The sequence below is a fragment of the Hibiscus syriacus genome, unplaced genomic scaffold (assembly GCF_006381635.1).
Source record: "Hibiscus syriacus cultivar Baekdansim isolate YM2019G1 unplaced genomic scaffold, ASM638163v2 tig00111774_pilon, whole genome shotgun sequence".
Classification (NCBI taxonomy): domain Eukaryota; kingdom Viridiplantae; phylum Streptophyta; class Magnoliopsida; order Malvales; family Malvaceae; genus Hibiscus; species Hibiscus syriacus.
In genome coordinates, this window is record NW_024063175.1 from 4,049,388 (window position 1) to 4,121,476 (window position 72,089).

A 72,089-nucleotide genomic window follows, 5' to 3' on the forward strand; every position below is an offset into this window, starting at 1 on the left:
CATCTTGCACCTGAGATTGCAAAGCTAATTGGTTTCCACTTTCGTTGATGACGTTCAATGATGATCATGATATTCATAGATAGAATAGTCAAGTATGTGAATCTAGTTTAGGTCAGTTGCTTGGAAATTGAACTCTAAGGATGAGATTTTCTGACTTTCAACAACACTTGGACTATAGTAGGTTTTTCTTGACAAGTTTAAGAAATTGAATCCGTATATACAGAATATAATTATATGTATACAATAAAGTTGAGTTATTCCGCTAAAGAAATTGGTTATAGAGGAAACTAAAAAGCCCTGGCTTTATGAATAGATTATATTCAAACCATGACATTGATCGGGTACTTGACAATTTTTGTGTTTGCTCCACTGTGATTGTCAAATCAAAGACTTTGTGACGACATGAATCCTTCAGCTAGCCAAATAAAGGCAATTATAATATATATATATATATACACACACAATAAAGCTGAATTCAGCTAGACAAACAATGGCAAATTAAATCGAATTTACCAAATAAGGAGTTTCAGTGAAGACAAAATAAGGGACTTGAGGAACACATGTTATAGTCAATTTCACACGAGCACTCAGGATTTTCATTTTTAGACCGATATTTATGCACTGCCTTGGCTAGAGGAGTCTACGAAGCTTAAACAAATGGAAGATTTCAGAGAACTTAAATAGAAGTGTTCTAAAAAGACTAGTAATTGACTATGCTAGTTGCGTCATTTTGTCCGCCTCTGATTAAAATGTCAAACCAAGAAAGAGGGGCATGTTATAATTTTCAGGATGACCGAGAAAAGGAAAAATGATGAATCTGTGAAACAAACCTCAAAATTTGGGTAGCTAACCTAAAAAAAAACCTATCGATCTTGACATTTATCAAAGATTTGCAACTATGAAAGATTAAAAGAGCAGTTGATACTTTTGATATTCAATGAACTCATGTTTTGTTATTTGTTTCAATTGTGAGGCCGAAGATAGGGCATTATTTTAGTTCATTCTACAATAAAAATTAACATATTCTTTCTTCATTGAATTTTTTTCAAAGAAAGAAAAACATTTTCAAACAAGATAATCTCTCTGTACTTATATCTGAATTCAACAAATATCTCTCAGAAGTTCATGATCGAAGATAGGGCAAGGGAAGTCGAATTTTTTTTTTTGGGATTTGACGGGGCAAGAAAAACAAATTATCGTAGGTCGAAGTTTGCAAGAGTACACCCTGGTGGAAAATAAAGACAATCGAATCAGAGATAGGCAGAAGAGTACTCTAGCATCTTGATGAAAACATTTTGATGTTTCGATATAACAAATTAAGTTAAATGAATTTAAGATTTTACAAAAGATTTTCTAAGTATATTCGATGTAATTATTCGAATATCAAAAAATTACTCCAAGTCTTTCAAAGTTCATTTTAATCCTTACTAAAGTGTAAAATTGTGTTTTATACTTAAACTATTTTAAAACAATTTTACAAAGTATTTCGAGCCTTAATCGAGCCAAAAATATTTTCTTTTTAAAGGGTTCCAAGAAAAATCAGATTGCCCAGGGGTACATATTCCCCCCAGGGGGAACCGATTCCCCCTGCCTAACAGTCAAAGACAGATTACAATTAGGGAACCGATTCCCCATGAGGGGGTACAGATTCCCCCCACGCTCCAAGCTATTTTATTAATTGTTTCTCATCCCCAAACAGCTCCAAAACATTCCCAACGACTATATACGACTTCAAACACATTCCAAGCTATAAATACAAGCTAAAGACACTTGAAGAAGTAAGAGAACAACTATCCAAGCAATCAAACACAAGAGAAGAGTTTTTCATTCTTATTTCATCTTTCTCTTGTAAATATTTTGTTCTTGTGAGCTTAATTCTTGTAAACACCTACCTTAGAGAGGTTTTATTATTTACATCTTTTATCCTTTTGTAAAGGAGAAATGTTCTAGCTTAGCCCGTGTAAAAGCTAGGGAAAGGTTCTAGTTTAGCCCGGAAAACTAGGGAGTTTGTAAGGTTACTCTTTATCCTCAAAAGAAAGAACAAATTAGTGAATTTGTTGGAAAATCCTTGGTGAGGAGCTAAGGTAGTGGACGTAGACTTTGGTTGAGAAAGTTGAATCACTATAAATCGTTGTGCAATTCTCTATCTTTCAATCTCCTTACTCCCTAAACACAAAACCGTTCTGACCCTCTTTGCAAACTGTTCCAATTGTCGATTTGAGCTTCCGAAAATCCCAACAATTGGAATCAGAGCCTAACTCGTTAAGAAGGTTTAACCACATTGAGATGATCTTAGAAGAAGCTTTACCAATTCCCGACGCAACCGACAAAGAAATGACTTTTTCCTCCGGTGCTTATTATCTTAAAGAATATCCTATTATGGATTCACAACCGGTCAACAAGCCACCATTCTTCAATGGAGCAAATTATGCACATTGGAAGAATAAGATGATGTACTTCATTCAATCATACAATCTAAGAGCTTGGTACTCAATCATGGATGGTTACTCCTCTCCACCCGGTAAGTACAACGATTGGAGTAGAGAAGAGCAGAAATTTTTTTAGCTTAATTCTAAGGTTATACATATTCTATTTTGTGCTTTAGGCCCAAATGAATATGGAAGAGTCTCAACTTGTTCCAGTGCCAAAGATATATGGGATAAGCTCCAAGTCACTCATGAATGAACCGACGAAGTGAGGGAATCAAAGAAAAGTCTTCTCAACCATAGCTACGAGAACTTCAAGATGAAACCCGATGAAGACATCAAAACTATGACGGATAGATTTTCCGTGATTGTCAACGGTCTCAAGAAATATGGAGAACTAATCTAAAATGATAAGCTTGTGAGGAAGATGATTTACTCTCTTCCAAAGGAGTGACAATCAAAGAAGACGGTCATGATCGAAGCAAGAAACCTAAAGTCTCTCATTCTCGATGAGCTAATTGGTTCCCTTATCACTCATGAGATGATGGTGAAGGAAGATGAAGAAAGGGAAGAGAAGAAAAACAAGAAGAATAAGAAGAAAATAATGAGGATATAGGCATCAATGAAAGCTATCAAGATTCAAGTGATGAGGTGGATGAAGACGACGGTGAACAAAAAGAAGAGATGGTCAAGATCTTGAAGGAACTCAAGAGATTCATGATTTCCAAGGAAGTGAAACATGAATCAACCAAGAAGAAGAGTCCCCCGATATGTTTCGATTGTCAAAGAAAGGGACATATCATGTATGAATGTCCTCTTCTAAAGAAAAATGGGAAGAAGGCATTTGTTGCATCTTGGAGTGATGAAGATGATTCCAATGATGAAGATGAAGTAGTTAACCTATGCCTCATGACCACTCAAGAAGAATTCGAGGTATCTTCTAACTCAAATGAATTTAATTCATTTACTTTTGATGAGTTACAAGATGCTTATAATAGGTTGTATTTGGGATTTAAGACCATGAATTCCAAATATACGAAATTAATTTCAAAACTCAAAAATAAAGATAATTTGATTTTGAAATCAAAAGTTGATTTTGAAAATCAAAATGAAATTTTGAAAAATAATTTAGAGCTTTCAAAAATCAAAATAAATGATTTAGAAAAAGAAAATTTTGAGTTAGGTGTTAAGTTTTAAAGCTTAATAAAAGAAAAAGAATTAATTTCTAAAAACAACCTATTATGTTTAAATATGGCAAAATGCTCACATTGCCATTATCATGGTCATATGGAACATACTTGTCCTTTGAAGAAAGGAAAACGTTTTAAAATTAGGCAAGTATGGGTTCCAAAAGGAACAAGGGGCATTGTAACTAACGTTCAAGGATCCAAAGCAATTTGGATACCAAAATCTACATAAATATCTCTTGTAGGTGTGTGGAAGCAATTGTGATGAAAATGATGATATTCAAGATGCTCTAGCCACACATGAAAAATGAATGGGTAACCTCTAAGCTTAATACTTTTAATTTTGGATTATTTGGTTGCTCATTTGATTTTAAGCATGCATGAGTTTTGGTTTTAAATGATTATGAATCATTGTTTTAATCTCATGTATGTTGAAAAGATGATTATGATGAACATTTTAAAGTTGTAATGATTTTTCAGAATTTTTAGTTCATCATAATAAAATTTTGGTCAAAATTTGTTTTAATGCAAATGATATCTCTCTAACAATTGATATCAACTTTTCAAATACTTTGATTTTATAAATCTTTAAAAAAAGTTGACCTAAATTTTAATGTTTATGCATGCGGTTTAAATAAAAATGATATCTCTCTAATAATTGATATCAAAATTTTTCAAATGCATAACATTTTTAGAAAACTTTATGCATATGATCTTAAATTCAACAATTGATATTGCATAAAGTATTTTAGTCTTGGATATACTGAATTTCATATGCTACTAACATGTTTGTTATTCTTTGTTGAAATTCAATTTTGTTTAAGTGTCAAGATCCTAAAAGCAAAATTTTAATTTGGAATGCATTTATTAAGGGGGAGCTTTGATTTTTTGAAATGATTTTTAAAATGTCAAATTTACTACTTACTCTCCAAAGTTATTTTGAACTTCAAAGATTAGATTCTTTTTGATTTAACAAAAAGGGGGAGAAGTGTTAAGGTGTTAAAGGGGAGAAGTGTTAAAGTAAGGGGGAGTAATTTCAAACTTTATTTCAAAATCTTAAAATTACTCAAATGTTTTGTTATATCAAAAAGGGGGAGATTGTTGAAAACATTTTGATGTTTCGATATAACAAATTAAGTTAAATGAATTTTAAGATTTTACAAAAGATTTTCTAAGTATATTCGATGTAATTATTCGAATATCAAAATATTACTCCAAGTCTTTCAAAGTTCATTTTAATCCTTACTAAAGTGTAAAATTGTGTTTTATACTTAAACTATTTTAAAACAATTTTACAAAGTTTTTCGAGCCTTAATCGAGCCAAAAATATTTTCTTTTTAAAGGGTTCCAAGAAAAATCAGATTGCCCAGGGGGTACAGATTCCCCCCCCAGGGGGTATCGATTCCCCCTGTCTAACGGTCAAAAATATAATGCAATTAGGGAACCGATTCCCCATGAGGGGGTACCGATTCCCCCCATTCTCCAAGCTATTTTATTAATTGTTTCTCATCCCCAAACGGCTCCAAAACATCCCCAACGACTATATACGACTTCAAACACATTCCAAGCTATAAATACAAGCTAAGGACACTTGAAGAAGTAAGAGAACAACTATCCAAGCAATCAAACACAAGAGAAGAATTTTTCATTATTATTTCATATTTCTCTTGTAAATATTTTGTTCTTGTGATCTTAATTCTTGTAAACACCTACCTTAGAGAGGTTTTATTGTTTACATCTTTTATCCTTTTGTAAAGGGGAAAGGTTCTAGCTTAGCCCGTGTAAAAGCTAGGGATAGGTTCTAGTTTAGCCCGGAAAAACTAGGGAGTTGTAAGGTTATCTCTTTGTCCTCAAAAGAAAGAACAAATTAGTGAATTTGTTGGAAAATCCTTGGTGAGGAGCTAAGGTAGTGGACGTAGACTTTGGTTGAGAAAGTCTGTTAGGATTTTCGGAAGCTCGAAACGATAACCGGAACGATTTGCAAAGAGGGGTCGGAACGGTTTTGTGTTTAGGGAGAAAAGAGATTGAAAGATAGAGAATTGCACAACGATTTATAGTGGTTCGACTTTCTCAATCAAAGTCTACGTCCATTACCTTAGCTCCTCACCAAGGATTTTCCAACAAATTCACTAATTTGTTCTTTCTTTTGAGGATAAAGAGTAACCTTACAAACTCCCTAGTTTTTTCGGGCTAAGCTAGAACCTTTCCCTAGCTTTTACATGGGCTAAGCTAGAGCCTTTCCCCTTTACAAAAGGATAAAAGATGTAAACAATAAAACCTCTCTAAGGTAGGTGTTTACAAGAATTAAGCTCACAAGAACAAAATATTTACAAGACAAAGATGAAATAAGAATGAAAAACTCTTTCTCTTGTGTTTGATTACTTGGATAGTTGTTCTCTTGCTTCTTCATGTGTCCTTAGCTTTTATTTATAGCTTGGAATGTATTTGAAGTCATATCTAGCCGTTGGGGATGTTTTGGAGCCGTTTGGGAATGATTTTTCTGCAAAAATAGGCTGCCCAGAATGGGGGGAATTGGTACCCCCTTCATAGGGAATCGATACCCCTTCATAATATTCAAATATTATGACCGTTGGGCTGATGAACAGTGAGGGAATCGGTACCCCCTTGGGGGGAATCGGTTCCCTCCGAGCATACTGGAATTTCTCGGAGCCAAACCATTCAGGGGGGAATCTGTACCCCCTGGGGGGAATCTGTTCCCCCTGGGGGAAATCTGTACCCCCTAGGGGGAATCTGTTCCCCCTAGGCAATCTGATTTTTCTTGAAACCCTTTAAAACGAAAATATTTTTGGCTCGATTAAGGCTCGAAATACTTTGTAAAATTGTTTTTAAATAGTTTAAGTATAAAACACAATTTTACACTTTAGTAAGGATTAAAATGAACTTTGAAAGACTTGGAGTAATATTTTGATATTCGAATAATTACATCGAATATACTTAGAAAATCTTTTGCAAAATCTTAAAATTCATTTAACTTAATTTGTTATATCGAAACATCAAAATGTTTTCAACAATCTCCCCCTTTTTGATATAACAAAACATTTGAGTAATTTTAAGATTTTGAAATAAAGTTTGAAATTACTCCCCCTTACTTTAACACTTCTCCCCTTTAACACCTTAACACTTCCCCCCCTTTTTGTTAAATCAAAAAGAATCTAATCTTTGAAGTTCAAAATAACTTTGGAGAGTAAGTAGTAAATTTGACATTTTAAAAATCATTTCAAAAAATCAAAGCTCCCCCTCAATAAATGCATTCCAAATAAAATTTTGCTTTTAGGATCTTGACACTTAAACAAAATTGAATTTCAACAAAGAATAACAAACATGTTAGTAGCATATGAAATTCAATATATCCAAGACTAAAATACTTTATGCAATACCAATTGCTGAAATTTGATATCAATACCAATTGTTAAAATTAAGTGCATATGCATAAAGTTTTCCAAAAATGTTATGCATTTGAAAATTTTGATATCAATTGTTAGAGAGATATCATTTTCATTTAAACCACATGCATAAACATTCAAATTTAGGTCAAAATTTTTAAAATTTGTAAAATCAAAGTATTTGAAAAATTGATATCAATTGTTAGAGATATCAATTCTATTAAACAAATTTTGACCAAAATTTTATTATGAACTAAAAATTCTTAAAAATTAATATAACTTTAAAAGTTCATCATAATCATATTTCAACATACATGAGATTAAAACAATGATGCATAATTATTTAAAAACAAAACTCATGCATGCTTAAAATCAAATGAGCAACCAAATAACCAAAATTAAAAGCATTAAGCTTAGAGGTTACCCATTCCTTTTCATGTGTGGCTAGAGCATCTTGAATATCATCACTCTCATCACCATTGCTCCCACACACCTACAAGACATTTAAGTAGATTTTGGTATCCAAATTGCTTTGGATCCTTGGACGTTAGTTTCAATGCCCCTTGTTCCTTTCGGAACCCATACTTGCCTAATTTTAAAATGTTTTCCTTCTTCAAAGGACAAGTATATTCCAAATGACCAGATAATGACAATGTGAGCATATTGTCATTATTGAACTAAATGAATTATTAAAATGATTTTTTTCTTTTGTTAAGCATTCAAGCTTAACTTTTAAATCAAAATTTTGTTTTTCAAAACTATCAATTTTTATTTTTGAAAGTTCTAAATCCTTTTTCAAATTTCATTTGGCTTTCAAAATCTATTTTTGTTTTCAAAGAAAAATCGTTTTCAATTTTAAATTTTGAAATCATTTTCTATATTTGGAGTTCATGGTCTCAAACTCCGAATATAACCTATTAAAAGCATCTTGTAACTCATCAAACGTATATGAATTAAATTCATTGAGTTAGAAGATACCTCGAGCTCTCATAAGCCATTAGAGACACCACCTTTGTTGGTTCTCTTTCTTGTTTCCATGGATTCCTCGAGCTTATTCCAAAGCTCCTTGGCACTTGAACATGAAGAAACCCCTTCATAGATTTCAGGACCAAATGCACCAAAACAACATGTGCATGGCCTTGGCATTAAGTTGAGCTTTCTTTCGTTCTTTGTCACTCCGCTCTTCTCTTCTCTTTGGAGAAGAGTAGCCATTCTCGATATCTCCCATACATCAAGATCATTGTATTGGATGAATACCTTCATTAATTTCTTCCAATGATGATAGTTGACTCCATTGAAGTATGGAGGTTTGTCGGCTGGTAGAGAGTCTTCCATGTGGAACGAGCCGGAGGTAGAAGCCATCTTCTCGGTTGTGTAGGGAATTGGTAGAGCTTCTTCTAGGATCGTCTCAAGGTGGTTAAACCTTCTTAACGAGTTAGGCTCTGATGCCAATTGTTAGGATTTTCGGAAGCTCGAAACGATAATCGGAATGATTTGCAAAGAGGGGTCGGAACAGTTTTGTGTTTAGGGAGTAAAGAGATTGAAAGATAGAGAATTGCACAACGATTTATAGTGGTTCAAATTTGTCAATCAAAGTCTACGTCCACTACCTTAGCTCCTCACCAAGGATTTTCCAACAAATTCACTAATTTGTTCTTTCTTTTGAGGACAAAGAGATAACCTTACAACTCCCTAGTTTTTCCGGGCTAAACTAGAACCTTTCCCTAGCTTTTATACGGGCTAAGCTAGAACCTTTCCCCTTTACAAATGGATAAAAGATGTAAACAATAAAACCTCTCTAAGGTAGGTGTTACAAGAATTAAGCTCATAAGAACAAAATATTTACAAGACAAAGATGAAATAAGAATGAAAAACTCTTCTCTTGTGTTTGATTACTTGGATAGTTGTTCTCTTGCTTCTTCATGTGTCCTTAGCTTGTATTTATACCTTGGAATGTGTTTGAAGTCATATCTAGCCGTTGGGGATGTTTTGGAGCCGTTTGGGAATGATTTTTCTGTAAAAATATGCTGCCCAGAATGGGGGGAATCGGTACCCCTTCATAGGGAATCGATACCCCTTCATAATATTCAAATATTATGACCGTAGGGCTGATGAACAGTGAGGGAATCAGTACCCCCTTGGGGGGAATCGGTTCCCTCCGAGCATACTGGAATTTCTCGGAGCCAAACCATTCAGGGGGGAATCTGTACCCCCGAGGGGGAATCTGTTCCCCCTAGGCAATCTGATTTTTCTTGAAACCCTTTAAAAAGAAAATATTTTTGACTCGATTAAGGCTCGAAATACTTTGTAAAATTGTTTTAAAATAGTTTAAGTATAAAACACAATTTTACACTTTAGTAAGGATTAAAATGAACTTTGAAAGACTTGGAGTAATATTTTGATATTCGAATAATTACATCGAATATACTTAGAAAATCTTTTGCAAAATCTTAAAATTCATTTAACTTAATTTGTTATATCGAAACATCAAAATGTTTTCAACAAAGTCGAACCACTATAAATCGCTGTGCAATTCTCTATCTTTCAATCTCCTTACTCCCTAAACACAAAACTGTTGTCTTTCTTAAGACTATTCTTCCTAAAATCCTCATTTCATTTTCTCCCAAAGGCCATTTTTCTACTCTCCTAAGGACATCATCTAATTTCTTTTCTCAAGATCATTTTCTCATCTCACAAGGACGAAGTCAAAAAGTCATCAAATCAAATACATGAAATGAAATTCATCACGACATCCATGAAATATTCAAGATAATCATTCATAAATGCATCATTTTTATTGATCTTTCAGGAAATAAAAGTTCGGTGATGATCAGATGTCCTCAACATGAAGGAACAATGTCATCCACAGATTTAACATCCTGAAGTGAACGATCAGATCTTCTAAAGGCATCTAGATCTCCTCAACATACATGAGCAAACTGCCTGTCACCTTGGAGATTTTTTCTCTAAACAAAGTTTCATCTCGTTTGAGACAATTTTTCTTAAAACAAAATTAATCTCACTTGAGATTGTTAAACAAATTATCCCTAAAGGCGGCTAGACGTCCTCATCACGTAAGACCAATGTCATCCATCGACCAAATCTTCTCAACGTGTAGGAGCATCGTCATCCTCATACAATTAGACTTCCTCATCACATATGAACCGTGTTGTCACCAAATCATCTCTAGATTGACCCAACTTCCTCAACAAGAAGGAACAGTGTCATCTTCAACAAACAATTTACCTGAAAGTGACTATATCTCTTCAACATGAATGTGCAATATTGTCATTGATATCAAATTTCAAAGCCAAAGTGAGAATCATACAAAAACTCGTTGTTTATCGTCTTTTCCCTATTCTTGTTAACACAAGAAGATGCAAATAGGGGCATCTGTAAACACTCATTTTTGTCCAGGCTTTAATCATTCATTACTAATTATTGTTATCATAATCATTATATTATTATTATCATTATTATTAATAATTTATTTACATATTTTGTAGGCCCGAAACCAAGGCCCAAACAACAAAGAAATCAAAACCTAGAATACAAAAACACCCAAGCAAGAAGCCCAAGCTCAGATCTAGATTACAACAGACCCTGACCCATCCCAAAACCAACATGGCCCAATTTAACTAGGGTTTGTATTTTTCGATCCAGCCGCCTCTAATCCTAGTCGTTGGATCTGATTGAGATCCAATGGTCCACAAGCATTTAGATTAAGGTTTTTTACCCTAAAGAATTATTAGCCATCGTCGCCGATGGAATCAGAACTGTCTGACCGATGCGTGAGATACACACACTCACCCTCTAGCACCTAACCGACGCGTGAGCTTCACCGAGCACCTCCCCAGCCGCGTTAGCTACCGCCGAAAGCTCCTCAAGTTGTTGTCATCATCAACAGTGATAGAAATAAATCCAAATCAGTCCAAATGTACCAAATATAAAACCCCATTAATTTGTTTTTCAAAAATCCCAAAATGTTTAGAGAACAATCTGCTCCAATATACGGAATCATTACCCTACCGAGAACCCACTGTTATCATAAAAAATGGCCATAAAAATGAACAAAAGCAATAAAAAATGGGGGAGATTTGAAACAAAACAAAAAAAAGAAGAAAAAAACGAACAAAAAAAGAAAAAAGCAAAGAAAAAAGAAAAGAAAGAAGAGCAATATTTTACCTTAGTTCGAAACAAGTCGAAAATCCAAGGGTCACCAGAGCTTTGAGTATTCGGAAGATAAACTCTATATCTAAGGTTACGGGGTGAGTTTTAGGTTAAAATGGGTTAGGATCTGGATTTAGGAGGACTTGAGGAGTGTTTTGGGAGATTTTTACTCCCTCCGACCGCTGTGAGCGGCCGTGAAATGGCACCGGTGAATAGCCTCCTCCTCCTCCCGACGAGGGGAAGTTGAGAGAGTTTGGGAAACTTTCTCTTCCTTTTCTGGTGCTTAATTGATAAATGGCTTGGTTGAGTGAATTAAGCCTTGGTTTTGGGCTTAAATACCCAAGGTAAAACGTTGTAGTTTTACTCCATCACCGTGTTTTTTAATTTCTAAGGGTAAATAGTTGTTTAGGTCCCATTTTCTTTGTAATCTCGTGATTCGACCATCAAATGAAAGTACTATATTTCGTTTCAGGCATTTTTTCAATATTTACATTTAAGTCACCAGTTTATATATTATACTATGTTTGTTTATTTTTGAATTTGTTCCTAAGATTTATGTTTTTTTTGTTTTGGTCACTATTTGGTATGAATGCATTTAGGTATAATTATTATATGTCCTTTCATGTTTCTGGTTTAGTTTATTTTAGTCCTTAACATTATTTATGGATTATTTTCATTTTTGGTACCTATATTGTCTAATATGTTCGATTGTGGCTCTGGGTTGTTTATAATTGCTTTTCAGTCCTTCAAGTTTCTGTTAATCCTAGTATAGTCCTTTAAATTACCAAATATACTTATTTTTGTTGATTGTATTTTGGTTTGTAATATTCACTTGCTTTTATTCTAGTCTTTTATGTATGAATATATTTTACATATTATATATTTATATGTATTATATTAAGTAAATAGTATTAGCTCTATTTGTTGTAGACATTTTATTCTATGTTTCAAATTGCATTTATTTTCATCACATTTTTTATGTTACTTGAATAGTTTCAAGAACTTTATTTGTAGAATGAACGTGGAGAGCACTTATTGATCGAAGTAGTGTGATCTGATACGACATCCGAACGAAATGGGAGCTTGAAATAAATCTAGCTTATTTTACTAATGAAATCATTTTTTATTCAAATGATTCAATGTGTTTTTTTATGTAGTAATTTATTTTACGCAATTGTCGATTTTCAATTTATATTCGATTTGCATTTTTTAATCAATGAGGGAATATTCTTTTTAGGCAAGAAATAAAAAGAGATAGCATTCCCGTCAGAGGATGAGCAAATCTCGATATTTATTTTCGAATTAAAGGATTTCCTCTAATAAATAATTTGAAGCAAATTAATTAAACTTTAATAAATGAATCATATTCTAATTTTATATTTGATTTATAATTTCCAAAATTTGCGACAATATATAAGAGACTAAGTACTAATTTTGGGCGCTTTGGGGTGTTAATCCTTCCCCACGCGTAATTGATTTCTGAATCTCTAAAAATAAATTTTTAGATAACGCAAATCAATTTTTGTCTTAAAAAATAATTTTTCTTAAAATTGTTTTAAAAGACGTTTTTATGTATTCGATCTACCTAACTCAAAGGTCAAGGGCGACTCCTATTCAATTTAATTTAATTTAAATTAATACATAATCGCTAGTTTTTCAAAATCAGTCATAATTATTTTTAAATTTAATTATTTTAAAAAAAAATGGTTATGACAGTGGTTAAAAGTTGAGTTGATATATCATCTTTTAAAAAAAATTTACCAATAATTATTTAACTGTTGTCCTTTTTACTTTAATCATTGATTAATTTATTAATTAGATTACTTAATTATTTAATTTTTGTTAATTAAATTACTAACTAACAAAATTGATATAATTATATATTCAATATTTATTATTTATACATTTTATCCATTTAATTTTAATTTTAACTGATTTAAAAATTAATTCTCTAATCAAAAAGTAATATATGTCAACACATTGTTGTGAAATGTGTCGGTAGTTCACAAAATGATGTAAGTTTCTTTCGAACTGATGAATTGTTGATTAAAAAATAAATGAAATTCTTTAAACAAAAGTTAGTGGTTTGAATATAAATAGTGTAAATTCTTTAATACTCGATTTGAATTATTAGATTAATAAATTAGATATTATTGATTAATTAAAATAAATAAATGAGATCTATAAATGGGTCTAACCGAATTGCGAAATGGGTCTAGTCGAAGGGACGGGGAGAAAGAGAAGAAAACTTGTAGCAGTTGACAAGGGAAGATGGGCGAGACGAGACCAGTACCAAGGAGAGAGAGTCCATGGGGAATGCCAGAAGGAGAGCATCGACAACCCAAGGCTCACCGTTGCAACGATCGAGCTGAAGATGTTATCCAAGTACTTTTTCTCTCTTTTCCTTTCACTTTTTAAAACGAATATTCGGTAGCTCTTACTTTCAGATCTGGGGAAAATGGGATTTCTTTTTTCTTATTTCATCTGTACACTGTTTTGGAACCATAGAAAGCAACTAGCGAGTTTTGACTTCTGAGGATACAGCTCTGATCTAATTTAAGGGAGGGAAATGAGATTTTTCATCCACTTATTTCTCAATGAAATTGGGTTTTAGTGAAATTAGATAATATCATCAATTTTGATATGACTTATTACTTTCCATGTATCCATGACATTATATAAATATATTGGTTCAGCTCCTGCAAAACTTCCCCACAAGAACAGATTAGTTTTCTTGGATGTTGCTGGGTGAAGGTGTTTTGGGGTCTTTTTTGTTAAACTATTGACTACGGATTTGGGGAAGGATCTTGGCATGGTCCTTGTCTAAATAACATTCTCTCCTTGATGTTCATGTTTTGAGCACTGACTGTATCAATGTTCTTGTATAACTTTGTTGTTTGGTGCAGGCTTGTTTTGAAGGGAACCCATTTAAGACTGTCCCGGGACCTTTTAAGCTCTTTTGGCGGTGCATGCGCTCTAAACCTGGGTGGGTTTCATTAAATATTTATAGCATAATGAATTTCCACATAGGTATACGATGAGTGATTAAATTCCTAGGTTAGCTTTTCTTTTCCTAGATCTATATTGCTTTCACTCTTTATTTTTCGTAAGTGTCGGTGTGACAAAACAGAATGTGATAAGATGGGATAGAATGATGCAGTAGAAATAAAGACACGGGAACAAGTTACCTGTGCTCTTAACGGTCAAAGTGAACTCTTTCATTCTGACATTCTGAATTCTTTAATTCGGATTGAATCAAAATTCAAAATGAATCAAATCTCCTCAAGTAGGATTCAAACTTACGACAAGTCAGTTAACAGCCAACCGCTCTACCGCTGAGCTAGTGAGGAACAACGGGAGATTAGTCTGAGTAGCATAGTTGTAGATACAAGTAATGTAACTGAGTAAAAATTCTCTTAAGTTACAATTTTGTACTAAACTCTGCATGTTGAAAACGGGGCCCTGTTTAGTCACACCTTGCAAGCTCATTTATTTGCCCCTATATAGTTACTCCACAGTTATATTTGAAGGAATGTAGTTCTTCCTTTTTGAAAATTCGTGCTTGGTTGCTGTGCAGGGAGGAACCGACCGAACCATACACCTATTTGCAGCTGGATCCCCCTAAGAGAGAGGTGGAACTTGAATGAAATGCCCTTTATTGCACTTCCTCTCAGATTTGGATCATTGCTGGATGTAAATGAACTGAGTGTTCGGTGAACTGTTTGTGAACGGTCGAATAAAGTTTGTTTATGTTCGTCTGTTAAGCTAAATAAATGAGTATGAACACATTTTTTTATGTTCATGAACACAAATAGAGGTGTTTCGTTCGTTTATGTTCACGGACAACTTTGTTTATGAGCTCGTTTATAAGTTCGTTTACGAGCTCGTTTATTGACTCGTTCATTTATGTTAATGAACAAGCTCGTTTACCAGTATTCTTTTTCTTTTTCTTTTTTTTACATTTAAAATATTGGTGAAGGGAGTGACTAAATTAAACATATGGTAAAAGTTAAAATTTAAACTATGAATTTTAAGGAGTTTAAGCACTAGTGACCTTTATTTACCATTTTGTTTAGCTTGTAGATAAAAGAGAAAAACTAATAATTCAACATATAAATGAATATAAATGAACAATAAATGAGCACTAAATAAACACTAAATAAATATGTTTGTGAACGCTAAATGAACACGTTCATAAGAATATAAATGAACACGTTCCTAAGCATATAAATGAAACCGTTCACGAATATTAAATGAACATGTTCGTGAACAATAAATAAATGAACACGAACTGAACATGAACACATTTAAAAATAAACAAACGAACCCGAACATAACCTTATTCGTTCAAGTTTGATTTATTTAAGCTCCTAAATTTGTAGTGACTCTAAACCCTCTGACAATGAACGTTTACACCTCTGCATATGCGGTATCTCTTCAAATTTGGTTTGATAATCCTCCATAGTTGTTAATTGTACTAGCTTAGTCAGTTATCCTTCCGGCGATTCAATTTTCGTTACCGTAAATCTTTTCTATATGGCTTCAATAAGATAGTCCCATTCGGCTAGCTGGCATCTTCGCTGCATCTATTAGAACCATTTTTGTTATCATTCTATCCATTCGAAAAGAAGCCATAGTTACCCGGTGATGATCCCTAATGCCATAGAAATCAAAGAAATCTTGGGTAGAGACAATTCATTTTTTGGGATCCTTACCTGTAAGCAGTGGAAGCTTCACATAAACTGGTTTAGGAGGAAAAGAAAAAACATTCTCTACTTCTTCCTTGATCTTAACCTCACCACAATTTAACAAGATCTCACCCATACTCTCTATTTCGTGCGATTTGATTGATCTATTTATTATTGTTAATGTCAAGGAATAATAACTAAAACTTGTTTATTGGATTGTATTGATATAAAAAGGAGTTTAGCATTTCAGATGGAAATACAAAGATATTGAAATACAAGATGTGATGATGCATGAACCCCATGATTTTAGTGGTAAATGAATTATTATTATTTTTTAAGGTTTTGGATTCAATTAATGACAATGCCAGAGGTATGAGTGATCAATGTCAAATAAATGAGAGTTATTTTTAAATAGATAATATCTTGTATTTATCACAGATTAATAAAAAATGTGATAATGAAATACAATTCTTATTTTCTTTTTCAAAAATATTTACTTTTTGTGTTCTTATCCACGATGGACACCTCATGCTAAATTTTTTTATGATATGTATGTTTACTTATAGATACATCCCAATTTTTGAAATATTATAATATATAAATACAGGGATTGAATCATAATACCAAATCAAAGAGAATAAACTATAATTAATAATAAAAATTTAGATGAAAAAATTAAATTAAATTAAAATTAGAAGGTTTAAATAGATATTTTCTTTATATATTTTTAATAATAAAAAATATGAGGGTAGTAGTCCTCTTGAATGAATTATAATTTCGTCCCTATATTAATGAATTGAATATTGATTTATAAACATAAAAAAATTAATTATTGACTATAATTGAATATTGAAAAGACAGAGTATTTATGTTCAAACTTCAATGGGAACCAAAACGATGAAGATGTAGAAGTATGCATAGAAGGACACGTTCTCCCCTCAAAGGATTGTTTCAAGTACCTAGGGTCTATGATACATAAAGATGGGGGTGTAGATGATGACGTTACACACCGTATAAAGGCGGGATGGCTAAAGTGTAGGGCCGCTACTGGAGTTTTGTGTGACAAAAAGGTGCCTCTAAAACTTAAGGGAAAATTTTATAGAATGGCAATAAGATCAGTGCTGTTGTATGGATCAGAATGTTGGGCAACCAAGAAGGATCACGTAAGGAGGATAGAGGCCGCAGAAATGAGAATGCTTCGATGGACATGTGGTAGGACTCTGTGGGATATGACGACAAACTCTGCTATTAGGATGTCCTTGGGGGTGGTATATGTTTCCAAAAAATTGAGGGAGGGAAGACTACGGTGGTTTGGGCATGTCCTTAGGCGACTACCGTCGGATGCGGTCATGAGGGTTCAGTCGATTACAGTCGACGGTGCCAGAAGGAAAGGTCGACCAAGGCGGAAGTGGGAAGACTGCTTGAGATCTGATTTGATGGATTTAGCCCTTACCGAAGACATGACCTCTGATAGGAAAATATGGAGGCTAAAAACTAAGGTAGTCGAGTAATGTGGGTCACATCTATAGGGTGTATCATCTCTGTCTTCTTTTAATGCCTTTGTAGTAATTTCCATGACTTCTACTTTTTATACGTTTTGTTATTGGTATTATGAAGGATTAGAATTGGGCTTGATATCGTTGACTTCTGTGTATCATTCTCTTCATGTTTCCTCTTTTAAATTTAGCCGGGTCTTATGTTTCTGTCTATATGTAGAGATTCTTTCGCAGGGATTATTTTGCAGGGATTAATTCCCATTACAGACACACATATGATTTTAATGACTGCATATGAATACTGTTTAGCTATGTATTTATGTATTTATTTATACATGCATTGCATTTATCTATATTTTAATTTTCTGACTGCCGGAGGTCTTTTTCGGAAGCTACTCTCAACCTGGCGTTGGGGGCAGCCTACTACCCTACCTCCCCCTTACCCCATACATATGGGAATTGGGTTTTGTTGTTGTTTATTATTCAAAATTTAACCTGTAAATACAATCTCAGTTACTAATTTATATAATTTAATTATTCACTAAAACATCAAATAAGTCCTTGAACAATGATTTTATATCTTCTTTATTGCAAAAGCTTTCTATTTGTTTGTTTATCATTCGAAATATTGGATTACTTCATGTTCAAAAATGTTAATTTCTAAGTTTTATTTTTAAAATTTAAAAAGTATATACATAAAAATTGGAAAAAATGAAAAAATAGAAAGCTTTTGGTGTAAATTAAATATAAAATCATTGTGACCTATATGATGTTTTAATGGCCAATTTGTTACTTTTGAAACTTTAGTGAGGGAAATGAAAACTTACTTAAACATTAGTGACTATTTGTGTAGTTTACCCATTTTTCATTTTATAAATTCATTGTGTCACATCAACAATCCATTAAAGTTCTAACGGCAATAATCCTCACTGAGCACATTTTAATTAATAAAATGAAAGTGAAAATATTATATATTTTGAATTTTGTGAGGCAAAATATTAAATATAAAATCATTGTGACCTATATGATGTTTTAATGGCCAATTTGTTACTTTTGAAACTTTAGTGAGGGAAATGAAAACTTACTTAAACATTAGTGACTATTTGTGTAGTTTACCCATTTTTCATTTTATAAATTCATTGTGTCACATCAACAATCCATTAAAGTTCTAACGGCAATTAATCCTCACTGAGCACATTTTAATTAAATAAAAATGAAAGTGAATAAATATTATATATTTTTGAATTTTGTGAGGCAAAATATACAATACTTAAACGAAAGTGATCAATTTTGCAGTTTACCCTATAAACTAATATAAAATTTAAGGTAAACTACACGTTTAGCATCTAAACTATTACTTTTGTTCTGTTTTAATTCTTAATTTTTTAAATCATACATAACATTTAATTTAGATTTCATTTTGGTATTCCACTTTTAAATAACTTAATAGTTATATTGACGTGTCATCATAAGGTAATGCCACATTATCATTAAAAAAATCAAAAAAATGTCACGTTAGTAACTCTGTTAATTTTTAATATTGATGTGTCAAATTAAAACTTAAACTAAACATTAAATATGATTTTGAAAAAAAAAATATAGTTTACATTCCAAAATGAAACAAAAGTAATAATTTAGATACTAAATATATACTTTTATCCTAAAATTTTTATGTTTTACTAGAATCTATCTCCTTGATATATATATATATATATATATATATATATATATATGATCATGTTACACAATATAAAATTCTTTTAGTTTTACATAAATTTAGAACAGTTAGATGAGTGAAAATATATGACTGAGATTAACAGTAGGACTGAGATTAACAATATGCAATGAGAATATATTTACTGTAAAGAAAAAATAATGAGTCAATTTGAACTATCTATTTTTACTCATCTAACTGTTTTAAGTTTGTGTAAAATTTATTTGCACAAACTAAACCTCAGTGGTAAAGAAATTGTTGTTATTCCTTGAAATTTCAAGTTGAAGTCCCATGAACGTTGGAGGTATGAACTTTTAATATTAAATAATTAAAAATTATTTTTTAAATATTAATATTATTTTGTATTAATATGAGATTAGTCAAAAAGGATTTGAATTTTAATTTAATTGATGACTCAGAAAAAATATTTTAAAAAAAATATTAAAATAAAAAAAGTAATCACACAGTCAAATAAGATATATTAACGGTTAGAATATGGTTTACAAAAACAGCTACGTGTCAGTTTTCTCTTTTCATTCTCTTTGTTTTCCGGGTAAATTATAAATTTGGTAGCTTAACTTTACTCTCTCTCCTATTTCACTCACTGTATTTTAAATATTCTCAATTATCTCACTGAACTTAATACATTAGATTTTTCTGGCCATTCAGTCATTTTCTCACTAACAACGTTACAAATGAGCTTTTTATAGATGGAAAAGGACATCGTTGAGGTGAAAATTTTATTTTTAAAAATAAATTATTTTAGCGATATTAACTATTTAACGGTGAAATGAAAAAAACCCTCAATGTATTAAATTTAGTGAAAAAATTAAAAATTTAGAATTTATTGAGCAAAAGAGGAAAGAGATTAAACTTCAATGATGAAATTTATAATTTACTCTTGTTTTCTTCTTTATCCAAACAATAAAATCAAAACTACCCTAAAAAGCGACCATACCATACCCGTTCCCTTTCTTTACTTTCTCTCTCTCTCTCTCTGCAAAATCTATCGGTTCCTTCCTTTACTCCTATCCCATGACCACTCTCTCATCTTAAACCCAATATTTTGGAATGCTTGTTTTCCACTTCTTCTTTGATTTCCTTTTTTTATTCAAAAGATAATAAATGGATTCTCTTCATGATTCAATTTCAGCAGCCAACACCGCCGCCGCTAACGGCAACACTGTGCCGCAGTTTCTGAGCAAAACCTACGATGTGGTGGATGACCCATCCACAAACTCGGTCATTTCGTGGAGTAGCGGTAACAACAGTTTTGTTGTATGGAAAGTACCAGAGTTTTCAAGGGACCTTCTGCCCAAGTATTTTAAGCATAACAACTTCTCCAGCTTTGTCAGACAGCTCAATACATATGTGGGTATTTCTTTGATTTATGATTTTTTTCCGTTTTTAGAATTGCAATTCTTTGAACACATGTAGGCTGATTTGGTCTTTAGCTTTTTAGTTCACGTGCTAAGAATTCGATCCTAAGACCTTTAAGGTGTGATTCATTGAGGAGAATCACGATTTTGAAGTTTAAGGGTTTCTGGATTCGTTTAAATTTGGGTTTTTATTATATTGCTCTGTGTGTGTGTGTGTAGATGAGATTGAAATTAACTGTGAATAGTTTTAATGATGGAGTTGCCTTGGAGAAGAGATTTTAGAACCCATATTGCTGTTGGACCATGAATTTATGGCATAGTAATTGTGTAAGCTGAATTGAACGGGGATGTTGATTTGTTAAAATATAGGAAGGAATTTTCAATCGTAATATGCTGGTTATGTTGTATAGGATTAATAACTACAAAATTAATTATTTCTTTGTGCATTTCGAAATTTGATAACCGTTGCAGTTCCTATTACCATGTAGGATTGTCGATGGTATAGGGATGTTTGGTTGAAAACCATTTACCATGAAATACAAACATGGAAGAATTGAGATGAAATGTAAATAGTAAAAGCTGATAAACTCTCTTTATATGTCTATTTGTTGGGGCTAAGTTTGGAAATTTCGGTACGAGGGTTGTGGCTAAAAGTATTGACTTCTAATGCTGTTTTGGAGGTTTTACTGTTTGGTTCTTGGTCCATTGAATGCATATTCCTATAAAAATAAAAGAAAGCTGGGAAATAGCAAATAGATGATCTGGGCCGAGTTCAATGGTTTTCTGTAGTGAGCATCTCTTGGTTGGGTTCATCCTCACACTTAGTTATTCTCTTGAAGGGGAGATTAAATTCCATCTCTCGTTTAGCAATAGCATTGTTTAAGTTGGTTGTAATTGATGCACATAGCGTTACTAACTTGAGTGCTCTAAACTTATTCTTGTCTACCTTCCCAGTAGTAATGGTGATGAATTCTAGTTTCTCATTCTAACTTCATAGTTACTAGCTTGATCTGCATATGATTACATTTGCAATTAATGTACTATTGAGCATACACCCATATGCATGGCCAACCGGCCATTTATATATTTTGACCAACTTTACTATCAAGAAAATGATACTACTTATTGCTGTTGTTTTTTACTAACCTTATCTGTTGAATTTGAATTAGATAAAGTATTTTTGATATTCATGTATGATGTTTTTGTTCTCAGATCAGGAACAGAGATGCCTTTTACTTTTCTTCCTTATGGCTTTTTATCTTGATTTCATGATTCTGGAACAAATTCTAAACGTTTTTAATAATGTTTTTCATTTAAAATACTATCAATTCTGGAGATGTATTTATATTCCTTGCTTTTGTCCATAATTGATTCTTTTTCTATATTCTCGTCATGTTTGATCTAACTACATTGTTTACTTGGAATAAGTCAAGAGGCATGATAAGCTTACGTTAAGTTTAAGGATTTTCTGAGAAAGATAATAAATTCAGGGGATTGGCTAAATTGACAATTGATTTCCTGATGTTCTCATATTAGCTTTTCTACTTTTGATTTTTCTTCTTTTTTCAATGTCTTCCGACTCTGAAATGCATTTCTAGCCAACAAGTGAGCAAAAGAATGATGGGTAAACTAGGAGAGTATTATTTATAAGCTCTTGGCCCATGGGTTGTAATTCGAAATTAATTCATTTGAGAGGGTGGATGTTATGATTGAATTGTTCTGATCTTTTCTTTTTCTTGATCCGAAGAACTCATCTAGTTGTAATTGTGTTTGTTATCTGCAGGTTTAAGTATATGCTTGTAGTTACTAACTGATTGTGGTCAGGAATTGGGGCTCAAACAAGATGGATGATATGCGATTCAATTAGATATTAAATTCAATCCTGCTTTACGCATATGTGGGCTTGCTACATTCTGTTTGGCAAATATATGTGATTACTCTTGTTGATCATCATAATTTTTTTCCTTAGGGTTTTAGGAAAGTTGACCCAGATCGTTGGGAATTTGCAAATGAGGGGTTCCTAAGAGGTCAGAAGCATCTCCTGAAAACTATCAGCAGGCGAAAACCTACTAATGTCCATAGTAATCAAAAACCTCAAGTCCAGAGCTCAACGGTTGGAGCTTGCATTGAGGTAGGGAAGTTTGGACTAGAAGAGGAGGTTGAAAGGCTGAAGAGGGACAAGAATGTTCTCATGCAGGAACTTGTTAGGTTGAGACAGCAGCAACAAGCCACAGATAACCAGTTGCAAGTTGTAGGCCAGCGTGTACAGGTGATGGAGCAGAGACAACAGCAAATGATGTCTTTTCTTGCTAAGGCCATGCAAAGTCCAGGTTTCTTAAATCAGCTTGTACAACAGCAGAATGAAAGCAACAGGCAGCTTACTGGTGGAAACAAAAAGAGGAGACTCCCGAGGCAGGATGAGGAAAACTTAACTAGTGAACATGGTACCATATCTCCCAGAGGACAGATTGTAAAGTTTCAACCTTCACTGAATGAGGCAGCAAAGGCAATGCTGCACCAGATATTGAAGATGAACACATCATCTAGGCTGGAACCTTCAATAGATAACTCGGGTGCTTTCATGATTGATGGTATTTCTTCTTCCAATGCATTAGACAGTGGGAGCTGCTCCAGTCGGATTTCTGGAGCGACACTTTCATCTGCATAAATCACAAAAAGATGCTGTTTTTCCAAACGTCCCTCAAATGCAAGCGATTGTGCCTGATACTGATAATAATGTTGGTTTTACTGATGCAAGTTTGGGAGGAGGGTCTGAGAGAGGGAATGCGGAGTATGTTGATCCAGTGTCAGCCATTTTTAATGGTGCAAAATCTATAGAAACGGGTGATCTTTCTACTGATCATGATATGGACATCTTGTTGGATGGAACCCCTAAGCTTCCGGCAATTAGTGATGTTTTTTGGGAACAGTTCCTTACAACAAGCCCCCCCAGCGGGGACACAGGAAATTAACTCTAGTTCTCCCGAAAATGGTGCAAGTGGTGAACATGAATTACTGTTGGGGCAGGATAATGGATGGAATGGAATTCAACATATGAATCATCTTACGGAGCAAATGGGCCTTCTTACATCAAATAGCCAGAGAGGTTAATGGCCTAGAAATTGTGTAAATGTGTTGCTGTTTTGAGGTAAATGTTCGAACAAACTATCCACCATATTTAGCTATGACCTGGAGTACCATACATAGTACTGCTTCTGTTGAAATGCATATCATGATTTCCTTGAAAAATAATATTTTGCCCTTACGACCTGAATTTATTGCCATGTTGTATTTTTCATTTTTGATAATTCAATCCTTGGACAAGGTCTTGTGCAAAATCCCTTTATTTTTGTATTTTTAAGCTGTGTACATTTGGTGCAATCTTGAACGTGCTATCAGCATAACTTTAGAGAAACAAATCATTTTTGTGGTGTTAATTTATTCTATGGTTTTTGCAGGGTTAATGCTGCTGATGATCTATGAAGCTGGCAAGAAAAAGCATTTGTTAATTTATTCAATGTTATTGTACTAATAGGCATAACAATATGCTATTCAAATGGTTGTTATCCAGTGAAACACAATAGTACAAATATATGCATATATCAGCTAAGAAGGGTATGTTACGGAATACCTCTTTCAGCCATGTAGATGCACTTGAAAATGCAAATCGCAAAAGAATATTTGGGTATTGCTCCCTTTTGCCTTTTCCTTTCAAATCTATTCAAAACCTTAAAAGCTATATCCGGCAAGAATTGATAAAATTGAGCCACAGTTTTAACAATGTCTGTCAATGTGAAAGATAAATCAGGGTTCAATTTCAGTTTAAATAAATTTATTTGGGATTAACCCCAACAAAAATATTAAAAGATTAAAAATACTACCCAAAGTTCAAAAAATATGAAAGATAAAATAGGGACCAATTTAGTTTACATATTTTTTTGGTGACCCCTGCATAAAAATTATAAGATTAAATGTACTGCACTAAATTCTAAAACATGAAAGATAAAATAAGAGTAAATTCTAGTTTAAATAAAATTTATTTTGTTAGGGGGGGGGGGGAGGTGGGTGCCCCAACACAAATATTATAAGAGGAAAAATACTACACTAATTTATAAAATATGGAACAAAAGTAAAGGTCAATTTCAGAATAAATAACATGTTTAAGGATTAAACAGTAAAAAACAAAACTTCAGCACTTGAAATGAAATTTACCTATTTTTTTAATTCAATCCTTAAAAAACCATAAACACTAATTTTGAAAATCAAGATTTTATTTTCTTAATAATCCAAAATTGATAGGTAGATCAATTCTAATTTTAAGAGTAATTTTAAGAGGAGACGCTTTCAACACATTTCTTCCATCATTTCAGTTCCGTAAGTTAAAAAATGGTTTTTTTAATTAACGTATTCGATCTATTGATCGATTAATCCAGATCAGGTATCGCAGAGGCAAAGACAACCCTCCCAATCCAGTTTGCTCCATTCACAAACGTTAGGATTTAAACCTCTGACCTTACTTAAAAAATTTAGTACCTCATTCTGCTAGATCAACTTGTTGGTAAAAGTGTTACTAATTAATATATTTTTTTATAAAATGTGTGTAGTTGATTATACCTCTATCTTACGTAGTCAAAATTCTATTTTTTAAATAAATTCATTTACATATTATTTTCTTTTTTTCTAAAATAAAGATTATTCTCATAAAATTATCGAAAAGTATGATACAGTGTTATGGTTTAGATACGTGAATTAAATCCCTAAAATCCATATTAGAGAGAGGTAATATAGGACACATAATACAAGGTGAAATTATGCAAGGATAAGATATGGAGATCCCGAGGAAAGTGATGGCACCTTTTGCTAATAAAAAAAAAAGTTGAAGTAAAAAAATGATCCCTTTTATATGATAATACATTGTTAAGTCTATCGATTATTAAAAATTATAAAATGATTAATCAATTATTCATATGTTTTAAACTTGTCATTTCTCTCAATTATATATATACATATATGATTAAAATGTAGCTTCATGAGATTGGAGTTATAGCATAACCGAGAGAAGAAGATTTACGGAGAAGAACTTAAAACTTAAAACGAGTGGCTTTTTCTAATTCTTTAAATGAGAAACTATACTTTTCTTAGTGGGATAATAAGAGTTAACAGTTGAAGGACTAAAATATATTAAATCGATAATGTAAGGATTAAAATCATTCTTTTTTTTGAATTAATGACCAAAATCGGACGGACTGAAAACATAAGGTATAGTTTACCCTATATTTATTGTGGTGAGTTTAAATTATTTAAGAAAAAAATATATTTAATTTTATTATTAGAATCACTTTTGTATAATGTCAAAAAATCTTCAAATATTTGATTAAATAGTTATTTTAATTCTTTTTTAGAGTATTTTGACCATCAAATGTTTCATTTTGAGACAAAAAAGTCCATACGTGGACAAAAATCGTTAATCAACAAACGATTAATACTCTAAAATAAAAATCTTATTGTTCTAAAATTAAATGTTAGGGGTCAAAATACTTACAAAAAAAAGATTAGGGGATAAATTAACTTTTTAGTCAAATGTTAGGGGTCAAAATCTTATAAAAATATAAGGTAAAATGACTATTTAGGCAAACGTTATGAGCTAAAATATTCCAAAAAAAGAATATGGATTGAGGTGACTATTTAGTCCAATGTTAATGCCCTATCACGAAATATTATAAATTAAAATACTAAAAAAAAGCATAGAGACCAAAATAATTATTTAATCAAACATTAGAGGTTTTTTTAACATCATGTTAATCACATTTTGAATTTAGTAATGTTTTAATATTTTTGTGTTATTATATACCATAATCTATGGTGTTTTACCAAAATATCACACTACCACCAATAATTACCTGTCAGGCACCATCACCCCTAATATTATCGATCTATCACCCTTTCTAACACGGTGGTAATAAAGTGTGGATCACCATCCACACCTTTAAGGGGTTCTGTCTTAGCTAGAGCCACGTAAGGAAAGGCGTGTGGATCGTCATCCACGCCTTCGAGGGGTTCGGTCTGAGCTGGCGCCACGTAAGGAAAGGCTCGGATAGCGATCCGCACCTTCGCGGGGTTTTTGACACGTACGGAAGGCGCATATCCTTCCATTATGCATGCTGAATTATTGATACTCCACAATTACCCGAGCTTGGAAGCTCGACTTTTAAACCCTTCATCTCTCCTATAAATAAGAACCCTCTGAATGCAAACATCACCTAACCAAAATTACTTGCTTATTCTCGCTTCTATCAATTCCTTCTATCAAGCTAAGTAGATTTTGTTATTGTTTTTATAAGGTAAAATTATTTTTATTATATTATATTTTTTATATTTAATTATTTGAACACAATTTTATTGTACTAATTATTTTGTATAATTTTTAGGGTTGTAAAATTGGAAAGCGAGATAATACCTCGAGACATTTTGCCAATACGGTAACAATATGAAATTATGTTATTTCAATTATTGTGATTTTTTAATTATTTGGATTAGTTTATATTTTAATTTATATATTATTTATTTAATTAGACATATTTCAACTATTGTTTTTACATATATAAGACTCTCAGTCCTTAAAACTCTCAAAATGATGTGTATTTCAACTATTGTTTACCATGATGGAGAAATTCGGAAAGATGAAACCGATGTCATCTTCGTATCAAATCATTCTGTCTGAATATCCTTGAAGAGAAACATTACTCTTGAGGAGCTGATAACTAAAATTTCAAGGAAGGTTCATGTTGGAAGTACTAGAAGACTGTCTTCACTTCAGTATGGATTTCCAACCGCAGTATTTTTGTTAACTTATACAACATTCAAACTCTCTAATGATGACGATGTTGCTATGATGGTTGATTCTCAAAATCAATATTCAAACGCCGATACATAGATGTATGTGATATTTGTTGAAGTGTGTGTTGTTTGTGGTATGTCATTATGCTCCCACTATGGGCTGACTCAACAAGTTGATCAAGTTGACAGCCCAACTCAAGTAATGTGTAATGATTTTAACTCGTTAATGGGAAATCCACATCATGGTGCGATCTCATCAAGTTCAATGAGGAGACATTCATCAACAACTTGTTACAATCTGTACCGAGGTGGCTCTACAAATAATCTATATGGCAACATTGCTTCCAGTTCAAGGGAAATACATTCAGCTGCCAATTTCTTTGATCTGAATACGGAGATGCCCTCGACGCAAAAATTTGTGCAGTACCCATTTGACATGATGCCTTCAAGTTCAAGGGGGAGACATTTAACTACGAGCATCTTCAACCTCAATGTCGAGATGCCTTCAAGTTCAAGGGGAAGACATTCAACTACCAGCTTCGACCTAAATGTCGACATCGTGAAGGAACCCTCATCTCCACCAGAAGAACCTCTTCGTGAGCCAGGTGCGAATGGTAATGAGACTGAACTATTCATTCAACTAGAATCACCACAGTTCAATATAGACTCCGATGATGGTGATGTAGATGAAGTTTCCACAAATATGGTACACACCGAACCTCCAACACACATGTATGAAGCTGACTATGGTGTAATGTAAGGGCTAGAATTTATGGATATGCCTAATGTCGGTGACTACAAATTTAACTCATCAGTCAATAATGGTGAGTTATATAAAGGAATAGAGTTTCCATGCAAAGAATAAGAGATTATGGCAATTAAGAATTACAATATTTGTAATTATGTTCAATCCAGAGTGGACCGTTCCACCATCATAAAGTATGTCTGTCACTGTGTCCAACGTGATAACGGATTAAATTGGATGGTTCGTGTATCGAAGAGGAAGAGGAAAAACAATGTATGGAAACTAACGGTATACAACGATCCTCACACATATTGTGCTGGAGTGATCAATCAGGATCATCCCAACTTGGACTCTGACATTATTTTCCAATCCACCATGCCTATGGTCAAAGCAAGCTCCCACATAGCTATTGCGGTGCTGATTTCAACTATACAGTCGCAATATGGGTATAACATCTCATATAGGTAAGCATCAAAGATAATGCAGAATGTCATTAAAAAACTTCACAGCGAGTGTGATGCATTTTACATCGAACTACCAAGTTGGTTTAGGGTAGTGCGCATATCCAATCATAAATAGAATAAGTAAATAGCACTCACATTTGCCTCAGGTAAGTTCAAAACAAAATCATTTTCTTTTAATCTCGTACTATGTCGATTCCTTCGGTACCGTTTCAATATAAATTTACACATATACATTTCCCATATCAATACCAATCTATGCTAACATTTAACCTATTAATACTACAAAAATGGAACGAAAAACTTTAGAATTTCAAGTTTCAGACTTAATAGTATTGGTACCCCTTCTATAGTACCGGTACTGCTCTCTTATGGTACTGATACCTCCTTCAGTACCGATACTATTTTGGCATTCTAGAATTCCAATTTTAGATACAATATCGATATCTTCCTCTTGGTATCGATATCTCCACCTCAGTTTCGATACTTATTCAATCAGTATCGATATTGTTCATCTAGTTCATACTATTTCTTGCAATTTAACCTTATAGTATCGGTACTGTTCTTTCAGTACCGATATCCTTACCCAGAAATCACTTATTTCGCTTCGAAAATTACCCAACTTTCACTTAAATCTCTTACCCTTAACTCTATTTATAAATTCAAACTCATTTACACTTATTCCCACTAACTTATCTCCATTAAAACCCATTTAACATAAAAAAATCTACCATATAACTCTTGGAACTAAAAATCATATCAATTTTTCAAACATATTTTAATCCTTCCTAACACTTCTAATCCCTTAATTAAATCTTGACAAGTCAAATATATCTTTAAAAATCCAAATACAATCAATTTCAATCAATTCTCTTAAAAACTCATTTTACTAAATCACCATTAACTCTTTATTCCTTTAGCTTCTAATTATCTTTAAGCTTTCTTAAGTTTCTATACCACCCAAGGATTAAAACTCAACTAAAAAACGAAAGAAAAACCAGCTAGAAAGGTAACTCACCTTAGCATGGAGTTTCACGGGGAAGAGGGGAAGAAGAGAAGAGAAAGCTTCCAGAATTTTCCATTATTTATTTTTTTATTCCCATTTATAAAGCCTTGGGAAAAGATATTTTAAGTTCCTTTATGCTAAAAGACCATTATGCCCTTTTATTTTTCCATCTTTAAAAATAATTCTTACACAAAAACTCCCAAATCAATTATTGAACTTTTCAATTTATCAAAATTAAACCACTAAATTTTCAATCTTTACACTTTAGTCATTGACCCGAAGATTGATATGTTATATGGTGAACCTTCACCTACCAAATAACTAGCATATAAACCTCAAGATGGATATACAAGCATGAAAATATAATATCCGCCAGGAGGGGTCATAAAACTCTTCGACGGTGGCAGCATTTTGTATTGAAGCGGTGGCATCTAAACCAGCTATAGTGGCATATGAAATGGTTGCGATGTCATCTGATACAGTTGTGGTGCCATCTGAAATGGATGCGGAATATACACTGGTGTAGACAGTGGCTGCTGTGATGGTTCTAGTGCTGCAGTTGAAGATGAGCCAGAAGCGTCTGCTCTCTACCCACGAGTCGAGGGGACAATGATGTTGTGACAGTGGACGTCTTTGTGGATACCAATGAATGCTTCTACCTCGGGCTTCAACGAAAAGTAGGAATAGTTTCCCGTTCGTGCTGAACCACTCATAATAATCATCTGTAACTGAGTAATAATCCACATAAATAGGCTTCGTACAGGAAATACGCCCACGTCGATCCTCCCATAACATTACCCACTCAATGTGCTTCAGCAGCTAGTCGACTTCTTTTTTGCCTCGTCTATCGATGATATGCATATCGTCGAGATTCTTAGGTGCTTCCGGAATATATTGTACAAAACCAAATAGGCAGAGCACGCGATCAGTAGGATGCCACTCGACAATAGCATAACATATTAGAGGGACCATCACCATCCATGCATCTAATGGGTCTCTCATGTGATGTGGGATGGAAATCCTCATTTCTTCAGTGGAATAAGGAACCCATTGAATCTAAAACATATATATATATATATAATTCTTATCAAAATAATATTCAAATTATATAACGATAATTAAAAGTAGATAATAATAATTAAATACGTACATCTGTACTAACCTTCTGATCAATGAGTAGCCTAATTTCTTCCAATTCTCAGGTAAATCTCGATGATCTTTTCTTGCACTTGACCACCTATTCAATGAAATAATTTTCATTATATACTAAACAACATTATTTATATACGAAATCAATATTGAAATTACCTCTAGAATAACAGGAAGATCAACGAGTTTTTCACCACTAGACATAAAAAGGGAATGTGATACCACACCCAAGACTGGAGAAGAATGAGACATCCACCAATATCATTTTTTTATAGTTAGTAGCTTGACACATTTCCCTATATAGAAATGCCAAAACAATGCAAGAATGTGTCGGGCATGATGAAAATGAGTGTGCTAGCATGATGAAAATCTACAAGGTGACTTAACCACATACAATGAACTTGGTTGAGCGATTTGTCGGGCATCATGATCCCTCCTATGAGTTGTAATATGCAAGAATGTGCATACATTTTAACCTGCTCCTCGAAGGCGTCGCGACTCAAATGTTTAAAAGTTATATCCAACCAATTTAACAGTATTCGACCACCATTGAAATTAGGTGGGACACCTCCAAGATACTCCTCGCACAAAGAATGCCAGTCACCATTTTCCACCCCAGAAATCACATCCTCATCTGCTGGAAGCCCCAAATATATGGAAACATCCTCCAGCGTAATTGTGCACTCTCTATACGAAAGATGGAATGTGTGTGTCTCTGGTCTCCACCTCTCAACCAATGCAGAAATAAGATTGGATTCAAGGTTATAATGCCCTTCATATTTCGTTACGTAATCGAATCCAACCTCGACTAAATATGGCCATACACGAGTAGGTATCTCTAACTTAAGATTACGAATGAATGGATCTAATATACGATATCTCTCCTAATTTAATAAATATTATACAAATTAAAATATAAACTAATACTAAAAAAAAAAAACATTAGCAATAATTAAAATTATAACAGAATTTAAATTTGTTACTGTATCGCCAAAATGCCTCGAGATATGATTCTCATCTAAATGCAACAAACTGTCTTCCATTTTATAACTGCAAAAAGTAATAAAAAATTAGTATAATAAAATTGAATAAAATAATAAATTATTGATTAATTATAATACAATAAAAATATTTTACTTTCTTAATAGAAAGATTGATGCTCAGAATAATGACATAATTTGATATTTGAATGTGGTTTGGAGGTTGTGTTTCGGTGTGATATTTATAGGAAGAGGGGGAAACAGGCTCCTATAAATGTGGGAGGTGGACGAAGGAAAGGCACGGATCGCCATCCGCGCCTTTCCTTACGTGGCGCCAGCTCAAACCGAACCCCTAAAAAACGCGGATGACGATCCGCGCCTTTTCTTATGTGGCACCAGCTCGGAAAGAACCACTCGAAGGCGCAGATGGCGATCTGCGCTTTATTACTACCGTGCCAGAAAGGATGCTAGATTGGTAATATTAGGGGCGAGGGTACCTAACAAGTAATTATTGGTGGTACGGACAATATTTCGATAAAAACATCATAGTCTACTTCTATTTTTCAGTTTAGAAAATAATAATAATAAATTTACATGATTATTGATTGTTTAAATTTGGATTAAAGAAATAAAAAACGATTATTGCAACTCAAATTAATTCACCATAGTAGAATTTAAACCAATATGTACCATCATCAATAACAAAATAATTATAGTAATCGACAATGACACTGTCCCATGCCAACTCTCATAAGCCATTATATATCAAGAAACTTGAGGCATGTGATAACGTATAAACCACTCAATATCTAAATAATTGGCGTAGATGGTTGAGGCACGTAATAACTTACAAGCCACTCCTTTATCATGACATGAGACATACACAGACTAGACCGGATGCATTTAATCTTCAATATCTAACCTATTAATCGATTAATTCAAATTAAATACTATAGAGACTAAATATGAAGACGATCCTTTCAACTCAGATTGTTTCATATGAAAATATTAGAATTTGAATCTCTAACATTCCTTAAAATAAGCTAGTACATTTTATTAGATCAACTAATTTGCATACCATTTTGTGCTTTTTTAGAACATGGGGCCAAAATTTGCATACCATGGCTAATATCCTCTTATCTCCAAAAACAAAATCTTATTTAAAACAGAGTTAATTCCATCATGTACTGAGAGTATAATCCTCATTTTAAATTAGTCCTTAAACTTTTGAACATTTTATTTCATCCCCAAACTATGACATTCATTCAAAATTAGGTCCCCAAATTTTTTGAACATTCTAATTTCATCCCAAACTATAATCACGTCCCTTGTTAATAACATCATTAGATCAAGTTATATTATTATATATTTGACAAAACCAAAATTTAAGTTAAACTATGGTTGAAACCAATTAAATATTTGGATGAATTTAAGGATTAAATTGGAAAATCAAAAAGTTTGGGGACCAATTTAGGATGAGGGTCATAGTTTAGGGATGAAACTAGAATGTTCAAAAGTTTAAGGACCAATTTTGAATGAGAGTTATAATTTGAGGATGAAACTGAAATATTCAAAAGTTTAAGGACTAATTTAAAATGAGGGTTATAGTTTGGGGACGTATGATGCAATTAAGTCTTTAAAGAATAGATACGTAAACAAAAATTACAGGCTAAGACAAATGGGAGTTGTTTCTGCCACACCTTCGCAAAGTATTAATATGGATAACACCATCACCCTGAAACAAACTTACAAACATTTGAATATACATACACTTTGGAATTTTATTAAATCAGGCAAACGGAGCAATCTATTTTACATGCTTTGCTGCAAACTAAGAACCTCCATGGAGGATATTACTTGCAGCATAAAAAATTTGGTAACAGAGATGATATACGACTGTATAGTTTGGATAGTACACCACCTGAATGTGTTCATTACATTGCTTCTGACAACTTCTAAGCTCGAGATGTTGAATATGTAGAGCTTAAGCCACAACAACTATGATGAAAATGAGGAGAATGATCCCAAAGATTAACACCAGCAAACACCTCTGCACGAAAAGATTGTGGTATAATCATGTTTAATGTCACATTTTTGCTTAAAACATGCAAACAATTGACCAATATTGGAAGAGAGTTGTGGGAAAATGATTTGGATATATCAAACTTACTGTTGATGAATTTGCTCTCTGGATCTTGGATGCCTTTTTAAGATGTGAAGTAGCTTGAACAGTTGCTGCATGGGAATTCTCAATGTTCGAACCTATGTCATCTGCGAGGAAATAAAATTACAACAGCTTGGGAAGTTAGCAGGCAAAGTTTGGAGAATATTGAGCAAGAAAGATAACTATTCCAGGCAAAGTATATAAAGGACACAAGTCTTACCAATCATGGATCCTTGCTCATGGACCAAAACTGCTAGATCTTTGAAAATCTCATTCACTTCACTTATCTGTTGCTGAACTTCTTTGATCCCGTGTTCTCGCTCTTCAATAATAGCTTCATTAAACGTGATCTCATTTTCCAACAGTACAACTTCTTGTCTGTCAGCAGGAGAAAAAAAGAAGACGTTTATAAACATTTCCAGGAAAACAAATTACAAAGGTTGTGATATATCTTTTTTCTCAGTATGGAAACTCAAGAAAGTCGATTGATGAAAAATTGAAGAGAAAAGAGACACAAGATAAGAAAATAGCTTTGCCCCTTGAATGCTTGATACACCAACCAAGTATGCAAATTACATGAATAGAGAACGAGTATATTTGAAGCCAGGCTTCTATCATTTAAAGCCTCCAAGAATGCTGCTGGAGAAATCCAGTGCAATAGTTTCACCCAAGTTGCTCAAGAAACCATTAAAGTGAGTCTCATATAATATCAACTTTTATAAACATAAATAAGGCTGATCAGTTCAGGAAGTGACAGTTTAACTTCTAGAATCGGCAAGAACACTAGACATCTATCTAAACAATTATGGAATTAGAAACCATCAAATAGGATTTCTTGAGAATCATCAACATCATTCAGAGTTAAGCTGAAGAATTTCTCAATAGGTCAAAGCTTCTATAATAAAGGAAGGATAAAAGTTGCCACTTCAAAAGAATGAATTGGGTGATGGAGAAAACATCTTTTTCAAGCAAGAAGTTGAAAATAATAAGGTTATGCCATCACAATACTCGAGCTTCTCAACCACACCAATAGTAAAACATTAAGTAAAATCCAGAAAGCCATTGCAAAAAAGTATGCATCATAAAAGTAGGTTATAGCATCGACATGCTATGTAAATAAAAAACAGCTCACCTTTTTGTAACCAGAAGCTGTTGCTGTTCTAGACTTTTGGATGGATTTTTCTCCAGCTCATAGGCATCATAACTGCGTATGTTTAATAAAAGATGTAACACAACAGTCTTGTAAAAATGATAACAGCTAAGCAGTAATTAAATTACACAGAATGGTCAACCCTGTACCATCTAAAAGTAGTTCAAAGAAGTTCGCAGGACCCCAAATGTAATATCAACATCTCTTGTGAGTCACACTATATTACATTCCAATTTCACCTTTCATATCTTTCAACAGCATTTGAAAGACTATAAAAAAGTTACTAGAACCGTTTCTAAGTCATTTTTCAGTACTCTTCAAAGTATTATGCTTGAATCTTCAAATTTTATTGTTACTATGTGCTTAAAATGCAATTTGAAAACCCATAAATTGGTTGATTAACTTTTCACTCCATAAAAGAAGATAAGATGTTTGTACCCAGGGCCAGGGCACAAACAATCGGCAATCACATTGAACATGCACATAAGCATTTTTACATCGAGTATTGACAGATTCAGAAATGCATGACCATCTTTACAAGCTACAGAAAATGTGCATTTATGCAGCTGTATGCACATAAGATCAGTTTCGGTGATAGTACCTGGAAGGAAGAACTTCTTTGGGAACAGAAGGTGTATATGCTGTCTCCCTCTCAGCTGCAAGCCTTTGAACCTTTTGAAAGTCTTTAAGAGCTGCTTGAAAATCTTTCGCAAGCTTAGCATCGGCAATTTTCTTTAAGGGCTGTAGTTTAGCGGAAAATAATAATTCAGGTAAGAAATCTAAACCACCACCTTCATTCTAACACAAGCTATAAAATGAGAGCAAAAAATATAGGAGGAAGTAAAAAACTTTTCCAAAAACCAATATGGTCAAAAGATGAGAGGACAAAAGCAAGGCTAAAAGATAAGCAGAGAAAGAAGGGGAAACCAACAAGTAAACCCGTTTCACCAAAGTGTGAAATGAAGTGCTCGTGAGAGGCTAAACACACAATTGAAGCGTCTTTGAACCCCCACCCCCCAAAAAAAAGACCTGTTTGCATCTGCATGTCATAAAATTTTTCACCAACATATTTAAACAAAAAGCAGATTAACTTGCACTAACTTCTGCATCTTGATCAGCTTCACTTGCTTCCCTTAGTTTAGCTGAAGTTTCTTTGATCAGCTGCCCAATATGTAGCCTTGTCTTATGCCTGACAATGAGAAAAAAAGATGTAAGGACCAATGAGGAGCACGATCACTGGTTGAATTAATTCCATAAATTCCATCTAATCTATACAAAGATTCATGTCCAAGATATCTATGTTGTGTCCCAGGTTATAATCGCAGCAACATGAAGGGCAAAATAGATCAATCGTGTAATGTGTTCATTCATTCGATTATTTGTTAGTTGCATATGGCTAAAAAATTACCCTATCAGAAAGGAGGTCCAAATTTATGGTCTTCAATTCAATCTTGAAATAAGCTTAAAAATCCAAGAGCCAAACACATTTTTGCTCCAAAACTATACGGTCAATTTTAAATTTATATGACAAAACAGAGCACTAAAAAAAGTAAATAAAGTTAAACTCTCCCAACAATAAAAATAGAAAACCCGGATCAAATTTACAAAGGGGAGGGGAAATTTGTAGAGTACATTAATGGGTATAGATAATAGAGGTTTGCGAAATCTAGAACGAAGGCCCAAATTTATATTCTTCCGATTCAATTTCGAAAACTAAGCTCCAGTCAAAATCAAAAGTCAAACCATTCATAGCCCAGAATTTATATGGTCGAATTCAAGTTCCAAACACCCAAAACTTTTCCAAATTGAAAGGGGAAAAAAGAATCAAAAGAGAGAACTTACAACTTGTCGCGTAATTCAACGGTGTCTTTAAGGGTACCGAGGGAATTTACAAGGCGATCAAAGGCCAAAATAGCAGTTCGTATTTTGAAAATCCCCGCCGCCACCGACTGCGAAGCCGAAGCATGTTCTGTATCTTGCCTTGGCTTTTGCAGAGAAGAATTGTATTGGTGTGGGGTAGCAAGACCCGCTTCAAGATCCTGGAAACTCATCTCTTTTGCTTTTCTTTAACTCGGGAGGAAGATGGGTTAAGTTGAAGAAAGACAAAGGAAGAAAGGTAGGGGAAGTTGAAGGAACCCAATAGCCAAAATACCTTAAGAAATAGCGTCCATATATTTTAAAAATATTAACATAAAAAGGATAAATTACAAATTTTTATCACTGAACTTAATTCTTTCTCCTATTTTTCTTACTAAACTTTAAAATATTTCAATTTACTTACTAAAATTAATACATTGAGTTTTTTTGTCACTATGCCATTAAATAGTTAAAGAAGTTGTTTTAAAAAAAATAAAATTTTCACCAAAATAATGTCGTTTTGCATCTATACATCAGTCAATTTATAATGCCATTAGTGAGAAAACGACTGAGTGACAAAAAAACTCAATGTATTAAGTTTAATGAAAAAATTGAAAAGCATTAAAATACAATGTAAAAAAATAGCTGTCCCTTTTTTTCATATGTATGGGGTAAAGGGAGGTAAGATAGTAGGCTACCCCCAATACTAGTTTGAGAGCAACTTCTGTAAGAAACCTCCGAATTATGAAATGCCCTCCGTGGGACTCGATCCCACAACCTCAAGGTTAAAAACCTTGTGCTCTACCAACTAAGCTGGATGGTCATTTCATGAAAATACAATGTGATAAATAAAAAAGAGAGTAAAATTTAATTACTAAATTTGTAGTTTACTTGTTTGGTGTAGCAGTTGTTCAACTTGAACAAGAAGTCCAATTTCAATTTTGTTTCCCTGGATATCTTTATACAAAAATTAAAGAGTAAACAACACGTGTGATCTTTTATATTTTTGGTCTATTTAATTTTGATTATTGGTTTTGAAAATGTTTGATTTTGGTCATTTTTGTTTTCGGTCTGTATTATTTTGATTACTAGATCGTTAACTTTCATTACTTTATTCACGTCACACGTTTGTGAAAATAGTTAAATTTTAACTTATGTAAACAATCTCCCATCTTTCAATGAAGTTAACCCTAAATTTCCCATCTTTCTACTCCAATATCAAATATTAGTGAACACCAATTTGATGTAAACAATTTGAATTTTATTATTACTCTAATACAATAAGGTTAATTCTATTAAGAATATGTTCAATAAATAGTGGTAGACGAAGTCGAAGATTTTTCAATGAAAGTACTCAATTTTTTTTAATACTTCATAAATATTTTTAAATCGTTATTCTTAATTTTTTAAATTTCTATGGTGTTTTTATTTTCAATATGTTTTGAAATTTCATTTATTTTTCATTAAGTTTCTGATTTTCTTTTAAAAAAATATTTAAAGAATAATTTGATTTTTATTATCAGTTTGCTTATTTTTAAATTTTAAAGACTCAACGGATATTTACGTTCATGTATTAATAAGTTGTTCATATGTTTTAAAAGTTCAATTCAAAAAATTAAATTATTTATCCAATTTTATTCAGAAACTAAATAAATATATTCAATTAATATGTTTAAGGAATAGTAATAGACTCAAACTTACGAGAGACAATCGAGAACTTTTTCGATGGAAGTGTTTAATTTTTTAATTAATTTATAAATATTTTAAAATTTTAATTTTTTTAATTAATCACTGGTATCTGATCTATTGGTTTAAAATTAGTATTTTATATTTTTATTTAAAATTTAGTATTTTTATTTTTAATACTTTTTGGATTTTTTAAATAATTTAATACTTTTACTAATTTTAAATTTTTTTAAAAATTCGTAAGTCCTTAATTTTTTTTTTCAAAAATAATAAATAAGCTATTAAACTTTCAATTAAAATAAATTATGCCTTTCAACTCGACCAGAAAATCAATTATGCCCTCGAACTAAGTTAAAAAATAATTCAGTTTCTCTATAACATCATTATCATATTTGAATGGTTACATCAACATCATAGACTGCCACATTAACATAGTAGACCGTAGGAATGAAGCTATGTTGAGACCTAAAGGAGGGAAATTTATATATTCAATAAATTGTAGTCTAATAATATTTTGGTTCGTGTAAAAAATAAAAGAATTTATTAAATATTTAATTAAATCAGGGTTGAACTAAAGAAAGATAATTCAATGTTCTCAATTTTTTTTGGTTTACTAACAATTTAGATCATTGCATGTTTAAATATTAGACAAATTAAGCGCTGTCTTCTGAATTTTAAGTTTAAAACTTAATAACTCGTTGTATTTTCTTAAAAATTTTAATATTCTGATCCCTACCAGTATTTAATCATGGTTTCGTCTTTGATAGACTGTCATATCAACATCATAAATATTGTGTTCATATTATAACAATTAATATCAGTCATAGTAACAATGTTTATTTGGGTTTAATCCATGAGTAAAATTACCCTCAAGTTTTTTTTCCCTCTAATGGTGATATTTTTTTAATAAATTTGAGATAAGTACAAAACAAAATTTATTTTAAGATAATTTTTAACTGTTCGATATTGAATGATCACACTTTTAGTATTTATAATGTTCGAACCCATGATCTTAAAGAATAACAAAAATTCATTTACCACCGCGATGATGTAATCCGTATTTCTTTAATGATGATTGAAAATGTTATTATTATTATTTTGTTTTTCGTCGGAACTGCCGGAGACAATAATCACATATTAGTTCAACACAAGATATTTTATATGTTTAGGTGGTATATTTTTCTTCGTCAATGATTAGGTGAAGATATATCTACATCTCAAAGTAATTTTTAAATAATTACACTCCTTATCTATATGTAAAAAAATGTGAAAATTCGTAGTAAAAAAATAAGATGGATGTATTTTATTAACTGGGACCGCATATGACGTGGTGAGTTAGGTACATCTATTAATTTTTCTCTTCCCAGATTAATTTGTATGACCATTGAGGAACTTTTTACTTATTTCATTTGTTCCAATAGATTTTTTTCTATTTACTTGATTGTTTGGATTAGTTATAACTATATTGAATAAAAATTCCAAAATTTTGAGTTGATCCTTGGAATCGATATTTCCCTGTTCGTCTTCTGTCAATATCAATAAAGATGCACTAAAACCTCTAAGGAGCCAAATGGATCCTTATTATTTTGAAAAAAATGGTTAAATTTAATTAAACTGATTAAGAAAAGAATGAAAAAAATTGTGTATCCATTATTTTTAAGAAAATAATATTAAAATTTTAAATTCACATTCTTAAATTTCTGGATCCACCACTATTCTTTCGTGTGACTTCAATCTATTTCAAGCGTACTAACAACCCTCAAAATTTTCAAATAATTTTTTAAACCTTGCATATTTTTTCTCTTTTAACTTTTATAAATCTTCTAAAAGAAAATAACATTCTCTTTTACCATTAAATTTAATCAAAGAAATTTTATAATATATATATATATATATATATATTATAAAATAAGAAAATGATATCTATATTCAAAATTAGGGTAAACTACACCAGATACCATTGAATTTTAGACATTGTATAAAGTTTTGTCAATTATATCAATGAACTTTGATTTTTGTTTCAATTATACCACTAGGTTGTTAAATTGTTAACAACTAGATCAAAACGATGTCATTTTGGTGAGGTGTCTACGTAAACAACTGTCAGTCACGTCGACAGCCGTCAGCTATGTCATCGTGTTGTTAACGATTTAACGGTTCAATGATATAATTGAAACAAAAAATCAAAGTTCAGTGCTATAGTTGAAAATTTGAAAATTTAATGATATAAAAAGTATAATACTTAAAGTTCAATTGTATGTGATTTGGTTTACTATGATTATATGGTATATGAACAAATATTTGAAACAAAATTGAAGACTTCTATAAATCAATGAAATGAATATTTTATGTAATTACAATAAAATATTAGCTGAGAATCCCTTAGGGAAAAAATCATAACCGCATATAACTTGCAAGACAGAGGTGTTCAAACTAATAAATCATATTCCATTTTTTTATAATATATAAATAAAGACAGTTCATGGCATCACCGCCACCCCTTTAAAAAATTCAATTTATTTCTCCATCAAGAGGGGTAGCTTTGGGATTGTCTCAGGAAAGGTGAGTTAATATACGGTTAATATATGACGTTACCGGATACATTAAAAGATATTTAATAAATTAGGTTTAGCGCTACCGGAAATGTTGAGTAATAATAATGTAGTAGATCTAAATCATGAAGAAATATTAAAAAATTTGGCAACCGACAAACTTAGCTTGTCGGTTTGTGTCGATCCAAATAAAAAATGTATCGATCCATATCAATATAATAGGTAAAAATATGACAACACCGGTTTAATTATGACAAAACCGGTAAAGCACTACCAGATATGTTGAAAGTATCGATTAGATTGAAATAAGTATCGACACTTTGGGAATTTAAAAGAGAACCAGTAATAGCGCTTATAAAGTGTCGATACTTTATAAAAATGTATCGATCCATAACGATATAACATGTAAAAATATGACAAAACCGGTGTCGAAATGATAAAACTGGTAAAGAGCTACCAGATATATTGAAAGTGTTGATACTTTAATATAAGTATCGACACTTTGGTAATTTAAAAGAGAAACAGTTTTAGCGCCTATAAAGTGTCGATACTTTATAACAATGTATCGATCCATAACGATATAACAGGTAAAAATATGACAAAACCGGTCTCTAAAGGAAAAAACCGGTATAGAGCGACCAAATATATTGAAAGTGTCGATACTTTAATATAAGTATCAACACTTTGTGAATTTAAAAGAGAAGCATTTTTAGCACCTATAAATCGACGATACTTTATAACAATGTATCGATCCACAACGATATAACAAGTAAAAATATGACAAAACCGATCTCTAAAGGACAAAACTGATATAGAGCGACCGTATATATTGAAAGTGTCGATACTTTAATAAGTACGCATAATAAATTATCGATATTTTCAAAGAAATAGGTAATTATACTATCGAAAGTATCGACACCTGACATAAAAGTATCGACACTTTTGTAGTTGTATCGATTAAATATAAATAACATATCCGGTGAAAATATAAAGGGCATAGTTAAATATCCTCTGAAAAATAGATAGAACGGACGAGTTTTTGAAATCGAAGCGTAATTGTTGCTGCATTTCAGAAGGCGTTTCTAAAGTGAAGTTTGTTTGTTTGTTGTTGCAGTCGAATCGAAAGTACGTTGTCGAAACCCTAGTTTTTTATTATTACAGTAATCGAAAATAGGATTTTTATATGTTGTTTGGGGTTTTAGAGTAAATAAGCATTTGGGACCGATTATAGGTAGAAAGTGATATTCTAGGTAAAATATAAATATCGATACTTTTATTAAATATTATAGGTAGAAAATGATATTATAGGTTGTATAAATGTGCCGATACTTGGAGTATTGAGTGTTCTCATTCATTTGAAGGAAATAGGGATTAGGGTTTTTGGGTTTGGTTTGGGGATTTCGAATCGAAGCCAAGAAGGATTTGGGACTGATTATATAATATTATAGGTAGAAAATGATGTTTTAGGTTGTATAAATGTGCCGACACATTTTGTAGTGGTCATTCAAATTCTTTTGAAGAAAACTGATATATGAAGGTAAAATGGAGTCAATGGGTGGAAAAATTGTTGGTGGCGCAGATGACTTTGAAATTGAGGCCGAGACTCGAAAGCAACCAAAGGGTGGATATATATACTTCTAGTAAGTATCAATTTCTTTTTTATTATTATTGTTGAAATGGTAATTGGATTAAAGTATTTAAGAACTTTAAATTGATGAAAAATTTTAAATGTTGACAGTATGACCGAATGCCAAAGGATGAAGGAAGGTGGCGAACACATCGGTTCAGTATGTAAATTGAAATTGACATTGAGTATTATTTAGCGTTAATGTATTGATTAAGAAACGTTTATGCTTAATATTAGGTGAGAAATGATGTGTTGGAGAAATAAAATTCGATGAGTGATGCTGATAAGGAACCTTACATCGCACAATCAAAGATGGATAGTGAAGAATACAAAGAATGGAGGAAAACACATGAAAATAAGGTATTTATTAAACTTGTAAATACATTGATACAAAATATATAAGAGAACTATAACATTATATATTGTTAAAAAATGTAGGAAGTGTCGACAAGGTGCAACATTAAAAGGGTGAATTCATTAATTAAACACCTTAAGGAGAAGGGTCAGTTGAATGTGCTGGGAGAAATGGGGTTTAGATCGTTGGTAGGAGTAAGGGATCTGTTGAGTTAATCGATTGATGAATATAACCAAGAGGGGGGTGAATTAACAATTAAAATTTTGGTGGAAGCTTTTGCAGAAAATTGAAAGTGGTTGCGCAACGATTTAGAGTGGTTCGACTTTCTCAACCAAAGTCTAAGTCCACTACCTTAGCTATCCACACTAAGGATTTTCCACAAATTCACTAATTTGTCTTTCTTTTGAGGACAGAGAGTAACCTTACAAATCCCTCAAGAATTATACCCCAAATTCTTGAGAACACTCTCTCCCAAAGAGAACAATACAAATTTTGCAAACTTACAAGAAAATCCTCACAAGGCAAGATGTTTGCACAATTCTAGAACAAAGAAAGAACACTCAAGAATAATACAATTGAGCACAATAAGTGTTCTTGAAAGCAAAAATGAATATTGAATGAAATAGGCTTGAAAATGCTCAAACTTGAGGTTTGATGCTTTCTCTTTGATTCTCTCTTGATTCTTGTTGATTGTTTTTTTTATCAATGACTCTAAGCTTGTTTAAATACTCCTTCAATTGATTCTGAATGTTGGGGATGATTAGTGGAGTCAATGGAGCTGTTTTAGTGTGAAATCAATTAATAAAACAACTTGGAGCGTGGGGGGAATCGGTACCCCCTCATAGGGAATCGATTCCCTAAGTGTAGAATTCAAATATTTTGACCGTTGATCAGGGGGGAATCGGTACCCCCTTGGGGGGGAAACGGTTCCCTCCGAGAATTCTATTTTTCTCGGAGCCAAACCATTAAGGGGGGAATTGGTACCCCCTTAGGGGGAATCGGTTCCCTCTGGACATTCTGGAATTTTTGGCTTTGAAACGATTCGAAATACTTTGTAAAATTGTTTTGAAATTATTTTAAGATTAAAACTTAATTTTACACTTGAGTAAGGATTAAAAATGACATTTGAAAGATTTGGAGTAATATTTTGATATTCGAATAATTATATCGAATATACTAAGAAAATCTTTTGAAAAATCTTAAAATTCATTAATCTTAATTTTTATATCGAAATATCAAAATGTTTTAAACAATCTCCCCCTTTTTGATATAACAAAACATTTTAGTAATTTTAAGATTTTGAAATTAAGTTTTGAAAATTACTATCTCCTTACTTTAACACTTCTCTCCTTTAAAACACTTTAACATTTCTCTCCCTTTTTGTTAAATCAAAAAGACCTTTAAAAAAAATTTCAAACAAGTTTTTGAAAAACAATTAGCCAATTGATTTTAACTAAATATAGAATAAGCTGCTAAGAGCACAATCAAGAGAAACATTAGCCATTAATTTCATAATCAATATTCATAAACAATGTGACATGGCAAACTTGGTCATATATCTAACATGATGTAAATGATGCAATAATGAATAAATTTAACCAAACCAAATATATAGAAATATAAGTTCAAACATCCATAATCCATCAAATTAGTTCAAATATCCAACAACCAAAGTAACAACAATCCAAAGTCATTCAAAATGTTGAAACAATAAACTCCATGTTCTATTTCAAAGTACTAAAGCAAGACAAAGAATCAAGCATCCATAGAAGCGTCGGGAGGAGGAAAATGAGCTCGCATAGCAGCCATCTCATGTTAGAGTGCATTAATACGTTCATTCATAGAAGCGTTGTTTGCACGCATCTCCCAGAGAATCTCCAATTGTTGAGCTCCCATTGAGGATAAATGAGACTCTATGGAAGTGAAGCGAGAATTCATGGATGCATAGCGAAAATCGAATGTCTCCATAAACGATTGAAAGATGGAGGCACTTGTTCATCTGGTTGTGCTTGTTCCTCATGCTGTTCTTGCTCATTGTCGGAGTCATCGACTTCCGGAGGTTGTTCATCTGTACGAACCCAAAGACCAGTTTCTTCATTGATCTTCCATCCCGATTTAGTTAAAGAAAATAGGTTGATTTGGTTTTTGAGGGGAAAGGAAGCATCAAGACCAACTCTAAGCCCAACCTTTTTAAATAGATTACTAAGAATACAACCGTAAACTAAAGATGAACATAATTTCTTATTTGGAATAAGATTTACGGTTTCGACAAGTTCAGCAAAAATAATCTGTGGAAGGTTGATTTTGAGATTATTTTGGACACAATGTAGCCAAAATTGATCTAAGGCTCGAAGAGTAGAGTAACGGTCTTTGGATGGTCGAAACCACCAAGAGATCATAAAGTGAAGAAAATGGTCGTGAAGATATAAAACACTCGCATTATCCCTTTGTTTATACTGAGATCCTGCCGTTAGTTTTTCATTTTCTAACCCGTCATTATCTAATCCTAATGCCGTGGCAATGTATTCCGAGTCAAGATGGAAGAATCGTCCTAGAAGATAGGAACGGATTCCTATGGTTGCGGTTTTCTCTCGGTTTCGAATGTAAACGGCATTAGAGTAGAAGATACGAATGAGTTGGTGGTAAACTATAGGTTCAAGCTCGAAGAGTTTATCAAATTTCCACTCTTGAAGGGTAGGAAGATGTCGAAACTTCATGTCTAACATTGCTTGAAGAGATGGGATTCGTTCTTCTCGGATTTTGTAAGACTCAAAGTATTGACAAAACCTAAAATAAAGATTTTGTCGACACCGGGTTCATTAAAGCAAGAATTACGAATGGTCATATTTGGATCATCTGGATTAGGATTAAGAATTTGTTGGATAGGTGGAGGATTTGGAGGTGAGTTTGGAGGTTGACTAGAACGACTAGAGGAAGGTCTAGAATGTTTGTGAGACATGATTTAAGGTAATCGGAATGGAAAGAATAACCTGCAATTTTAAAACACATGTATGCAATATAATCAATCCCAAAACTCAATTGAGTCCTCAATATTTCAAGGTTCTCTAAACTAATCCTAAGTGGCAAGGTTTTGAAAACTATGTTTGAAAAACAAGTTTTGAAAAATTAATATGTGTATAGTTTTCATAGTAACAACATAATTAAATCAAAACAGAACAATTAGAAAAACATTTTTTTTAAATTAGAAAATTTCAAAATTTTTGAAAATTCTTGTGTTTTTGATGAAATTAGTTGTAGATTATAGTTCTAAACCAAAATATATGTAATGCCCGATCACTATTTCATCCTAGAACTGATTAAAACTAGTTCTAAAATCAAAAATTGATAAAATAGAAGTTTTAGAAAAATACCTTGAAGAATTTCGGATTAGAGTGATATTGGATGAAGTTTGCACAATTTTGATGATTCCAATAGGTTTAGGAGATGATATTTGAAGTAATTCCGATTAAAAATCAATGTTTTGAAGCAAAATGGAGATTTGGGAGATAGAGAGAGTGATTGGCAGCAAGAAGAAGAAGAAGAGGGTTTGAGGAAATAGGGTGTTCTGCCCGTGATATAACCAGAACCCCAAGGGGGTATCGATTCCCCTACATGGGGAATCGATTTCCGTTCAAAGGGGGAATCGGTTCCCCTTCAAGGGGGTATCGATTCTCTCTGCACCAAAAATGCTAAAATTTGATTTTAATCACTCAAAATGCTAAAATAATTTGTTCTAGTGGTATTGGCAACGAAAAATTAACTATGTTCAATCAATCAAATCTATCATTAAAATTTATTTGAACATATAAACAATTTTTCACATAGAATCAAAGAATCATAAACACCCCCTAACTAATAGCAAAGAATGCAATCAAAATTAATTATACGCATTTTCATTTATTCTTAAAAGTGCTAAAATTATTTTAAACACTAAGTGAAGATAGGTCAGTTAAACCTAATTCTCTCCTAAGTGTCCAAAATCTTTCCTTGTCTAAAGGCTTTGTAAAGATATCCGCTAATTGATGCAAAGTATCAACAGATTCTAGAACTATATCTTCCTTAGCGACATGGTCTCTAATGAAGTGATGTCTTATTTCAATGTGCTTAGTTCTAGAGTGTTGGATGGGATTTTTAGTGAGACAAATAGCACTAGTATTGTCACACTTGATAGGAATGGTACCTACTTCAATTCCATAATCAAAAAGTTGTTGTTTCATCCATAAAACTTGTGCACAACAACTACCAGCTGAAATGTATTCTGCTTCAGTGTTAGATAATGCAACACAATTTTGTTCCTTTGAAAACCAAGAAATTAGTATATTTTCCAAGGAATTGACAAGTACCGGAGGTGCTTTTCCTATCTAATTTGCATCCTCCATAATCTGCATCAGAGAAGGCATGCAAGCTAAAGCTAGAGTCTCTAGGATACCAAAGTCCTAAACTAGGAGTGTCCTTAAGGTATCTAAAGATTCTCTTAACAGCTAGTAAATGTGATTCCTTAGGGCATGATTGAAATCTAGCACATAAGCAAACACTAGACATAATGTCCGGTCTACTTGCAGTTAGATAGAGCAAAGAGCCAATCATTGACCTATATAATTTAACATCCACACATTTACCTCCTTCATCTATGTCAAGCTTTGTTGATGAGCTCATTGGAGAGTCATGAGGTTTCCCATTTTCCAGTCCGAACTTCTTGAGAATATCTTTGACGTACTTAGCTTGATTGATGAAGATGCCATCTTTTCTTTTCTTGATTTGGAGTCCCAAGAAAAATGAGAGCTCCCCCATCATGCTCATCTTGAATTCATTTTGCATTAGCTTAGAAAATTCTTGGCAAAGAACATCATTAGTAGAACCAAATATTATATATCATCAACATAAATTTGAACTACTAATAAATCTTTACCTTTATGCTTTAAAAACAATGTAGTATCAACATTCCCTTTGGAAAAACCTTTTTCAATTAAAAAATTTGGCAATATTTCATACCAAGCTCTAGGAGCTTGTTTTAAGCCATAAAGCGCTTTTGTCAATTTAAGAACATGATTTGGAAATTTTAAATCTTCAAAACCAGGAGGTTGTTCCACATACACTTCTTCCTTTATAAAACCATTTAAAAATACACTTTTAAAATCCATTTGATATAATTTAAATTCATGAAAACATGCAAATGCTAATAACATTCTAATTGCTTCCATCCTAGCTACGGGAGCGTATGTTTCATCATAGTCTATGCCTTCTTCTTGAGTATAGCCTTGAGCAACAAGTCTAGCCTTGTTTCTCACTATATTACCACTTTCATCAAGCTTATTCCTAAATACCCATCTAGTACCTACAATAGATTTATTACTAGGCCTTTCAACTAATGTCCATACTTTACTTCTCTCAAATTGATTTAACTCTTCTTGTATAGACATAATCCAATGTTCATCATTTAATGCTTCTTTAATATTCTTAGGCTCTATGCATGAGATAAATGTAACATATTTACAAATATTTCTAAGAGAAGATCGAGTTGTTACCCCTTCTTTAGTACATAGTTGTACTCTCTTGGATAAGATACTTCCCTTTCTTCAATGGTTGGATTCTCGAGAGGATCATGAGTTTCCTCATCTTTCGTTTCTTCCTTTGATGATGGTTCTCCAACGTCATGTCTAACGTCATTTGCATTTATAATGCCTACATCATTATTCACACAAGAATCATTCCTCGGAAGGAGATTATCATCGAAAACAACATGTATAGACTCTTTTACAACTAAAGTTCTTTTATTAAATACTCGATAAGCTTTAGAATTTAAGGAATAACCCAGAAAAATTCCTTCATCACTTTTAGCATCAAATTTGCCAAGATTGTCTTTACTGTTGTTTAAAACAAGACATTTACATCCAAAAGGATGAAAATAGCTAATGTTAGGCTTTTTATTTTTAAAAAGTTCATATGGAGTTTTCTTCAAAATAGGCCTAATCATTTCTCGATTAATAACATAACAAGCGGTATTTGTGGCTTCCGTCCAAAAATATTTTGGCAAATTGTTTTCACAAAGCATGGTTCTAGCCATTTCTTCTAAAGTTCGATTTTTCCTCTCAACAACTCCATTTTGTTGAGGGGTTCTTGGTGCTGAAAAATTATGGCTAATACCATTAGAATTACAAAATTCAATAAATCCAAGATTTTCAAATTCAGTTCCATGATCACTCCTCACACTAGTTATAGAGTAACCTTTTTCATTTTGGATTACTTTTGAAAACGTGATGAATTTTTCTAATGCTTTATCTTTGGTACTTAAGAATAGAACCCAAGTATATCTAGAATAGGCATCTACCAAAACAAATGCATATTGTTTTCCACCCAAGCTAGTAGTTCTAGATGGCCCAAAAAGATCTAAATGAATCAATTGTAATACTCTACTAGTGGATACGTCATTAATGGATTTAAAAGAAATTCGCTTTTATTTTCCTTTAGCGCAATCATCACAAATTTTATCACTATCAAATTTTAGTTTAGGTAGCCCTCGAACCAAATCTCCTTGAATTAACCATTGCAAAACACTCATACTAGCATGCCCTAGTCTCATGTGCCATAACCAACTATCATGCTCATCCTTAACAACTAGGCATAAATTAATCATATCAATAGAGTCTAAATGCACCATGTAAATGTTTCCTATTCTATGACCAACAAGCATAATCCGGTTAGATGCAATGTCAATAACTTTACAACCATTAGTTTCAAACATGACATTGAATCTCTTATCACATAGTTGACTAATACTCAAAAGATTATTCTTTAATCCATTCACATATAAAACATTTTTAATTTGTATGGAAGAGGTATTACCTATTGTACCTATAACTTCAATGTGACCTTTTGAATTATCACCAAAAGTCACTTCTCTTCCATTTTTGGCGTTAAGCTCTATGAACCGGCTTTTGTCTCCAGTCATGTGTCTTGAGCATCCACTATCAAGGTACCATGAGTTTGAATTTGTTTCCCGTGCCTTGTAGCAATGCTTCTTTTCCTACAAACATAGATTAATTTTTTTTTTGGTACCCAAATTCTTTTGGGTTCATATTCATTAGTTTCCAAAATCCTAGTCCCATTAGGTATCCATTTGTGTAGGATATCCTTATCTTTAGTAGTAATGAGTTCTTTAGGAACCCATATACTTCTAACGATTTTTCTATTAGAGGTTCTTCGGGGACCTCTATGATTGTAGTTTTTAAAACTTTTTCTAACAAAGTTGGATTTTGAATTTTCTCTACTTTCAAAACGTTTTGTTCCAACTTTATCAAAAGAAGCTTTAAGATCATCAATTTTCTTTTGATGATCATCATTGACCTTTGAAAGTAAATTTTGCAAATCCGAATTTTTCTTTTCAAACTCTTATAGTTTGATTTGCAAATTACTGATTTTATTTTCAAGATCATTGTTGGCCTTGCATATGAGATTCTTTTCAATTTCAAAATATCATTTTTATATTTTAAAAACAATTTCTCATAATCCGAAGCCAACCCATTATATTCCTCTAATAACTCATCATAAGATAAATCATCTAAATCAAATGAGTTAGATGTTACCTTAGAATCTTCCCCGAATGCCATCAAGCACAAGTTTGCTACTTCTTGTTCCTCTTCATTGGAACCTTCTTCATCGCTCCATGTAGCCACGTGAGCCTTGTGCTTAATCTTTGATTGACCCTTCTTCTTCAATTGTGGGCAATGATATTTGACATGCCCCGATTTTTTGCATTCATAGCAAATGTTCGGGTCCTTCTCTTTTTGTTCATTTTTGAAGCCTTCATTTCGTTTGAATTTTCTTCCTCGGTTAGGCCTCATCATTTTTCTAAACCGTTTGGAAAACAATGCCATTTCCTCGTCGTCATCATCTTCATCCGAATCACTCTCATCTTTTGTTGATTTGAGAGCAACTCCCACGTTCTTCTTCTTCTCCGTCTCCTTCTTTGGCTCGTCTATTTTCTCAAGGTATTCCTCTTCTTTAAGCATCATTTCATGAGTGAGGAGAGAGCCAATAAGTTCATCGAGGGTCAAGGATATTAAGTTCTTGGCCTCGATGATCGCCGTCTTCTTTGATTTCCAAGCTTTTGGAAGAGAGTATACTAACTTCCTTACAAGCTTATCATTTGGAATGATTTCTCCATATGATTTGAGACTACTGACAATCGTGGAGAATTTATCCGTTATAGCTTTGACATCTTCATCGGTTTTATCCTAAAATTTTCATAGCTATGAGTTAGAAGACTAATTTTAGATTCTTTTTCCTCGTTTGTGCCTTCATGAGTGACTTGTAATTTGTCCCATATCTCCTTGGCGGTTGTGCAAGATGAAACTCTCCCGTATTCATCCGGTCCAAGAGCATAAAAGATAATATGGATAGCTTTGGAGTTGAGCTGGACTATTCTTCTCTCTCCTTCACTCCATAACCTCGGGTGAGTAGAGGGTTTGATGTATCCATCTTCTATGATATTCCATGCTCCCATGTCACTTGCTTGAATGAAATACATCATCCTATTCTTCCAATAAGAATAATTAGCTCCTTGATATGCAATGAATCAAGATCGAAGTTGGAGTTTGAAGTGCCGGCCACTGATGACTTGAATATCGCTGTAACTCTTCCCGAATTGACTCAAGAGGCAATTAAACCTTCAAATGAGTGAGGCTCTGATGCAATTGTTGAGTTAATTGATTGACGAATATGGCCAAGAGGGGGGTGAATTGGCAATTAAAATTTTGGTGGAAGCTTTTGCAGAAAATTGAAAGTGATTGCGCAATGATTTAGAGTGGTTCAACTATCTCAACCAAAGTCTACGTCCACTACCTTAGCTATCCACACTAAGGATTTTCCACAAATTCAATAATTTGTCTTTCTTTTGAGGATAAAGAGTAACCTTACAAACCCCTCAAGAATTATACCCCAAATTCTTGAGAACACTCTCTCCCAAAGAGAACAATACAAATTTTACAAACTTACAAGAAAATCCTCACAAGGCAAGATGTTTGCAAAATTATAGAACAAAGAAAGAACACTCAAGAATAATACAATTGAGCACAATAAGTGTTCTTGAAAGCAAAAATGAATATTGAATGAAATAGGCTTGAAAATGCTCAAACTTGAGGTTTGATGCTTTCTCTTTTATTCTCTCTTGATTCTTGTTGATTGTTGTTTTTTGTTTTTTTATCAATGGCTTCTAAGCTTGTTTAAATACTCCTTCAATTGATTTTGAACATTGGGGATGATTAGTGGAGTCCATGGAGTCGTTTTAGTGTAAAATCAATTAATAAAACAGCTTGGAGTGTGGGGGGAATCGGTACCCCCTCATAGGGAATCGATTCCCTAAGTGTAAAATTCAAATATTTCAACCGTTGATCAGGGGGAATCGGTACCCCCTTGGGGGGGGGATTCGGTTCCCTCTGAGCATTCTGTTTTTTCTGATCCAAACCATTAAGGGGGAATCGGTACCCCCTTGGGAGGGAATCGGTTCCCTCTGGGCATTCTGGAATTTTTGGCTTTGAAACGGTTTGAAATACTTTGTAAAATTGTTTTGAAATTATTTTAAGATTAAAACTTAATTTTACACTTGAGTAAGGATTAAAAATGACATTTGAAATATTTGGAGTAATATTTTTATATTCGAATAATTATATCGAATATACTTAGAAAATCTTTTGGAAAATCTTAAAATTCATTTATCTTAATTTGTTATATCGAAATATCAAAATGTTTTCAACAAATACCCATGTCATGGGGAAGGATATATATATCTCCGAAAAGTATTGCGGAGGGCCTAGGTGTCCAGAATAAAGGGGATTCAGATGAAAATAATTTAGAGACTATAATACAACGGGTTGCTAGAAATAGCCCAATTCACCTAGATGTAGAGTTGAGAGTGTTTCACAAAATGCTCACTTTTTATATCCGGAATTTTTGGGGAAAACATTCAACGCTTCGAGATAGCGATTATTGGTGGATAGCAAAGTATAAATCCAAAACGGCTCTAAACATTGCTAAACTTATATTTAATATAATTGTATATATGGTCACAAAGGGAGCAACAATTTCAACTTCACTACCATATGGATGTGTCATCACCCATCTGTTGAATAAGAAAGAAGTTGATTTTTTGCATGACTCCCCTTTTCGATTAACCCGCAAGATTGACATGTTATTTATTAAAAAAGTGGGATATGATTTTGTTGAAAAAGTCGGTTGGAAGCGTTTCAAGGAGGTCAGATTAGATCAAGAGAGGAAGAAAATAAACCCCAATGGCCATGAAGACGACCAACCAATTGGAGACGAAATGATGGAAGAAGCTCTAGTTGGAGAGGATGTCACAATTAAGATGGTGATGGAATACATGGTCAATTTTCGGGAGCATATTGATTCCCTTGTGAGTGGAATGTGAGCCGATATTTCATCATTGCGCGATGAAGTCTCCATGTTGCGTGATGAATTACCTCAACGACATCAAACGAGTTAGGTAATTCATTATTCATGTTTCTAAACATTTACACGTTCTGAAAGTAATTTTTTATCTCAATGGTGTCCTTGCCTACTTCCTAAGACAACCTGTAGGTTTTAATTCTATTATTTTGTATCCATTATTTTAACATATAAGCATAGAACTTTAATCTCATTTTCTTCATGTTGTAGATGTTGTCCTCATAACAAGATTATATGAATTTATGCATTTTTGTGTAGACAATTTTGTTGTTGCCATTTGGTCTTCCAAGATGAGGTTAGAATTATCGAGCAATTGAATTATTGTAGCCAAAATCGTTAATATACAATTAAATGTTAACATTCAAACTTGATTACAATCTCAGGCATAACATCGACCGTGTACTTGAAAAACTACCTTTGTTGTCTGAGCATTTTCTATTCGTTTGGGTAAGATGAATGTCATTACAGTTTGCTGACTTTTATTTGTCTATGATTCCTACATATTTATGTTCGACTGTTTGTGAACAGGATCAAGCAAACTACAAAACATACGATAATGTTACCTACTGTAAAGATCTCAATGATGTTTGGAACGCGTGTCCTGATTTTAACGAGCTAAATACACTTATGGTCGATGATTCAGCGGAAAAAAATTTTATAATCGGTTAAGTTTTTATGTTCGACTGTTTGTGAACAGGATCAAGCAAACTACAAAACATACGATAATGTTACCTACTGTAAAGATCTCAATGATGTTTGGAACGCGTGTCCTGATTTTAACGAGCTAAATACACTTATGGTCGATTTATTAGTTTATATAGAAATACAATTACTATGTCCATATCCTTTCCTTGCTGCTTCCCATTCGGGCGATAATGCTCTAGGTATGACACAAATTTATTCATGCTTATGCGAATTTAGTTTATTGTTAGTAAAATTTCACCTCATTAGTTTAATAATTGAAATTATTTATATATGTCCTCAGAAAAAGGCGGTAACATACGAGAGTATTTGGAAAATTTGTTGAAGGCGCCTAATGTTCCGGACTTCGTTAGAAATAACCCTTTTTGATCAGATTAATTTCATTGTGGGTACTTTGTTTGAGCATTATTATGTATAAATTTCTTGTGTATTTATGTTTTGGTTTGATTATATTGTGTATATATCTTCATTCGAATGGGATGGGCTGTGCATAACAAAACAAATTATCTATCTCTTCCATGTGAGTAGTTTATTCCCACCATATGACAAGTGTGACATCCCCATCAACTAACAACTCAACTTTGAACTCAATCAATATTGTCTTTTATCCGCTTGATGGTTCATAACGCATGTTACTTGAACAATATGAATCAATTATGCAATTTCCATGTTCAATTTAACACTGCATTTCAAATTCATTTCATATGTAATTGGAGTTTGAATTTTAATTTTAATTTGAGTTTCAATATAAATTTCGGCTCCACTATAAATATTAGTCCGAGCCTTTGTTCCATCCAAACAACAACTTACTCAATGGAAGCATCAGGAGTATTTCAAATTTCATTTATAAGGTAACAACTTACCTTTTTTCAAAACTTATTAACTTAGCTAATATGCATGTTATCATTGATTATTCCTAATTTCAATTGTTTTTTTTCAACTTTAAATGCGAGGAAAATCCCGACCATCATAATTTTTGGTTAACAAGCAGGGAGATTGGATATCCGAAGAATGTATTTCGGATACTATCCATTTCAGGCAGTTCACTGAGGTAGGTTAACCCTAAACTGAAACCGTCTTAGCCAAACATACTTGATGTAGAATCAACTGCATATTTAAAATCTCAACGGTGATGCATTTGGTTCTGAAACAGTTAAAGCGTCAGAAACGTTTCGGACGTATGATCTGGGTGGTATACGAGAAATACAACAAATGGCAACTAAAAATTCCGATAATTGAGGGCTACAACTTGTAATAATAACAAAAATAATTGAAGGGTACACGTGTATAAACTATCGATACTTTGCTAAATTAACAATGTAAACAGTGAAATTCTACCGGTGCAATGGTAATAGGCGTACATGACAATCGTCGATACTTGTCATTTACGGCTATTTTCATTATACCGGAGAAATTTTATCCGTTTACATTGTTAATTGTACCGGTACTTATGCTTTATGTGTGTATCTTCAATTATTTTAACATTATTATTAAAAGATCTAGCGTTTAATTATTGAGAATTTTTTGATGCATTTTGTTGCATTACTCGTGTACCACCCAAATCATAAGTCTGAAATACTTCCGATGCTTTAAATGTTTAAGAACCAAATGGATCGCCTTCGAGATTTTAAATATGTAGCTGCCTCTACATCAGCTATGTTTCTCTCAGACTGTTTCGGTTTACGGTTATCCTATCTTCATGAGCTGAATGAAATGGATAATATTCGGAAGGCATTCTTCGCATATCCAGTCTTCCTGCTTGTTACTCAAAATTATGATGGTCGGGATTTCCCTCGCGTTTCATTTAGGTTGATTGCTCCGAATATATACGACATTTGATCTCCGAATCGTTGTTGGTTGATTGGTCGGGCTTTTATATCCATATTTGCTTCTCTATATACATATACATTTGAGGATTGTTGAAATATCAATATTAGTTATTAATGTATTTTACATTTGTGTGCAAATGTATCGAAACACATTATTAAAGAATCGTTTTCTATAATCTCCACAACAAAGTTTTCATACTTAGAAATATCAGTAACTTACAAACATGTATCGACATATCAAGTTTCCAAACTTAAAGTGTCCCATAAAGTGTCAATACATTTTTAAAAAGTATCGATCCCAAAATCATCGAAACTGAAAATTATAATGTAATAGGTAAATTTACAATGTAACCGGTATAAATATACCGGTTTTTGAGAAAATAGATATACATAATGTATCAACACTTATGGAATTTGTGTCTATACGTTTTGTCCAAAATGAATGCCAAACGGGGTGCACACATAAAGTGTCGATACATTTTTAAAAAGTATCAATCCCAAAAACATCGAAACCCATAATTATAATATAATAGGTAATTTTGTAATATAACCAATATAAATATACCAGTTTTATATGAGAATAGGTCTACATAATGTGTCGACACTTTTGAATTTTGTGTCGATACTTTTTGTCCAAAATGAATGCCAAAAGGGTTGCACACATAAAGTGTAGATACATTTTTAAAAAGTATTAATCCCAAAAACATCGAAACTGATAATTATAATGTAATAGGTAAATTTACAATGTAACCGGTATAAATATACCGGTTTTATGAGAAAATAGGTGAACATAATGTATCGACACGTTTTAGATTTGTTTCGATACATTTTGTCCAGAAATGAATGCCAAACGGGGTACAGGCACAAAGTGTCGATACATTTGAAATTGTATCGATCCCAAAAACATCAAAACCGATAATTATAACGTAATAGGTAAATTTACAATGTAACCGGTATAAATATACTGGTTTTATGAGAGAATAGGTCAACATAATGTATCGACACGTTTAAATTTGCGTCGATACTTTTTAAATAATGCATTGTTTTCTTCCTTCATTAGTTATATGTAACTCTATATAAACCTCAAATCAACAAACCCTAAAGGCAGTTCTCTTCTCTTCCACTCTGACGAATACCATCGTTCATAACAGTTACGATCAGTTATTCATGTAAATTTATCAATATTATGGTATTGATTTCTATATTGGACACTTTTTTTCCCTTCTTGTGTTCGATAGGTATGTTGTCGAAATCCTAATTTTTTAGAAAGTCTTCGGAAAGAGGGGTTAGGTTTTAAAGTTTGCTGTTTGTGAATGGTTATAGGTCGAAAGTTCAATATTTGTCCACGAAGATGATGACCTTCAAATGGAGCCCCAGTGTATCAATATTGAAGAAAATCGAAAGCAACCAGTAAGTATCAATGTATTCATGTAATTGTTCTTGAAATGGTAATTGGATTAAATTATTTAATCCAATGTAATTGATTCAAATCTCTACAGTCTGACTGAATGCAAAAGGATAAAGGAAGCTCATAATCATGTTGACAATATAGCCAATAAAATCCCTTGCAGGGTCCAAATGGTAAGCTAGGAATTGGTAAGGCAAGCATTCTTTGAGGGTTTAGGGTTTAGAGCCCTCCAGCGTAAGGAGTGCATGATTGAACATTACGTATAATAGTTGTATTCAGTTGTTGAAGAATTGTTCTTAATTTTATATAATGATAGTTGTTATGATATACATTCATGTTTCGGGACCAATTAGTTAGATGCGTGCAGTAGCCTATATCCTCGAGGCAGAGCACAAGAAATCTGGCACTTAAAGATTTACCAAGAGTAGTAGCTTTTGCTCTGCATGAAAACCGAACCTAGAATCAACTTTCCAATTATGCCTATCATGCTGAAGAGAACCTGCTGAATAATAGGATTTGCACACAACTCTAAGCATAAACCCTAAACCCAACTACTCACATGGAAAATTATGCAACAGAGATGTCAATCATTTTATGGGAAATCCTAACATCTTTGTTGTATAATTTTCCAAGTGAGGAGTTGGGTTTAGCGTTTAAAATGCTTGCAGTTGTGTGCAAATCCTATTTTTCATCAGGTTCTCTTCAGCATGATATGCATAATTGTAAAGTTGATTCTAGGTTCGGTCTTCATTCAGAGCAAAAGCTACCGCTCTTGGTAAATCTTTAAGTGCCAGATTTCTTGTAATTATAATGTAATATGTAAATTTACAATGTAACCGGCACAAATATACCGATTTTATGAGAAAATATGTCAGCATAAAGTATCGACACTTGTTAAATTTGTGTCAATACATTTTGTCCATAATGAATGCCAAACGGGTGCACGCATAAAGTGTCGATACATTTATTAAAAGTATCGATCCCAAAAATATCGAAACTGATAATTATATTGTGATAGGTAAATTTATAAATTTACAATGTACCTGATAGAAATATATCGGTTTTATGAGAAAATATGTATAAATAATGTATCGACACTTTTTATGTTTGTGTCGATACTTTTTTCCAGAATGAATGCCCAATGAGGTGCACGCATAAAGTGTCGATACATTTCAAATTGTATCAATCCAAAAAACATCGAAACTGATAATTATAATGTAATAGGTAAATTTGTAATGTTACCGGTATAAATATATCGGTTTACTTATAAAATAGGTCAATATAAACGTTACCTATTACATTATATAAGCGCTACCTAATATGTTATTGTACTTGATAATATTTCCGGTTAAATGCCTATTTTATTATATAAGCGCTACTTATTACATTATATAAGCACTACCTAATATGTTATTGTACTTGATAATATTTCCGGTTAAATGATATAACATAACCGGTCTAAATTTTAATCGGTCACATCGTTTTTAGCCGTTTTTAGGCGTCGCACAGCAGAAGTTCTTGATAGCTTTTTTTTTTTCTCTCTCTCTTTTTTGTCAATGATTTGGTGATTTCATATATATTATATTCTCCATATCATGAAATGTGTCTATATTAACTTTTTAAAAGTCAATATTTTTATAAAAAATATCTAAAGGTAAATTATAAGAAAGTGTTCCATTCTCCAAAGGACTGTTTATACTTTAGAGCGATGCTATCTTATAAATATTTTATATTATCAAAAAATTAATTTGTAATAATTAAACGTCTTATATAATATCGTTTACTTTCATACAATTAAAAAGTAGCGAAAAATTTTACAATGCTAGACGAATACCGCTGAGAACTATTAATTTAATTTATAAAAAATTTAAATTCTAAAGGAGTCAACGTATAATTATAAATTAGTTTAAAATCTAAAGGTAAGTATTTAAAATAAAATATCAATTACATTATTTTTTATAATCTTTTTTGGGTAAATTATACCACTGACCACCTAACTGTTGCCTCTTTTCATTTTGACCTCCATTTTTGAAATTTTATTAATTACCATGTCAGTACTTTCGTTAAATGTTAAAGACAAGTGGCTTTAAGCTAACTTAAATAACGATTTACTATCAAATTAGACCATAGACGTAATTAATTCTACTGAATCAAATATTTAAGTTAAATTGGATATAATCTTAAAAATGTCAAAATATTATTGCAAAAGTTTGAACTTGGGATCTTTATAAAAAAATTAACATTTGATCATTGAATTAGACACCACAATTATTATATTGTCATCAAACTAATATTTAGCTTAAATTAATTTCATTTTACAATAAAATGAATACTCATTTCTAAAGCACCCAAATTGCACGAGTATAACCACCATTTAACTAGTTGTTTGATTACGAAAATAATATAGGAACTTACTTGAACCATGAATGTGTTTGATTACGAGGTGTTTTTACTCAAATTCATTACAGAAAACGATTACAAATACTATCAAAATCTTCGTTTGCAACTTTTTCTGCCACTTTCTCGAGAACAAAATGGAAAACTTATTTTTTCTTAGAACGAAAATATCGTTAGGGAACAAAGGTTGTACATGGATGAACTTGAATGACATTTATGTATGAGTTCCCAAATTTAAGACATTGTGACGTGTCACATGCCACACTTGTCCAAAAACGAGTCGGTCCATAAGTTAAGTGGTGATAAAAAATTCAAAACAAAAATAAATAAACCTTCATCATATGGTACTTTTCTACAATTCAAATCATAATATCTTCTTCTTTTTTTAACCCACAAGTTCACAACAAAAAACCATCCCCTCACAGCGTTATAAGCTCAAAGCTTACACAATTATAGTGCATTATCTTTTTGCATAGCTGCAAATGGAGCAAATTGACTGTTAAAATTACTTAGTGGCGGTTTAATAAAAACTTTGAGCCTTTAAAAATTCATCAAAATATAAAATTCGTCATCGGTCATTTTAAGTTAAATACAATTGAATACCTTCAATAATATAAGTAAATTTAAGAAAACAAAAGAGCATAAAATAAATCAATAAGAACATATGATGAGACTAAATTAACATCAACTACTTATAACACCCTAATCACATGGATTCGAGTGTCACGCGAAATCATCGAAGTGACTAAACATTTTTTAAACTATTTATTCAACATTTATACAAAGTATGAAACCATAATCATTTACAAAAGCGGGATCACAATTTAAATTCCCATTAAATAAAATAAATAATTTAAATATTACAAGTTAACTCATTTTCAAATCATAACCTCTACATGCCTATCAAGTTGTCATCATTGTACTCTAGTAATCTGCTAAGACTACTCTGATGATATCATTGTCCCATCGCACTCCACGTAACATGTAACCTGCAGACGAAAATACATTCCGAACGTTGAGCTCGCAAGCCTCGGACCACATAATACCTCTACTATACTACATGTAACACCCCAACCCCTATCCGGCCCGGATACAAGTATGAGGTGTCACATTGATATTTCAAATCATTTACTTATATACAATAGAGGAGAAATTAAGACTTTATTTAAATTAACTAAATAATTTACATACATTATATCAAAAAGTTTACAAAAGTTGATCAGAGATATACAATTTAAGCTTTTAGGTATATGCCAACACTATTTACTATAACAAAAGAACCTACTGTAAAATTGCTTCTGATATGATCTCTGATGATGTTATGCTGTCTCTGCCGCCTATCCATGCTATTCAGACTTCTTGAATCCTACGTGTGAAACACTCACATGCTAAGTCACAGACTTAGTAAGGTATGTATACATAAATGAACTAATGAAACATACATTTACATACTTTCAACACACACATCTACATACTTTCATATCATACAATCACATACTTTCATCTCTTACCTGAATCATAAAACGTTAATTATTTTTATATCTTTTATTAGCCCATGGTACATTACTGATAACTAAAGATATATGAGTGCATTGAGGTTGTCCACAAATGTTGTCACCATAACTCGTATAATTTGCATTGAGGGCCATATAAAATGTCCCGAAGTACCACGTAGAAATGTCCTGAAGGACCATATATATGTCCCGAATGACCACATAAATGTCCCAAAAGATCGTGTAGAACCCTCGACGCTTGTCATACCAACTATACCCCTAGCTCTCATATCACATAACATGGGCATTATCATTTATATTTGTCACATAAATCATCACATAGTCAAACAAATCATCACAGAACTTATATCATTTCACATGTAGTCACATAGGTCATGTCTCATAGCATATATCACATGTGAATATAATCACTTATATCGTATCATATAACTTATGTCACATAGACATATAATCTCATAGCTTTTTATCACATAATTCATGTAACATTCTCATATGGTCACTTAGATCATTGTCTTATAACACATATCACATAGGTTCATCTCACATGGCTTATACCTTGTTCTTACATCTTCTCATAGACATGCATTCACATAAATCATGTATAGAAATGCACTCAACATCTAGACATATGCATATACTCATATACCCATAAGCATCATATCAATAACATACTTTTATTCATGTACTCATGTAATCTAATATAGGAATTAGACTCATCGCAAGTCTTAATTCCATAAAATAACATATACATAATATCATGTACTCACCTTGGCCTCACTAGTCAACACCAATCTCTTATCTCTCTCTCTCGGTAATTCTTACTTTGTCGACTTGTTCGAACTTTGCTTTCGCTCAATATCTACATGAATATACAATCCATATAAATATCTGAATTCAAATTACTTTAAAAGATTCTTACCAAATGCAAACTAAACAAAGCACTAAATTCTATATTTCAACTTGAGTATTATCGGTACTACAAGTACAATATTGATACCTCTATGCTTATAGTATCGATACCACCCCACGGTATCGATACTTATTCTTGATTCTGGAATTTTCATTATAAAAATGGTACCGACACTTCCACCTTAGTATCGGTACCATCCCCATGGTACCGATATTACCACTTTAGTATCGATATCCCATGAAGATTTTGCCAACTTTTGCCTTATGGTATCGATACTATTCATGAAGCATCGATACCTACACATAATGTTAACCTATTATTGCCTTGTAGTATCGATATTGCTAATCTAGTACTGATACCACTAACCTAGAATATACTCCTTTAGCTCGAAAATTACAAACACTTCACCTAAACTCCACTTTTAGAACTCCCTTCATGCCATTAAACTCAACTATACATACTTAAACCATCTTTTATCACTATAACACATCATCATCTTCAATATCTCACAATAACTCTTGAAATTAAGAATTTTACTAAACTTTCAACATGTTATAAAACTCATTTCTAATACTCTAGACTTCTTATTCCAACTTATGATAAGTCAAATTTATCAGCAAAACTCCAAAAACTACATCATATCAACAATTCACTTCTACACCCTTTTTACAAATTCTTTTCTAATTCTCTTCTCTTGTGGTTTTAATCTTATACAAGTTTTCCTTAAGCTTATATAATATACAAGCCTTCAAAACCAACCCCAAAAGTTAAAGAAATCAACAAAATTCAGAATCTTACCTTTGAAGTGGAGTTCACGGGTAGAAGAAGAAGACAAGAAATGTGTTTCTAGACATCTCCCCAAATCCACATGCTTATCTCTTAATAAAGGAGATAAAATATCATTTAGAATGAAAAGACATTAATTCCCTTTATTCCTTCCTTCTTTTCTATTTAATCCAACACCAAGATATTTTAATCTAAATCTTGAACTTTTTTAATTTTTCAAAATTAGACCCGGAGTTTCAAAATTTTACAATTTAGTTACTAACTTAGTTTTTGGGATGTTACACTACATGCATTCATAACATAAGCATGCCAACAAGTATAGTCAGAGAAACAATACTAGCAATGCGCTCAATGTTATCTAGCCATCTACCCAAGGTATATCTACAATTACAATGGTATGAGTATTTTGTTTCCTTTAATTTGCAACTAAGGGTATGACCATGAACGTAAAATATTGGGTCTCTAACCATAATATCCTATAACTATATATCATCATATGCAATACACCATCATCACACAACATAATGATTGCACCTAATATCACCATAGCTGTCAGGTACTAATCATATAAATACTAGTAAGCATCATTATATGATCCGATGTCACATTAACATCATGGACTCACACCCCTTTAGCTTACGATGAAAGTACTTTGGATAAGATATGGGTCACAAAGCATCATCATCTTACTTCTAATTGGTACTCATTGTTAAGTACCTTAGGGTGAGATCTGGGTTACACAACATCATCATCTAACACCCAGCTAGCCTACTCCTCTTGAGTACACGGGAAATGTCTAGGTCACAAAGCATCAAAACAACATCCAACTAGCATTCTTTCAGTGCTTCGGCACGACTCTTAAGATATCCAGATAACTCATCATACACATCCATCAAACGCAAGTAACTTAGGTATTCTCATTGTTTCCCAAGTATCAAACAAAGGCATAAATCTTATGGAATCTTACCTCATAATGTTCTTATGCTTATCACACTATATGTTCAATGTTTTCACTTGCAATCTTTTATTAGTAGGTTTCGACGTCCCTAGACTTCTCTCTCTAATCTTTTAACAAAACAAAGCCTCAAGCCTTTATTTATCTTAGTAATATCGATATTTAGCCCTGAGGTATCGATGCTAGACTTAGAGTATTTGTGCTCACCCTTAGTACTACTACCATTTTTTCTTTCGATATTTTAGCATTTCCTTTTAGTATCGATACTCTCATGCATAGTATCGGTATTATCCTGTGGTATTGATATTAACCCAGAGTATCAATATTAATTTTGGCTACTGGAATCTATTATATGATCTTGGTAACAATACCATGTCCTCAGTATCGATATTCAAGGAAAATTATTGATACTCTATGAATAGTGTATCGATACTTCCCAACCAAAACCTTAATTATTAGTCAATCACAATGATTATAGACTCCTCACTTGAGTCATATATCATTATTTAATCACTTTGCATCTCAAAATCTTACTAGCATATTTATTTCATTCGCTTAGGCCCATAAAAGTAATTTAATAATTTTAGCCATTTTAAGGAATTTTAGAAATTTTCCACACTCAAGCTAAATGCTTGATCCTAATCGCTATTAGACTTATCACTCTGTCTATTCGACATCGCAAGATCCACTAAACAATCTTTATTGATGATATTAATATCTCTATCATGGTATCGATATTTGCCCCTAGGATATTAATACTTCCCCTTGAGTATTGGTACCTAAAATAACCATGAAGTCCACTCATTCACTTTGGGTATTGATATCAAGCCTTCAGTATGGATATTAGTTTATCTGATATAGATATCAGCTTTCTGATATGGATATTGGTTCTTTCGGTATGGTTATCAACCCTTCGGTATCGATATCAAGCATCTAGTATCGATATTGAGCCTTTAGTATCGATACTATTACCCTTGATATCAATACTAAATGACAAGTATCGATACTAATTCATCTGGTATCGATATCGTGCCTAGAAAACCCAATTTTTACTAGAATATGAATAATATCAATATAGTTCATCTGATATTGATACTTAAACTCATAAATACATTGTTTTGCTCAGGAATATCATATAAACTCCTCCCAAACATGTATTTGAGCCTTTAAGGTGATATTTAAAGCTTATGAGAATTAAATAGGGTCATTTAATATCATTTTCATGAATTGTTAACAACAAATCTATCCAAATAGTCTACAAGTCAAAATACGCCCAACATGCTTGAAGCACTCGTACAAGCAAGCAAACTCATGTAAATGACATACAAGAAGTAGGGAAGAGTTAGAGTGTGTTTCCTTAGCTCCTACCAACCCAAAAAATCTCTCTAGCTTACCCAAGAACCAAATCATTTTGACTTTGCTCTTTGAGGGTTCTTGCACCACTCTTCAACACATCATAAGCTCCCAAAATGTGTCTAGCACCAAAACAATGGTCACGACATGCTAGAAAACAACTAAGCTACATGAAATCCAGATAGAAATCATAAGAGGGGGCTCTTGAAGCTCAAACCCTCCAAAAACCTTAAGTGAGCTCAAGAACATCATTGAAGAAGATAATAAGCTCAACTTGAAGAACATGATTTCTAGATCATGAATCTCACCTTAGAATTTCACATTGAAGGAGGAGAATGATGAAAGATAAAGCCTTTACTCTAGCTCTTGCTTGACAGAGAAAAAGAGAGATGAAGTAGAAGACAAAGTGAAGAGAAATATGAGAAAAAAGATGTTCAGATTTTCCCCTTATTTTCACCGATGACCTCACCAATATTGAATGATATTAAGCCTTTTTATTTTCCAAGGGTTTAATTACACATTAGGTCCTTCTAATTTTATCTTAAGCTCGACAACCCTCTTTTTATCCCCAATAAAACTAATTTAATACCTGATAAAACTCAAATTTGAACTGATATACCTTAATGATATAATAAATCTATTAAATAAATTCTCGGGTCAACACTCAAATGTTGAATAAAAAATTTGTGTTGTTATACAACTTATTACACTACAAAGAAATATTGAATGTCGATTCAAATAACAAGAGTCACAACAACTTAGATCACACAAGATAAATTCAATTAACACATTATTGTCTAAGTTGACATATTCATGTGCTTAACAGTTCACAAGGAACTTATACCTTCCAGGCTTCACTCAGATAGCCCAACACAACTTATATTTTTATAGATAGGTTATAATTATCCTTTCTTAATGTCGAAACAAACTAGGTATTCATATATCTCTATACTGTCGCAATTGGTTCTTGTTGTAGTTGCTCACTAAGTTTATTTGGCGATATGTCATCTCTACCATGTTCTACATATTTGTGTGTTAAGAAATGAGCCACGAATAATGAAATCTGAAGCATTAAATCTATTAAAAGAAGGAATGAGTATTTCTTAACAAGAAATTAAACAAAATCAAGTTACGAGAAGTCTAGTGATCATGCAGGATCAAAGTTATGACAATCTTCTTTCCCATGCTCTTGTCATGAAGCGGTGATGCATCAGTTTGTAGTTATCGATCCTGTGACCTTTCATATCCCCGTTTCTTGTAGTTCACGATGTCGATCCAACAAAATCTAGCTTCCAACAAGTGTTTGGAAAGTAAGAAAATTCTAGAGAAAGAAAAGTACTGAAGGAAAATCTAAACGATTCTCTTTATTATGTTTTATTTACTATTATCTATTTTATATCTTCAAATGATGTCAAGTACAATTTTATATAAAAAATCCACATCTCAGCTTCATACCTAGTACATTGTAGAGTATGTTACACCAACTGTCAAATGGGTTGGCATGTGGTTCCACTTCTATCTAATTCTTTTCTCTTCTATCTCAATAAATGCATCAAAAACTTTGTTTTAACAAAATAAAACATACTTAACAAACAGAAGACATTTATTCTCTAAAGGTTGAAATATAAAGGAGCTTATATGTACAAGTGATTAAATAATAAAATATTACACTAAAACTTAAGTAACATAGTATGCGAAATTACTATCTTTCGAAGAGTTATCAGTAATGTTCAAGGTTGATGTAGAAATTGATATAGTTATCCTAAGACCTTCTCAAGGTTATTAAACGGTCGACAAAGACCCACTCTGATATCAACCATTAGATCTAACAATCAACTGAAAATAATCAAGAGGATATGAATTGACATTTAGAAAATTTGGTGGAAGCTTGATAAAAAATAAAAACTTTTGACACAATCAATTTAGAGTGGTTCGACTCAACCAAAGTCTACATTCACTACCTTAACTTTCCACCACTAAGGATTTCCCAATTTACTAACAAGAATTAAATATTTCAAGGATAAAATTTAACCTTTACAACATTAACTTTTACAATGCCTAAGATAGAACAACTCTAATTATTCTAAGGCTAAACTATAATCATTGCCTTTTACAATTTTGATTTGTATAAACAAGAGATATATCTTTAGGTGGGTGTTTACAAAGATTAAGCTCACAATGAATGAATGTAAAATATATTTAATAAAGTTCAATAAACATTGTACAAGAAATAATGAAAGAAATAAGAATGAAAACTCTTTTCTCTTAATCTTTAAGTTTAGATAGGTGTAGTAACATTCTTTAAGTATCATTGAATTGTTTATATAGTGTGAAATAAGTTTCTAGTCGTTTATGACCACTAAAGATGAGTTATAGCCGTTGGGATGCAAAATAACTGTTACCTAAAAAGAAAATATCTTTTACAATACAAAAGATCGATCCTTTTCTAAAAAGGGTATATCTTTTTTTTCCAAATATTTGATCGTTTCCAACAAAAATATCATTCCTTTTTGAAATGGGATCGATCATTTTTGACAAAGATCTATCCTTTTTGTAAAGGGGTCGATCCTTTTGAGAAAGATATCAATTCTTTTTAGAATTGGACCAGTTCGTTGGCTAATGGAATCAAATAGATCGATCCTTTCAGTAAGGGATCGGTTATTTGAGCTAAAGTTCCTAGAAAACTCAACTTTAAAAAAAATGATCGAATAAATATTTGAAAATGTTCGATTAAGTTGAAAAACATTGAACAAATATTTTTAAGTAAATTTAGACTTTAAATTATTTTTGAGAAATTTTAACAAATGTGATCAAGTCGAAAAATATTTTTACATTCATTTATTATATTAAAATACCAAAAATTTTCAAAAATATTTGAAAATGTGATCGAATAAATATTTGAAAATGTTCGATTAATTGAATTTTTTTTTTCTTCCATTTAACTGTTAACAGAATCAATATTTTTTCAAAAATAATTAATCAAACCGAACAAATTTCGGTTAGTCGGTCGTTTAGTCGAATTAATCGATATTTATAAATAATATATATTATATGTTAAATATTTTATATTTTATATTTTCATTTAATTCAGTCGATTAATTCAATTAAAATCGAAGTTTAAAATCTTAAGACTAAGTTATATATACATAATATATTTAATATTTTCGATTAATTCGGTTAACCAACCGATTTTAAACCGAATTAATCGATAACAAAAGTTTTAAAAAATTATTAACTGTTAACCGATCAAATCTAAAATTAACGGTCGATTAATCAAAAAAACTTTGGTTCGATTGATTAAATCGGTTTAACCGAAATTTGAACACCCCTAATTAATATGTATGCCCACTCTCAAAATATATTCTGAATCGTCACTGGACTAAAACAAAACAAAAATAATAGTTAAGATGCTAAACGTATAATTTACCCAAATAACAATTATATCTTCTTACATCAAATGCTCTCTGAACAATTTTTTATTTATCAGATTGAAATTACTTGACTACTACGATATAGATTTAGCCTGGAAAATGGAAACTTCATGACCACGGCCCTTTACACGTCAGCGGCCCCACCTCCAAATCGTCTACACTCGGATCTATCTAAATCTTTACATTACTTGCACTAATATTCCAATCATACCCTCGATGCGGCCATTTGAAAACCGGCATGATTTCGACAAGGTACTATTACTATTAGCATCAAGAGTAAATTACGAGTTTAGTATTTAAACTATCAGTTTTAATATATTTTAGTATCTAAATTTTTAATATTTTCAAAACCACTTAAATTTTAATTTTTATTTCGTTTTAGTATCTCACCGTTAAAAAATTAACGAATGATTTGCATGCGGCATCTTTTTTATGAATAAATTGTATCATTCATCACTCAATTATCTTCTCACTCCTATTTTGATCATTAAAGTTTAATTTTTTTAATTTAATTACTTACCTTTCAAATCACTCCTAATTTAATCACTCTAACTTTCAAATTTTTTTATTTTTAACTATATTAATAAAATAATAATAAAAATGTTATATCACAAAAGTAATTAATAAAATAAATTAGAGTAATTAAAATAGGAGTAATTTGAAAGTTGAGTAGTTAAATTGAAATTTTTTAAACTTTAGTACCAAAATAGGAGTAACAAGATAGTTGAATGATGAACGATGTAATTTATCCATACAAATTCAATGCCATTGAGTTTTTAACGGTGAGATACTAAAATAAAACAAAAACTAAATATTAGGTATGATTTTGAAAATATTAAAAATATAAGTCTAAAATAGACCAAACTTAATAGGTTAGGTACTAAAAGCATAATTTACCCTAGCATCAAAGCGATAGATCCATAATGAGGAATTAAGGATGTGCGCAGAGGATATCTATCACCCCAATCCCTTTAAATTTTGTTAGAAACAAAGCAAAGGAAAACATTTCTTTTCGCCGAAGAAAGATTCGATAATTTTCGCTAGAATCGGGACTGAATGGCGGTTAGTGCAATTTTTATTTCTTTTTTGAAGTATCTTGTTTGGTTGGTGAGAAAAGATTTTATGATTTTCCATTTCGATTTCACCTTCAAGATCTAACTTATCCTTGTTCTGTGTTCTAACATATACATATCTGTTATTTAGTTAGTAATCTTTTTTAATATTTTCTTTTTCAATTTCATACAAAAAGGTACGAGACTTTAGGTGAATTTGGTTGTACCTTCTCTGGATTCGTATGCGACTCTACTTATGGATTTGGTTGATTCCCATAGTTAGCGATTTCTTATGTAAAGTATTGCTCGAGTAGTGCTTACTTTAGAGAAAAAGTTTAAAACAGGATTTGCATAATTTAATTTGGTAATATTGGACACTGTATATGTTTGGAAACGCGCTTTTGTGATTATTGATCTAAGATGCTAGCTTTATGTGATGATGAAACTTAATGGAAATTTTGTTTTGTATTCATGCTAAAAACTTTTAGGAATTTTTCTTAGTAATGGATGTAATAATATTGGATTGAATATGCTTTGTCTATTTTGGGCTGTATGACTTGTTTTCTTTGACAGATCCAATCCGTGAAAGTAGGGAACGTTTCCTTGGGTGCATCTGAGCAAAATATTAAGGAGTTCTTTTCGTTCTCTGGTGACATTGAACATGTTGAATTGCTTAGGTTAGTGATTACCATTAGATATTTAAGCATATATATATATATATATATATTGATTTTCAGGCTCTTCTCTACTGTATGGGTACAAATAAAAGTTATGATAGTTGTAGTTGTTTAAACAACTACTTCTGTCTTCTAATCATGTAGATGTACCACTATAGTGATGTTCTGAAATTCTGCAAAAATTATCTGGTCTAGGTTTCTTATTACTTTCACTTTTTTCCTTTCAGTGGTAACGAGCTATCACAAGTTGCATATGTTACTTTCAAGGAACCACAGGGAGCAGAGACTGCTGTTCTTCTTTCAGTATGCACTTATCCTATTGCTTTTGTGCTTTTTGTAGCAATTAGTTTAACCTTTTTTTACCTTTTCAGACATGAATCACATAATTAGATTTTATTCTACTGTCAGAAGGACAATGACGAGTCTAATATGTATTGGGATTAAATATATACGTTCTACATATTGTACTAGATATTCGTATGATGTGAGTTCAATTTCTATTGTGTAGTGGAATATGTAAAGCTGAAACATCGTAAGAATAAACTCTCTGCTTTCCATGGATATTGAAATAAATCATGTATCCAAAAACAAGGAATGAAATGTTTATAAATCCCTTCTGGAATTTCGTATATGATATGCTTTTGAAAGTGGATACTTTAATGCATTACCAGTTGGATCGCCATGCCAATGTCCTTTTTCTTTTTTAAGCATTTCATCAATTATAAGACAATAACCATTGCTAGGGAAAGATATTTCCCTTTGAAGTAGGTTTGCTGACAACGTATGTAAATGGAATCCTTGCATGCATTTGACTGAAAGTATTTGGATCTGTATTTTGAATTTTCTCTATGCTTTGTTTTAGGGTAATTGATTTAAATTTATAATTTAATGTCAAGAAAATGACCGGATCTAGTTGAGCCGAAATGTTCACTGATTGGGCCGAAATGTTTAATTTCATTCTTATGAATTGAGAATTCATGATTTTTTTTTTCAGGGGGCAACGATTGTAGATCAATCTGTTACCATAGAGCTTGCTCCTGATTACAAGCCACCTGCTACTGCCACCACAACACCTGTAATGTCCTAACCTGTAGCAATATGCTTTGACTTCGCTTACGAAATGACAATTTTAATGTGAATGAATATTTTGATTACCTTAGGCAACACAGAACAAAGATGGTGGCCAGGCTGAATCCGCTGTCCAGAAGGCAGAGGATGTTGTAACCAGCATGTTAGCCAAGGGTTTCATCCTCGGCAAAGATGCCGTGAATAAAGCAAAGGCCTTTGATGAGGAGCATCAGTTCACATCAACCGCAACTGCCAAAGTCGCATCTCTGGACCAGAAGATCGGTTTCACTGAGAAAATTACTGTCGGCACTACTTTGGTGAATGACAAAGTGAGGGAAATGGACCAAAAGTTTCAGGTTTCTGAGAAGACCAAGTCTGCTATTGCAGCCGCTGAGCAGACAGTCAGCAACGCCGGTTCCGCTGTAATGAAGAACCGTTATATCTTGACCGGAACCTCGTGGGTCACTGGCGCATTAAACAGGGTTGCTAAAGCTGCAGGTGATGTGGAGC

The 72,089-nt window shown here is 32.4% G+C and overlaps 4 protein-coding genes across 4 annotated transcripts in view; 3 read left to right on the top strand and 1 right to left on the bottom strand.

Annotated features, from left to right (window-relative positions):
- The first annotated feature begins 13,418 nt into the window (after window positions 1–13,418).
- LOC120170193 lies at window positions 13,419–14,877 on the top strand. Its single transcript, XM_039178178.1, has 3 exons — window positions 13,419–13,572; window positions 14,094–14,173; window positions 14,765–14,877. The coding sequence occupies exons 1-3, from the start codon at window positions 13,459–13,461 to the stop codon at window positions 14,832–14,834; spliced, it is 264 nt and encodes an 87-aa protein (XP_039034109.1). The 5' UTR covers window positions 13,419–13,458; the 3' UTR covers window positions 14,835–14,877.
- A 5,217-nt stretch (window positions 14,878–20,094) lies between these two features.
- LOC120170227 (heat stress transcription factor A-1b-like) lies at window positions 20,095–35,926 on the top strand. The gene is given in 5 exon segments (XM_039178205.1): window positions 20,095–20,456; window positions 22,434–23,125; window positions 23,127–23,426; window positions 23,428–23,604; window positions 35,922–35,926. Coding segments are annotated over 4 exon segments (1,386 nt in total). The 5' UTR covers window positions 20,095–20,210; the 3' UTR covers window positions 23,576–23,604; window positions 35,922–35,926.
- On the bottom strand, window positions 33,412–37,087 carry LOC120170228 (syntaxin-22-like). Its single transcript, XM_039178206.1, has 7 exons — window positions 36,799–37,087; window positions 36,058–36,145; window positions 35,558–35,697; window positions 34,939–35,010; window positions 34,027–34,184; window positions 33,813–33,913; window positions 33,412–33,692 (listed from the first exon to the last, which is right to left on the bottom strand). Exons 1-7 carry the CDS (start codon window positions 37,005–37,007, stop codon window positions 33,627–33,629), a joined length of 834 nt encoding a protein of 277 aa, XP_039034137.1. The 5' UTR covers window positions 37,008–37,087; the 3' UTR covers window positions 33,412–33,626.
- Window positions 37,088–69,743: 32,656 nt separating this feature from the next.
- LOC120170246 (binding partner of ACD11 1-like) overlaps window positions 69,744–72,089 on the top strand; it is a 2,546-nt gene continuing 200 nt past the window's right edge. Inside the window, exons 1-5 of the mRNA XM_039178225.1 lie at window positions 69,744–69,844; window positions 70,408–70,511; window positions 70,739–70,814; window positions 71,506–71,586; window positions 71,672–72,089. The exon at window positions 71,672–72,089 is cut by the window's right edge and continues 200 nt beyond it. Of these exons, the coding sequence (XP_039034156.1) occupies window positions 69,839–69,844; window positions 70,408–70,511; window positions 70,739–70,814; window positions 71,506–71,586; window positions 71,672–72,089 (685 nt within the window). The 5' untranslated portion in view covers window positions 69,744–69,838. The remainder of the gene's footprint in view (window positions 69,845–70,407; window positions 70,512–70,738; window positions 70,815–71,505; window positions 71,587–71,671) is intronic.

Excerpts from the sequence above, each read along its gene's own strand:
- LOC120170193 (XM_039178178.1), top strand. The coding sequence starts at position 13,459 with ATGGGCGAGACGAGACCAGTACCAAGGAGAGAGAGTCCATGGGGAATG. Across the intron at positions 13,573-14,093 it reads GAGCTGAAGATGTTATCCAA|GCTTGTTTTGAAGGGAACCC; the intron begins GTACTTTTTCTC and ends TGTTTGGTGCAG. Across the intron at positions 14,174-14,764 it reads TGCATGCGCTCTAAACCTGG|GGAGGAACCGACCGAACCAT; the intron begins GTGGGTTTCATT and ends GTTGCTGTGCAG.
- LOC120170228 (XM_039178206.1), bottom strand. The coding sequence starts at position 37,007 with ATGAGTTTCCAGGATCTTGAAGCGGGTCTTGCTACCCCACACCAATAC. Across the intron at positions 36,146-36,798 it reads GTTGAATTACGCGACAAGTT|GCATAAGACAAGGCTACATA; the intron begins GTAAGTTCTCTC and ends TCTCATTGTCAG. Across the intron at positions 33,914-34,026 it reads TGAGCAAGGATCCATGATTG|ATGACATAGGTTCGAACATT; the intron begins GTAAGACTTGTG and ends ATTTCCTCGCAG.